At 46.1% G+C, this 72089-nt stretch overlaps 1 protein-coding gene across 3 annotated transcripts; it reads right to left on the bottom strand.

Moving 5' to 3' along the window:
• Nucleotides 1-20050: 20050 nt before the first annotated feature.
• Nucleotides 20051-64201, bottom strand: LETM2 (leucine zipper and EF-hand containing transmembrane protein 2). Of its 3 annotated transcripts, none has more exons than XM_073653949.1 (11): nt 64042-64201; nt 61874-61937; nt 58437-58809; nt 57142-57285; nt 48122-48262; nt 45659-45862; nt 38268-38387; nt 38071-38175; nt 26899-26985; nt 24194-24253; nt 20051-22845 (listed from the first exon to the last, which is right to left on the bottom strand). In XM_073653949.1, the coding sequence occupies exons 2-11, from the start codon at nt 61918-61920 to the stop codon at nt 22819-22821; spliced, it is 1308 nt and encodes a 435-aa protein (XP_073510050.1). In that variant the 5' UTR covers nt 61921-61937; nt 64042-64201; the 3' UTR covers nt 20051-22818. The 3 variants fall into 3 exon arrangements, with proteins under 3 accessions (XP_073510050.1, XP_073510049.1, XP_073510051.1); XM_073653948.1 differs by having other exon boundaries at nt 26899-26988; nt 64042-64200; XM_073653950.1 differs by having other exon boundaries at nt 26899-26988; nt 58437-58787; nt 64042-64200.
• Between the last annotated feature and the right edge of the window lie 7888 nt (nt 64202-72089).

Genomic DNA, 72089 nt, shown 5'->3' with positions numbered 1-72089 from the left:
CTGCTGCTGCAGAACCTCATAATACACCTCAGCTGCTGCAGAACATCATTATACACACCTCGGCTGGTGCAGACCTTCATAATACACCACTGCTGCTACAGAACCACATAATACACCTCAGCTGCTGCAGAACATCATTATACACACCTCGGCTGGTGCAGAACTTCATAATACATCTCAGCTGGTGCAGAACATCACAATACACACCTCAGCTGCTGAGGAACCTCATAATACACCTCAGCTGCTGCACAACATCATAATACACACCTCAGCTGCTGCAGAACATCATAGTACATGCCACAGCTGCTGACAAACCCCATAATACACACCTCAGCTGGTGAAGAAAATCATAATACACCACAGCTGCTGCAGAACCTCATAATACACCTCAGCTGCTGCAGAACATCATAATATACCTCAGCTGCTGCAGAACCTCATAATACACACCTCAGCTGCTATAGAACTTAATAATACACCCCAGCTGCTGCAGAACCTCATAATACACACCTCAGTGGCTGAAGAACTTCAGAATACACACCTCAGCTACTGCAGAACGTCATAATACACCTCGCTACTGCAGAACCTCATACTACACAACTCAGTGGCTGCAGAACCTCATAATACACACCTCAGTGGCTGCAGAATCTCAGAATACACCTCAGCTGCCATAAAACAGCATAATACACCTCAGCTGCTGCGGAACATCATAGTACACCTCAGCTGCTGCAGGAACCTCAGTATTCACCTCAGCTGCTGCAGAACCTCAAAATACACACCTCAGCAGCTGAGGAACCGCATAATACAGCTCAGCTACTGCAAAATCTCATAATACACCTTAGCTGCTGAAGAAACTCATAATACACCTCAGCAGCTGTAGAACCTCATAGTACACCTCAGCTACTTTAGAACCTCATAATACACCTCAGCTACTGCAGAACCTCATAATACACACCTCAGTGGCTGAAGAACTTCAGAATACACACCTCAGCTACTGCAGAACGTCATAATACACCTCGCTACTGCAGAACCTCATACTACACAACTCAGTGGCTGCAGAACCTCATAATACACACCTCAGTGGCTGCAGAATCTCAGAATACACCTCAGCTGCTGCACAACCTCATAATACACACCCCAGCTGCTGCAGAACCTCAGAATACACACCTCAGTGGCTGCAGAACCTCATAATTCACACCTCAGCTGCTGCAGAACCTCATAATACACACCTCAGCTGCTGCAGAACCTCAGAATACACACCTCAGTGGCTGCAGAACCTCATAATACACACCTCAGTGGCTGCAGAACCTCATGATACACACCTCAGCTGCTGCAGAACCTCAGAATACACACCTCAGTTTCTGCAGAACCTCAGAATACACACCTCAGCTGCTGCAGAACCTCATAATACACACCTCAGCTGCTGCAGAACCTCAGAATACACAACACAGTGGCGGCAGAACCTCAGAATACACACCTCAGCTGCTGCAGAACCTCAGAATACACACCTCACTTACTGAAGAACCTCAGAATACACACCTCACTTACTGCAGAACCTCAGAATACACACCTCACTTACTGCAGAACCTCAGAATACACACCTCAGCTGCTGCAGAACCTCAGAATACACACCTCAGTTTCTGCAGAACCTCAGAATACACACCTCAGCTGCTGCAGAACCTCATAATACACACCTCAGCTGCTGCAGAACCTCAGAATACACAACACAGTGGCGGCAGAACCTCATAATACACAACTCAGCTGCTGCAGAACCTCAAAATACACACCTCAGTGGCTGCAGAACCTCATAATACACACCTCAGTGGCTGCAGAACCTCATAATACACACCTCAGTGGCTACAGAACCTCAAAATGCACACCTCAGTGGCTGCAGAACCTCATAATACACACCTCAGCTGCTGCAGAACCTCATAATACACACCTCAGCTGCTGCAGAACCTCAGAATACACAACACAGTGGCGGCAGAACCTCATAATACACAACTCAGCTGCTGCAGAACCTCAAAATACACACCTCAGTGGCTGCAGAACCTCATAATACACACCTCAGTGGCTGCAGAACCTCATAATACACACCTCAGTGGCTGCAGAACCTCAAAATGCAAACTCAGTTGCTGCAGAACCTCATAATACACACCTCAGTGGCTGCAAAACCTCATAATACATACCTCAGCTGCTGCAGAACCTCAGAATACACACCTCAGTTACCGCAGTACCTCAGAATAAACACCTCAGTTACTGCAGAACCCCTGAATACACACCTCAGTGGCTGCAGAACCTCATAATTCACACCTCAGCTGCTGCAGAACCTCATAATACACACCTCAGCTGCTGCAGAACCTCATAATACAAACCTCAGCTGCTGCAGAACCTCAGAATACTCACCTCAGTGGCTGCAGAACCTCATAATACACACCTCAGCTGCTGAGGAACTGCATAATACAGCTCAGCTACTGCAAAATCTCATAATACACACCTCAGCTGCTGCAGAACCTCAGAATACACACCTCAGTGGCTGCAGAACCTCAGAATACACACCTCAGTGGCCGCAGAACCTCAGAATACACATCTCAGCTGCTGCAGAACCTCAGAAAACACACCTCAGCTGCAGCAGAACCTCAGAATACACACCTCAGTTACTGCAGAACCTCAGAATACACACCACAGCTGCAGCAGAACCTCAGAATACACACCTCAGTTTCCGCAGAACCTCAGAATACACACCTCAGCTGCTGCAGAACCTCATAAAACACACCTCAGCTGCTGCAGAACCTCATAATACACACATCAGTTTCTGCAGAACCTCAAAATACACACCTCAGCTGCTGCAGAACCTCATAATACACACCTCAGCTGCTGCAGAACCTCAGAATACACAACACAGTGGCTGCAGAACCTCATAATACACAACTCAGCTGCTGCAGAACCTCAGAGTACACATCTCAGTTACTGCAGAACCTCAAAATACACACCTCAGTGGCTGCAGAACCTCATAATACACACTTCAGTGGCTGCAGAACCTCAGAATACACAACACAGTGGCTGCAGAACCTCATAATACACAACTCAGCTGCTGCAGAACCTCAGAGTACACATCTCAGTTACTGCAGAACCTCAAAATACACACCTCAGTGGCTGCAGAATCTCAGAATACACCTCAGCTGCTGCAGAACCTCATAATACACACCTCAGCTGCTGCAGAACTGCAGAATACACACCTCAGCTGCTGCAGAACCTCATAATTCACACCTCAGCTGCTGCACAACCTCATAATACACACCTCAGCTGCTGCAGAACCTCAGAATACACACGTCAGTGGCTGCAGAACCTCATAATACACACGTCAGTGGCTGCAGAACCTCATAATACACACCTCAGTGGCTGCAGAATCTCATGCTACACACCTCAGTGGCTGCAGAACCTCATGCTACACACCTCAGCTGCTGCAGAACCTCAGAATACACATCTCAGCTGCTGCAGAACCTCAGAATACACACCTCAGCTGCTGCAGAACCTCAGAATACACACCTCAGCTGCTGCAGAACCTCAGAATACACACCTCACTTACTGCAGAACCTCAGAATACACACCTCAGCTGCTGCAGAACCTCAGAATACACACCTCAGTTTCTGCAGAACCTCAGAATACACACCTCAGCTGCTGCAGAACCTCATAATACACACCTCAGCTGCTGCAGAACCTCAGAATACACAACACAGTGGCGGCAGAACCTCATAATACACAACTCAGCTGCTGCAGAACCTCAAAATACACACCTCAGTGGCTGCAGAACCTCAAAATACACACCTCAGTGGCGGCAGAACCTCATAATACACACCTCAGTGGCTGCAGAACCTCAAAATACACACCTCAGTGGCTGCAGAACCTCATAATACACACCTCAGTTGCTGCAGAACCTCATAATACACACCTCAGTGGCTGCAAAACCTCATAATACATACCTCAGCTGCTGCAGAACCTCGGAATACACACCTCAGTTACTGCAGAACCTCAGAATAAACACCTCAGTTACTGCAGAACCCCTGAATACACACCTTAGTGGCTGCAGAACCTCATAATTCACACCTCAGCTGCTGCAGAACCTCATAATACACACCTCAGTTGCTGCAGAACCTCATAATACACACCTCAGCTGCTGCAGAACCTCAGAATACACACCTCAGTGGCTGCTGAACCTCATAATACACACCTCAGCTGCTGAGGAACTGCATAATACCGCTCAGCTACTGCAAAATCTCATAATACACACCTCAGTGGCCGCAGAACCTCAGAATACACACCTCAGTTACTGTAGAACCTCATAATACACACCACAGCTGCAGCAGAACCTCAGAATACACACCTCAGTTTCCGCAGGACCTCATAATACACACCTCAGCTGCTGCAGAACCTCATAAAACACACCTCAGCTGCTGCAGAACCTCATAATACACACCTCAGTTTCTGCAGAACCTCAAAATACACACCTCAGCTGCTGCAGAACCTCATAATACACACCTTAGCTGCTGCAGAACCTCAGAATACACAATACAGTGGCTGCAGAACCTCATAATACACAACTCAGCTGCTGCAGAACCTCAGAGTACACATCTCAGTTACTGCAGAACCTCAAAATACACACCTCAGTGGCTGCAGAACCTCATAATACACACCTCAGTTACTGCAGAACCTCAGAATACACACCTCAGCTGCTGCAGAACCTCAGAATACACACCTCAGCTGCTGCAGAACCTCAGAATACACACCTCAGTGGCTGAAGAACCTCCGAATACACACCTCAGTGGCTGCAGAACCTCATAATACACACCCCTCTGCTGAGGAACTGCATAATACAGCTCTGCTACTGCAAAATCTCGTAATACACACCTCAGCTGCTGCAGAACCTCATAATACACACCTCAGTTTCTGCAGAACCTCAGAATACACACCTCAGCTGCTGCAGAACAACATAATACACACCTCAGCTGCTGCAGAAGCTCAGAATACACAACTCAGTGGCTGCAGAACCTCATAATACACAACTCAGCTGCTGCAGAACCTCAGAATACACACCCCAGTTTCCGCAGAACCTCAGAATACACACCTCTGCTGCTGCAGAACCTCATAATACACACCTCAGCTGCTGCAGAACCTCAGAATACACACCTCAATGGCTGCAGAACCTAATAATACACACCTCAGCTGCTGCAGAACCTCAGAATACACAGCTCAGTTACTGCGGAACCTCATAATACACACCTCAGCTGCTGCAGAACCTCAGAATACACACCTCAGCTGCTGCAGAACCTCAGAATACACACCTGTTTCAGCAGAACCTCATAATACACAACTCAGTTACTGCAGAAACTCATAATACACACCTCAGTTACTGCAGAACCTCATAATACACACCTCAGCTGCTGCGGAACCTCAGAATACACACCTCAGTTTCTGCAGAGCTTCATAATACACACCTCAGTTACTGCAGAACCTCATAATACACACCTCAGCTGCTGCAGAACCTCAGAATACACACCTCAGTTTCTGCAGAACCTCATAATACACACCTCAGTTACTGCAGAACCTCATAATACACACCTCAGTGGCTGCAGAACCTCATAATACACACCTCAGTGGCAGCAGAACCTCAGAATACACCTCAGCTGCTGCAGAACCTCATAATACACATCTCAGCTGCGGCAGAATCTCATAATACACACCTCAGCTGCTATAACACATCATAATACACCTCAGCTGCTGCAGAACCTCATAATACACCTCAGCTGCTGCAGAAACTCAAAATACACACCTCAGCTGCTGAGGAACCGCATAATACAGCTCAGCTACTGGAAAATCTCATAATATACCTCAGCTGCTGCAGAACCTCATAATACACCTCAGCTGCTGCAGAACCTCAAAGCACACGCCTCAGCTGCTGAGGAACCGCATAATACAGCTCAGCTACTGGAAAATCTCAATACACCTCAGCTACTGCAGAACCTCATAATACAAAACACCTCAGTAACTGCAGCACCTCATAATACACCTCAGTAACTGCAGCACTTCATAATACACCTCAGTTGCTGAAGAACCTCATAATACACCTCAGCTGCTGTAGAACCTCAGAATACACACGTCAGCTGCTGCAGAACCTCAGAATACACACCTCAGCTGCTGCAGAAACTCATAACACACACCTGAGCTGCTGCAGAACCTCAGGATACACACCTCAGTGGCTGCAGAACCTCAGAATACACACCTCAGTGGCTGCAGAACCTCATAATACACACCTCAACTGCTGCAGAACCTCAGAATACAAAACGCCTCAATAATTGCAGAACCTCATAATAGAACCTCAGCTGCTGAAGAACCTCATAATACACCTCAGCTGCTGTAGAACCTCATAGTACACCTCAGCTGCAGCAGAAACTCATAATACACACCTCAGTGGCTGCAGAACCTCAAAATAATACACACCTCAGTGGCTGCAGAACCTCAAAATACATACCTCAGTGGCTGCAGAACCTCAAAATACACACCTCAGGTGCTGCAGAACCTCATAATACACACCTCAGCGGCTGCAGAACCTGATAATACACACCTCAGCGGCTGCAGAACCTCATAATACACACTTCAGTGGCTGCAGAACCTCAAAATACACATCTCAGCTGCTGCAGAACCTCATAATACACCTCAGCGGCTGCAGAACCTCATAATACACCTCAGCGGCTGAAGAACCTCATAATACTCCTCAGCTGTGGCAGAATCTCATAATACTCACCTCAGCTGTTGCAGAACCTCAGAATAAACCTCGGCTGCTGCAGAACATCATAATACACACCTCAGCTGCTGCAGAACCTTAGAATACACACCTCAGCTGCTGCAGAACATCATAGTACACACCTCAGCTAATGCAGAACCTCATAATACACACCTCAGTTACTAGAGAACCTCATAATATATACCTCAGCTGCTGCAGAGCCTCAGAATACACACCTCAGTTACTGCAGAACCTCAGAATACACACCTCAGCTGCTGCAGAACGTCCGAATACACACCCCAGTTTCCGCAGAACCTCATAATACACACCTCAGTTACTGCACAACCTCATAATACACACCTCAGCTGCAGCAGAACCTCATAGTACACACCTCAGTGGCTGCAGAACCTCAGAATACACACCTCAGTGGCTGCAGAACCTCAGAATACACACCTCAGTGGCTGCAGAACCTCAGAATACACACCTCAGATACTGCAGAACCTCATAATACACACCTCAGTTGCTGCAGAACCTCAGAATACACACCTCAGTGGCTGCAGAACCTCAGAATACACACCTCAGTGGCAGCAGAACCTCAGAATACACACCTCAGTTACTGCAGAACCTCAGAATACACACCTCAGTTACTGCAGAACCTCAGAGTACACACCTCAGTTGCTGCAGAACCTCAGAGTACACACCTCAGTGGCTGCAGAACCTCAGAATACACACCTCAGTGGCTGCAGAACCTCAGAATACACACCTCAGTGGCTGCAGAACCTCAGAATACACACCTCAGTGGCTGCAGAACCTCAGAATACACACCTCAGCTGCTGCAGAACCTCCGAATACACACCTCAGCTGCTGCAGAACCTCAGAATACACACCTCACTGGCTGCGGAACTTCATAATACACCCTAGCTGCTGCAGGACAGCATAAATCACTTTAGCTGCTGCAGAACCTCATAACACACCTCAGCTGCTATAAAACATAATACACCTCAGCTGCTGCAGAACCTCATAATACAGCTCAGCTGCTGCAGAAAATCAAAATACACACCTCAGCTGCTGAGGAACCGCATAATACAACTCAGCTACTGGAAAATCTCATAATACACCTCAGCTGCTGCAGAACCTCATAATACACCTCAGCTGCTGCAGAACCTCAAAATACACACCTCAGCTGCTGAGGAACCGCATAATACAGCTCAGCTACTGCAAAATCTCATAATACGCCTCAGCTGCTGAAGAACCTCATGATACACCTCAGCTGCTGTAGAACCTCATAGTACACCTCAGCTGCTGCAGAAACTCATAATACACACTTCAGTGGCTGCAGAACCTCATAATACATACCTCAGCGGCTGAAGAACCTCATAATACACACCTCAGCTGCTGCAGAACCTCATAATACATACCTCAGCGGCTGAAGAACCTCATAATACATACCTCAGCGGCTGAAGAACCTCATAATACACACCTCAGCGGCTGAAGAACCTCATAATACACACCTCAGTTACTGCAGAACCTCATAATACACACCTCAGCTGCTGCAGAACCTCATAATACACACCTCAGTTACTGCAAAACCTCATAATACACACCTCAGTTACTGCAGAACCTCAAAATACATACCTCAGCTGCTACAGAACCTCATAATACACACCTCAGCTGCTGCAGAACCTCAAAATACATACCTCAGCTGCTGCATAACCTCATAATGCACACCTCAGCTGCTGCAGAACCTCAGAATACACACCTCAGTGGCTGAAGAACCTCAGAATACACACCTCAGTGGCTGAAGAACCTCCGAATACACACCTCAGTTACTGCAGAACCTCATAATACACACATCAGTGGCTGCAGAACCTCATAATACATACCTCAGCTGCTGCAGAACCTCATAATGCATACCTCAGGTGCCGCATAACCTCATAATACACACCTCTGCTGCTGCATAACCTCATAATACACCTCAGCTGCTGCAGAACATCATTATACACACCTCGGCTGCAGCAGGACCGCATAATTCAGCTCAGCTGCTGCAGAACCTCATAGTACACACCTCAGCTGCTACAGAACCTCATAATACACACCCCAGCTGCTACAGAACCTCATAATACACACATCTGCTGCTGCAGAACCTCAGAACACACACCTTAGTGGCTGCAGAACTTCATAATACACCCCAGCTGCTGCAGGACCTCATAATACACCTCAGCTGCTGCATAACCTCATAATACACACTTCAGCTGCTGCAGAACATCATTATACACAGCTCGGCCTCAGCAGGACCGCATAATACACCTCAGCAGCAGAAGAACCTCATAATACACCTCAGCTGCTGCAGTATCTCATAATACACCTCAGCTGCTATAAAACATCACAATACACCTCAGATGCTGCAGAGCCTAATACACCTCAGCTGCTGCAGAGCCTAATACACCTCAGCTGCTGCAGAACCTCAAAATACACACCTCAGTTGCTGCAGAACCTCATAATACACCTCAGCTGCTGTAGAACCTCATAGTACACCTCAGCTGCTGCAGAAACTCATAATACACCTCAGTGGCTGCAGAACCTCATAATACACCTCAGCTGCTGCAGAAACTCATAATACACCTCAGTGGCTGCAGAACCTCATAATACACCTCAGCTGCTGTAGAAACTCATAATACACACTTCAGTGGCAGAAGAACCTCCGAATACACACTTCAGCTGCTACAGAACCTCAGAATACACACCTCAGCTGCTGCAGCACCTCAGAATACACACCTCAGCTGCTGCAGAACCTCAGAATACACACCTCAGCTGCTGCAGAACCTCAGAATACACACCTCAGTGGCTGAAGAACCTCATAATACACACTTCAGCTGCTACAGAACCTCAGAATACACACCTCAGTTACTGCAGAACCTCATAATACACACTTCAGCTGCTGCAGAACCTCAGAATACACACCTCAGCGGCTGCAGAACCTCATAGTACACACCTCAGTTACTGCAGAACCTCATAATACACACCACAGCTGCTGCAGAACCTCATAATACACACCTCAGCTGCGGCAGAACCTCATAATACAGACCTCAGCTGCGGCAGAACCTCAAAATACATACCTCAGCTGCTGTATAACCTCATAATGCACACCTCAGCTGCTGCAGAACCTCAGAATACACACCTCAGTGGCTGAAGAACCTCAGAATACAAACCTCAGTGGCTGTAGAACCTCAGAATACACACCTCAGTGGCTGAAGAACCTCATAATACACACCTCAGTGGCTGTAGAACCTCAGAATACACACCTCAGTGGCTGAAGAACCTGAGAATACACACCTCAGTGGCTGTAGAACCTCAGAATACACACCTCAGTTACTGCAGAACCTCATAATACACACCTCAGTGGCTGCAGAACCTCAAAGTACACACCTCAGCTGCTGAGGAACCGCATAATACAGCTCAGCTACTGAAAAATCTCATAATACACCTCAGCTGCTGCAGAATATCATAATACACCTCAGCCGCTGCAGAACCTCATAATACACCTCAGCTGCTGAAGAACCTCATAATACACCTCAGCTGCTGCAGTATCTCATAATACACCTCAGCTGCTGTAGAACCTCATAGTACACACCTCAGTTACTGCAGAACCTCATAATACACACCTCAGTTACTGCAGAACCTCAGAATACATACCTCAGCTGCTGCAGAACCTCAGAATACACACCTCTGTTACTGCAAAACCTCATAATACATACCTCAGCTGCTGCAGAACCTCAGAATACACATCTCAGTTACTGCAGAACCTCAGAATACACACCTCAGTGTCTGAAGAACATCAGACTACACACCTCAGCTGCTGCAGAACCTCAAAATACACACCTCAGTGGCTGCAGAACTTCATAATACACACCTCAGCTGCTGCAGAACCTTGGAATACACACCTCAGCTGATGTAGGGCTTAATAATACAAATCTCAGCTTCTGCAGAACATCATGATGCACGCCTCTGTATTTTTTATTTCATACAACCATTTTAACATATGTTACTTGAGATGTGGGGAATGAAGTCTCGGCCAATGAGAACATGTACAATGGATACACAAGGTCTACACACCTCTGTTAAAATGCCAGATTTTTGTCATGTAAAAACGTGATCTTCTCCTGGCGAAGTCATTGTTTAGTTGATTTGGAGGTCGCTTAGTGTCGTTGTCGTGCTCAAAGGTGAAATTCATCTTCAGCTTTTTTAGCAGAGGCCTGAAGGTTTTCTTGCAAAATTGACTGATATTTGGAACTGTTCATAATTTCCTCCACCGTGATTAAAGCCCCAGTTCCAGCTGCCAAAAACAGCCCCAAGGCATAATGCTGCCTCCACCATGTTTCACGGTGGGTATGGTTCTCTTTTGATGATGCACAGTGTTGGTTTGTACCAAACATACTTTTTGGAATTATGGCCAACAAGTTCAACCTTGGTCTCATAACATGTTTTTCCATATTCTTTTGGCAGAATTGACAAAACATAGCCTGGCTTGGAGGTTGTTTTTTGTAAGGGTTTCAATCTTGCCACCCTACTCCACAGGCCAGACATATGAAGAATACAGGAGATTGTTGTCACATGCAGTGCACAACATATACTTGCCAGAAATTACTTGCTGTAAGACTCTTGCCAGCCACCCAGATTAGTTTTTTATTGTCTTTTCATCAATTTTTGAGGGCTGTCCAGTTTAGGTAATGTCACTGTTGGTCATCAAGAAATGGATTAAATTTGGAACATCTTCATAGTGCTCCATCGTAGATCTACTGCCTTGGAAAAAACATTTTATATCCTTCTCCTGGCTGAGAACTTTCAACAATGAGATCCCTTTGCTGTGTTGTAACCTGTTTATGGCTTTTTCTGTAAAATTCAACTAAGAAAATGTCAGGAAAATCCTGCTAGAAAAAAACTAAACTTTATATGGAGCTAATCAGGATCCATCTAGGCTTGCACAAGATTGATCTTCCTACGAGATCGAGTCGGTGGCAGTTAAATCAATAATATGAGAATCATTGTGAATGATGGCCGCTGTGTACTGACTACTATGTAACATGAGTTTAAATGTGATTGGCTAATTCTGAACACAACCACCTCCCCAATTAGAAGAGGGTGCTCACACTTGTGCAGACACATTATTTTAGTTTTGTTATGTTTAGTTTTCCTGAGTTAATGCTGTGTGATGACAGCTCACCGAGGGTGGGCACTTTAGGAAGATTCCTGCTTAAGTGTCTAGAAAGCAGGAGGAGTCACTCAGTAAGAGACAGTACGGGGAATCGTGCGGGCAGCCTGACTATAGTGGCTGCTAGGGTAGACGGGAGCTCTAGAACCTCAGACAGTGGAATCACTACTGTGCAAGTCTCCTCACGCAAGAGCAAGAGTCCTGTTAGCTGGTCGGAGAAACTCATCAGAGCTAGTGAGGACTCGAGGCACTTCTAGTCTGCAGGAAGCAGAAGAAGATAAATAGGACTCCAGGCTAGGACGTGGGGGAGATATTTGATCCAGGTCACTGTTAATGTTACAGAAGAGTCTCGTGGACTAGAGATAGAGTCACAAGAGATGCTTCACTTAAAGAGGGAACCAGGGCTGAAGATGTTGTCAGTGCCTGTGAGAGAGATGATAGGCTGTCGTGCCTTATCCATTATATCTGCCTGTAAATACTGTATATATCCCTCTTCCCCAAGTAAAGTTCAAGTTCTGGTTAAGAACCTCGTGTCCTCTGAATTTATTGCTGCCCTGGTCCCAGAAGAGAAATGCCTGGAGACAGCCGCGATCGGATGGCTTGAAGTAAGTGAAGAGCAACACATACACAGCCACACTTCAGAGGGAGGACACGTATTGTCTGTAGGGTGCCATAGCGAGTGGGGACTACAGCTCGCCCACGACTACCTCGCTGGGGCACCTTACACTTGTATACTATTTGGATTGTGAAATTTGATGACAGATTTGCTTTAAGGAAACATGGCTGCTTTCTTCATAAACAGTGTCAACAGCGCCACTTCTGCCTATGGGTTGTGTTAGGTATCGCAGATCAACACATTGAATGTGTTTTGGCTGCAATACCATACACAGCCTATGGCCAGGTGTGGCACTGTTTCATGTTTTTTTAATCTGACAACACTTTTTTTGGGGGGGAGAACAGCAGAAGCTGGCGAGCAGAGTGGATGTTACGTAACGTGGTCTCGTGCTTTGACTAAGGATGACGCGCTAAGAGACGCAGAGGTCCAGGCTTTGTGTTGAGTCATCTAGCGAGCTTTTTGGTAGATTCATCGTGACTATGGTCATATTTGGAAGTTCCGGACGTATGCAGCTGGGGGCATGGAAATCTCTTTAGGAATTGCCAAGAAAATCTGCTTTGCATTGAAGAAGGGGAATGCGATTTAACAGGACAAAGACATTGTTGTTTTGCTATAGCAGGCAGGTAACGTGTCTGCTCATAAATTACCCCCTTCTCATGTTCCAGCTCTTAGAAATAAACATTCCTGCCTCAGTCCTACATGACCTGAAAGTCTGAAATACAAGAGCGCCATCTGGTGACAGACTAACAGTACTGCACATGGCTAAGATGTTCCCATTTTGACATCACAATGTGCACTAATATATCCAATGACTAATGTAAAATATGCACATTCATCTCCTCTATCAGACACAACTACGGTCACAAGTGATTCAGCCTCCTCTGACTCCAGGATGAGTTTGATGCAGAAGATGAATGAAACATTTAAGGAAGATTTTCACCTTCTGCAAATCAGAAGTTAAATAAATAATTATAAATTGTGTTTCCTTTACATAGGGCTTATTCATACATAAGTTCTGCAGGCAATTCTTGAACTACCTGAGGAATTACTGGCGATGTTACATCCAAAATAAGTAAATGACAAACTTTTCTAAAGTAACAACTGGGAAAGTTTGAGAAATTAAGTATTACGTATTACACACCACACACCCGACCCCCTAAACTAATACACACCACACCAGACACCCTAAATTAATACACACCAGCCCCCTAGAATAATACACATCACACACCCAACCCGCTAAACTAAAATACACCAGACCACCTATACTAATACAGACCAGACCCCCTAAATCAATACACACCAGATTCCCTGTACTAATACACACCACACACCAAACCCCTGCTGTGTGAGGGGCATTCTCTGGCTATGGGCGCTGTGTGAGGGGCATTCTCTGGCTATAGTAGTTGTGTGAGGGGCATTCTCTGGCTATGGGCGCCGTGTGAGGGGCATTCTCTGGCTATGGGCGCCGTGTGAGGGGCATTCTCTGGCTATGGGCGCCGTGTGAGGGGCATTCTCTGGCTATGGGCGCCGTGTGAGGGGCATTCTCTGGCTATGGGCGCCGTGTGAGGGGCATTCTCTGGCTAGAGGCGCCGTGTGAGGGGCATGCTCTGGCTAGAGGCGCCGTGTGAGGGGCATGCTCTGGCTAGAGGCACCGTGTGAGGGGCATTCTCTGGCTATAGGAGCCGTGTGAGGGGCATTCTCTGGCTATAGGAGCCATGTGAGGGGCATTCTCTGGCTATAGGAGCCGTGTGAGGGGCATTCTCTGGCTATAGGAGCCGTGTGAGGGGCATTCTCTGGCTATAGGAGCCGTGTGAGGGGCATTCTCTGGCTATAGGAGCCGTGTGAGGGGCATTCTCTGGCTATAGGAGCCGTGTGAGGGGCATTCTCTGGCTATAGGAGCCGTGTGAGGGGCATTCTCTGGCTATAGGAGCCGTGTGAGGGGCATTCTCTGGCTATAGGAGCCGTGTGAGGGGCATTCTCTGGCTATAGGAGCCGTGTGAGGGGCATTCTCTGGCTATAGGCACCGTGTGAGGGGCATTCTCTGACTATAGGAGCCGTGTGAGGGGCATTCTCTGGCTATAGGCGCCGTGTGAGGGGCATTCTCTGGCTATAGGCACCGTGTGAGGGGCATTCTCTGACTATAGGAGCCGTGTGAGGGGCAATCTCTGACTATAGGAGCCGTGTGAGGGGCAATCTCTGACTATAGGAGCCGTTTGAGGGGCAATCTCTGACTATAGGAGCCGTGTGAGGGGCAATCTCTGACTATAGGAGCCGTGTGAGGGGCAATCTCTGACTATAGGAGCCGTGTGAGGGGCATTCTCTGGCTATAGGAGCCGTGTGAGGGACATTCTCTGACTATAGGAGCCGTGTGAGGGACATTCTCTGACTATAGGAGCCGTGTGAGGGGCATTCTCTGGCTATAGGAGCCGTGTGAGGGGCATTCTCTGGCTATAGATGCCGTGTCAGGAGCATTCTCTGGTTATAGGAGCCGTGTGAGGGACATTCTCTGACTATAGGAGCCGTGTGAGGGGCATTCTCTGGCTATAGGAGCCGTGTGAGGGACATTCTCTGACTATAGGAGCCGTGTGAGGGGCATTCTCTGGCTATAGGAGCCGTGTGAGGGGCATTCTCTGGCTATAGATGCCGTGTCAGGAGCATTCTCTGACTATAGGAGCCGTGTGAGGGGCATTCTCTGGCTATAGGAGCCGTGTGAGGGGCAATCTCTGACTATAGGAGCCGTGTGAGGGGCATTCTCTGGCTATAGGAGCCGTGTGAGGGGCATTCTCTGGCTATAGGAGCCGTGTGAGGGGCATTCTCTGGCTATAGGAGCCGTGTGAGGGGCAATCTCTGACTATAGGAGCCGTGTGAGGGGCATTCTCTGGCTATAGGAGCCGTGTGAGGGGCATTCTCTGGCTATAGGAGCCGTGTGAGGGGCATTCTCTGGCTATAGATGCCGTGTCAGGAGCATTCTCTGGTTATAGATGCCGTGTGAGGGGCATTCTCTGGCTATACGCACTGTGTGAGGGGTATTCTCTGGCTATAAGCTGTGTGGGGGGCATTCTCAATATTCTTAAGAATATGGCTTAAGAAAAACAAAATCAAGACTTGGGAGTGGCCTAGCCAAGTGCTGACCTTAATCCGAATGAGATGCTGTGGCATGACCTTAAACAGGCGGTGCATGCTCACAAACCCTCGAATGTGGCTCAATTACAACAATTATGCAATTTTTATGCAAACCCTGTAGGTTTGGATTTCTTTTTCCCTTAATAATAAAAACCTTCATTTAAAAACTGCATTTTGTTTTTACTTGTGTTATCTTTGTCTAATATTTAAATTTGTTTTGTGATCTGAAACATTGAAGTGTGACAAACATGAAAAATAATAAGAAATCAGGAAGGGGGGCAAACACTTTTTCACACCACTGTATGTTGTGTTATACATTTAAGTTCAGAAATATGTGGACAGTGACTGAATATTCGTGATTTGGGCTCTCCAGCTTTGCACTGCTGAGGGACAAACACCCCGAAACTTGTGTCTGCAAATGTTGTTTGGCTTCTTATTCTAAGACATTGGGCAAGGCTCAAAGTGTCGATATTGACTTTTAGGATCGCTACATCCAATAGGTCGCAATAGAAATCCTATCCTCTGAAGAGGCCATTTGCATTTTTAAATTAAAAGAGGTGCATAGCATGGCATGGCCTAGAAGTCCCCTTATGCCACAAGGTGAAATGCGAATCCCTTAGACTCAAAACATAAAAGCACATACAACATATACACATTCACAGCAGTCTATACACTCATATGTAAGAACTGATACACTTCTCGTTATATATTTTAATATGTTGATGCCAGAGAAAGGGAGCTATATTGTGGCTGTACAGATGAGGCCTTACTATGGAAGGTCACAGCAGGGGCACAAGTACAGTGCCATTGGGATCCAAAACAAGTTGAGTAACCTAGTAACAATGGAAAATAAAAGAAATTTAGGAAGAAAAATGCCATGACTATGGAGAGTCAGGGGACAGAAAGTCTTGTCTGCAGAGAACATTAAAGCAAAAGTAATGCAGCAGTCGGAAACAGTCAGCAGGGAGTCAGGAGATAACAACAGGGTGCACTGTAATCCAATGTACGGAGGAAGAGACCTTATCTAATACAGCTGGGGGAAATTATAGTTTAGGAAGGCAAACATGACAGACTGCATATCAATAGCAAAACTATGCAGGGTAAAGGCTAGAGACGAAGGCATCCGAGTGAGGAGGTGGAGAATGAGGATGGGAAAGCTTAAGGCTGTGTGCCCACGATGCGTTTTTTAAGCGTTTCCGCAGCGGCAAAAACGCTGCAGAAACGCTTAAAAAACGCTTGGTAGAAGGTCTGCCATGTTCCCCAATGATAATCCGCATGTGCTGTGCACATGCTGCGGAAATTTCCGCTGCGGATTATCATTGTGGAAAAAAACGCAGCACTACCAATTATTTTGCGGAAGCGCTGCGTTTTCGCCGCCAATGACTTGCATTGGAAACCATGGAATCCGCATCACTGCATCTGTACATGCGAAATCCAAGCGGTTCTATGCGCGGATGGTACCCGGGTGTGGAGGACAGGAGACTCTCATCCAGACCCGGGTACCATAGAATCTGTAAAAAAAATTAATTAATTAAAAAAATATATTGTATTTACCTTCTGATGGCCCCTGGTGTGCTTGTCTTGGCTTGCCGGCAGATCGCGGTGGAGTGAAGGACCTGCGCTGACGTCATAGTCATGTGACAGCAGGTCCTTCAGTGTAGTGTACCGCGAGCTGCCGGCAAGGGAGAGCGGAGCGAAGCAAGACTCCGGGGGCCATCAGAAGGGGAGTATAGATTTATTTTTTTATTTTTTACCATTCTTTTACGGTCACACTATATAAATCCATGCCGGTTGCATGGATTTATATAGTGTGACCAAGTTGTCAAGCACTTTCCAAGAGATGCTAAAATCGTTTGGAAAGCGCTTGATAACCCGCATGCGGAAATGCATGTGAAGAACGCTTCACATCCACATGTCCCTGGCAGGAAAAACGCATGTACAATCCGCATGTACAATCCGCATGTACAATCCGCATGTACAATCCGCATGTACAATCCGCATGCGTTTTTTCTGCCAGGGAGATGCAGAAACGCTCAGGAAAAATGCGGAGCATTTCTGCATCGTGGGCACATAGCCTAAAGAGGACTTTTCACCAAATTTTTCAAGTTGAGCTAGACAAACTATGTAATCGTGGCTGCAGAGTAGAATAAAACATTTTTTATTTTTTTTTGCTTCTCCGCTGCGGAGATATTAGCAATCAAATTATTGGCACCCAATGACTTAACTTTAGTTAAAGGGGTATTCGCATCTCCAATATCCTATCACAATATATAATAATATTAGTAAATACCTCCAATTAGAAATGTAGTATAGTTTTTCTGATTTCCTGTCGCTTACCCCATGTGCATGGCATTGCAGTACATTAGGTATCCATGGTTACGACCACTAACAACTAACTGTCATTACATGAGTGGTCATAACCATGGATACCTAAGTTACTGCAATGCCCTGCACATGGGGTAAGCAACATAGCGAATCAGAAGAACTATACTACATTTCTAATTGGAGATATTTGCTAATATTATTATTACAGCTACTACGTATTGGTATATGATCTTGGAAATTATTACAAGTTCAACGTGAAACATTTGGCGAAAGGTCTTCTTTAAGTTATGCTGAGAAAAAAATATTAGGCAAATTAAAAAAGTATATATAAAGCATTCAAAATATTAAATAGCAAAACAAAAAATTAAAATAAAAGTCACATGATTTTATTATTATCTTCTCCACGACTTCCTCCCTCCAGTGCATGTGAAACAATGGCTGTAAGAAAAGGAGTGTAGGCTAAAATGCTTTACTTCCTGCTGCAAAAAAAAAATCAAGACACTGTTCTACTGCAATGGGGATCAGTTAAGCTAAGGAGGAAATGGGATCTGTGACAATATCTATTGTGAATGGTCGATCCTGTGTTATCTACTTTATGCTTTGCAGCGCTGGGGTCCTGGGTTCAAATCCCAGCAAGGACAACATCTGCAAGGAGTTTGTATGTTCCCTCCGTGTTTGCGTGGGTTTCCTCCGAGTTCTCTGATTTCCTCCCACACTCCAAAGACATACTGATAGGGAATGTAGATTGTGAGCCCCAATGGGGACAGTGATGATGAGAATGTCTGTAAAGTGCTGTGGAATTAATGGCGCTATATAACTAAAGCATCATAAATATAATATGGTAAATAAAAAAAAAAAGTACATTTAACATAATTTAAAAAAAAATAGATAATAATTATCTGATGACACAGGAATCAGTCAGCAGGTTTTTGCTATGTAATCTGACAGCAAGACGATGTAGGGGCTGAGAGCCTGATTCCAGCGATGTGTCACTTATTGGGCTCCTTAGCTCCCTTTTGATACAATCACAGTTTTCTCTGATGCAGATTATAGCATGGCTCGGAACACAGATGTGTGTATAACTCCGCCCACACCACTGATTGGATGCTTTCTGACAGTGCACACAGGAAGCATCCAATCAGTGGTGGGGGCGGATTTATACTAATTAGCCAGACTTCTGCGAATGTGACACCTAGTCCGCAGTAATAATCTCCTGCTGATAAAACATTGATTGTATTGAAACTACAGCAAGCAGCTGAGAAAGTGACACATCTCTGGAATCAGGGTCTCTGCCCCTACATTATGCTCCTCTCAAATTAAACAGCAAAAACCTGATGACAGATTCCCTTTAGGTATTATACAGAAGCCTTTCCATGTGATGTTTTGTTTAGCACCCTTTTAAAATAAAGAGTAAAATCCTTCCTGTCCAATCCTACTGTCACTTTGGTGCCCTACTGATCGTCAAAGAAAAATAAATTCTATGATCATTTTTAGTGTTACAGATCTAATTTTGGTGTTATTTTTACCACTTGCCTTTAACTTGAATGCGTCAATCATTAAAAGGGGTTATCCATCATCTCTCACTTTCCCATCAGGAGGTAAGAGGCATGGCCACCATGAAGTCAACAGCCACCTACCGGCAGGTCTCGTTCCCACCCGGCAAGAGACCTAGCCGGTTCTACATAACACAGCACACAAGCTACAGAATGCCGTTCAGCTCTCTTACAGCCCGTTCTGTAGCCCTGATCTTGTTTGCTTTCTGCAGCTTCTATGCAACACAGTACATAGCAAGCTGCACAATGCTGTTCAGCTGAGAGAGCTATCTCATAGCCCGGTCTGTGGCCAAAATCTCATTTATGTTCTGAAGCTTCTACATAACCCCTGATGTGGAAGTGAGAGGTACTGGATATCCCCTTTACGGAAGAAATAGGAGATTGAAACAAAGAGCCACTTTAATAGGGTGCAGCAGCACGGATCATACAGATCGGTAAAACCCTAAAAACAGTAAATGTCATTTTATTTTCAGCATATGGCACCCATTGACGGGCACCGAACATAAAAACACAACTTATTATAGTGTCCAAAACATTAAAACAGTGTGCACCCTGTAAACACGTAAAATAATGCACTAAAGATTTATGTATTTTATACCCGACTGCAGCAATATATTCAATGTACGTACATGAACATATAGCAAGTCAAAGCCAAAACCGTACAGTATCCAGATCCATATGTACGCATTTACATAACGGTGTTTTCCGATTACCTGAAGTACTCAACCTGTATAAAACAGTCCATATCCTTTCTGACATAATGCCCTGCATGGCAGGGGGTGGCGGGAGCAGATGGGAAGATTCAGGGTGTTATACAAGAACCAAAATCCAACACATGGCTGCAATACGCCTGTCTGAATGAGGCTTTACAGTCATAAATGGAGTTTAATTACCAATTAAATAGAATATTACTAATTAATGGGTAGGGAGACTCTTAAGGATGTTTTTTTTTTTTACTGAAATGCATTATTATTAAAACTGTTCCTTTGTTTGTTTTCTGCAGCTTCTTCATAAAGTACACAACAAGCTGCAGAATGCTGTTCAGCTGAGATAGCTCTCTTACGGCCTGGTCTGCAGCCCCAATCTCTTGCTTGTCTTCTGCAGCTTCTATGCAACACAGTACATAGCTGTCTCAGCTGAACAGCATTCTGCAGATTGCTATCTCAGGGCCCAGTCTGTAGCGAGAATCTCGTTTGCATTCTGAAGCTTCTACATAACAGTACATAAGCTGCAGAATGCTGTTCAGCTGAGACAACTATCACACAACCCGTTCAGTAGCCCCGATCTTGTTTACTGTGCTATATAGAAGCTGCAGAAGGCAAACAAGAAGCTGAAGAATGCTGTTCAGCTGGCACAGCTATCTCACAGCCCAGTCTGTAGCCCCAATCCCTAGTTTGCCTTCTGCAGCTTCTACGTAACAGTACACAACAAGCTTTAGAATGCTGTTCAGCTGAGACAGATATCACACAGCCTGTTCAGTAGCCCCCGATCCCTTGTTTGCCTTCTGCAGCTACTACGTAACACAGTACACAGCAAGCTGCAGAATGCTGTTAAGCTAAGACAGCCATTTCACAGCCCAATCTGTAGCCCCAATCTCTGCTGTCATAAATGATCATAAAACAGACATCTCATTTAAGTTTATTTTAATAGTAAAGATGTCGGATCAGATGAGCATCCGGAAGAGCAGACAATATGCTATAGACAGGTGTCAAAAGAGCTTATTAATGGAGTTAACAGTGAGCAGCATTCTGCAGCTTGCTTTGTATTGTTATACACATAGGCTGCAGAAGGTAAATGTTTCAATATTTAAAAAACATTGTAGCAATAATGCATATTCTTTAAATATGACATTTTGTGAATAGCACCTATTTAATGTAGTTTTCCCAGGTTCATTAAAGTCCCCGATGCCTCTCCAATATAATACAGTCCAAATATGCTTTTCTTTAAGCTTCTCTCTGGTCTTCTACCCTTTTCCTCAATGGATCCTGCAGCTTCTGTGATCTTAATTCAAGATACATTGTTCATCATGACATCATATGATTGGTTATATGACATCATCAAGATTATGACATCATTTTCCTGAACCCGCCCCACAGTCAGTACAGGAAACCCCCAGATGCGGTGCCCATCAAATATTTTCTTTTTATGTGGCACATTTTCAATAAATTATTGAAGCACATTACAAAAAAGCCATCATCTCACTTCCCTTGTCCAATTTAGAAACTCACTGGGGCAGATTTTTAATTTCTAATTTTAGGCTGTGCCTTTATTTGCTAATCTGCGGCCACTTGTACGAGTGAGGCTTAAAAAAAAAAAAAAAAAAGTGTCTTATTCCCATAATTAATGTGGTGCAAAGTTTTTTTGGCATTTCTCATAAAAATAGTCATTTGATCAGTAAAGTCCCTCAGTTGTTCCTCCTGGAAATAAATGAATACATTGACAGCTGGGTATTACCATCCCATTTGTCACACACTATGATTGGTTAGCTTTAGAGTAGGGAAAGGCTACACTACACTCCACTGACCAGGAGGAACAGCTGGAGTAACGGCAAAGGAAAAGGTGCTAGAGAGGTGCGGAGAGATCCCAGATCCCTTATAGAGAGACTCCAAGCTAAGATATTAAAGTTTCCTCCATTTTCAGTCCAAAGTGTTCCATATTCTGGAGAGTTTTCCGTGGCGAGAGGTGAAATCTAGCACCAAAGAAGATGCCACCAGCTGCCGATCCAAAGCTGATTGACCAGACTTGCTGGGACTTCCCTCTGTGGTAGAGGCAGAGAGAGCTGCACCAATTTCAGAGTTGCCCCATAGCTGCTACAGGTAGTCGCTGATTTATTGCACATGTGAAATCTGTAGTCTCCAATACAGATGGGGGAATATATATGTATTTTTTTCCAAGTTTACAAATCCATTAATTATATAAAAATAAATGCACAGGGTGGAGATTAGATGCATCCACTGAGGCTTTTTTTCTTTTTTACACGTGGTAATAGTTTTTTTTTTTTTGTGGCATGTCCCCCAACGATTGAGAACGTGTTAGAATTCCATAAATATTCAGCAGGAACCGGGACCGTCCCCCCAGAGTCGAAGTAGAAGATTGGTCACGTGACATTGCAGGTCCCAGAGGTGGGGTCTTTTAAAAAAACTAAGTCCATGCTTGGACTTATGATTGATAAAGTGACACAATAGGACATGTGGATGACCCCCGTTTCCTGTTACACTCCATTGGCGCTGGCTTTTGCCTGTAGAAACAAGCAAGTAATAGCGTGAAAAATCAAGATCGTACGCCAGACCCCAATACACAGCAGTGGAGGCCTCTATGTAAGCGGTCCTTCACACAAATTCAAGGGGTTTTCCACTAAAATGATAAGGTTGACCAGCACTCCCACAAATCAAACCAGGATAGGCCATCAATGTTAAAGTCCCGGACAACCCCTTTAAAGATGTATGGATTTGGAGCTAAATGACATTTTTTTGCAATCGGGTTTCATTAAAATTTTTGCACGATTTGTCTTTTGTTTCCCTGTACATTCAACGTTGATGTGGTCTGTGGTCCTAAATCAGCTGAGATGAGGTCAGAAAAACAGGTACAGGCTATCCTGTAAGACAATCAGAATGAGCTTGCTGACAGATTCTCAGATAACTCATTCTGCAGAGAGCAATAGACAGAAGCTACAGAATGCAAACAGAGCAAAATGTTTAATGAAACCCAATTGCAAAAATTATTTTTTTTAGCTTCAAATACATGCATTTAAGAAAAAATATTCCCGTAAGGTGGACAGCACCTATAAACTATAAAAAGGGTTCTATATTATGAAAAATCCCTACTTGTCAAAAGAATCCCTTGATTATGAAGTGTCTCCCGGCTGAGATCCTCAGTGATCAGCTATAATCTGTACTGATGGTGTGTGTTCAGTTTCCCTGCAGCATCCCCGCAGGAGAAGTTAAGTATTACACAATGTGTAATACAGGACAGGTCCTCCAGAGGAAAAGGAGCTCTTTGTAACAGCTCTCCATTCTGGTCAAGAGAAAACTAAAGTAAGTCCCACCCTCCTTATATTAAAGGGATTGCCCAGCCTTAGGATAAAAGTCTGCAATCAATCTATGTGACTGCAGGCTTGTGAACCCTCACATAGCGCTGTGAGGATTCTCCAATTCCAGACCTAGTAGTGGCGGGCGCTTAACTGTAAGTGTGTGATTTGCTTACATGCACATGCCAACTAGACGTGCACTTGCATTGAGCAAGGCTGGACACGTCTTGTTGGAATGTGACCAGAAGTATGCAAATCACATACTTGAGGTCACATTGCGGGAGAATCCTGACACCGTGCTGTGCGCTTAATGTGAGGATTTACAAGTCTGCAGTCACTCTAAGGCTGGACAATGCCTTTAATTGAAAATTTTCTTTTGGGGAATATGAAAAGCCCCCCCCCCATCCCCAAATCACAGAACCTTTTCAGAGTATTTCCAAAATACCACTCTAAGTAAAAGCAACACAGGGGATGTCTGAGAAGGAGGCCACCCTTTAAAATATTCACACGGAAAAATGGAGCCTTCACATCAGACTGATGGTTTATTGGTAGGACTTACACTTTCTTTTGCCTGGAGTGTAGACTCTTGTATGAGAGTTTTTGGTGGAATATTCTCCTCCTGCAATAAAGCAGATGTGGACACATCAATACCGGAGTCAGGGACTGGGATTGTCATGTACAATTAGTGCGGGAACATTTGGGAAATCCAGCCCCATGGGCAATGATTGCATGGGTTCAGGTAATTGTGCATTGCCATCTGCAGTGATAGGTTTTAGCATTTCCCAGTAGTTTGAATCTCCAGTGTTCGGTAAGTTTTCCTTTTCGATAGATAGGGGATAACTTAATATCTTTTGACTAACATTTTAAAAGGGTTTTATTAAGATCAATGACAAATGACATGTTCTTACCTCAGATCATTAAAGGTGCTGCAGTGCCATACATTGCATAGTGGCTGTAAGAGGTACTGCAAGCTTGCTCCCATTCATTTTTATGGGCCAGGAGTGAGCTTGTGTGACCATTCACTGCCATTACACAACGTACTCAGCTGTGGTGGTGCGGCAAGTCACACCCCCACCGACCGCATATTGATGACCTAGTTTTAAGCCAAAAATATATAGGTCTCTGAAAAAAGCCCTTTAACCCTTGAAAGGATCAAATATTAACTCCTGAAATGCTCTAGACCACTAACTAAAGGAGGCATCCAAACTAAAATATTAACCCCCAAACTATGCTTAGCCACCAGACTTAATGACGCTAACTTCTCCACCAGACTTCTCCAAATCAAAAGAGAAATCGTAACAATTTTTTTTCTGATTAATTTTTCAGTGAAATAAAGAATATATTATATATATATATATATATATATATATATATATATATATATATATATATTACATACATAGTACAGGCCAAAAGTTTGGACACACCTTCTCATTTAAATATTTTTCTGTATTTTCATGACCATGAAAATTGTACATTCACACTGAAGGCCTCAAAACTATGAATTAACACATGTGGAATTATATACTTAACAAAAAAGTGTGAAACAACTGAAAATATGTCTTATATTCTAGGTTCTTCATAGTAGCCACCTTTTGCTTTGATGACTGCTTTGCACACTCTTGGCATTCTCTTGATGAGCTTCAAGAGGTAGTCACCGGAAATGGTTTTCACTTCACAGGTGTGCCCTGTCAGGTTTAATAAGTGGGATTTCTTGCCTTATAAATGGGGTTGGGGCCATCAGTTGTGTTGTGCAGAAGTCTGGTGGATACACAGCGGATAGTCCTACAAAATAGACTGTTAGAATTTGTATTACGGCAAGAAAAAAGCAGCTAAGTAAAGAAAAACGAGTGGCCATCATTACTTTAAGAAATGAAGGTCAGTCAGTCCGAAAAATTGGGCAAACTTTGAAAGTGTCCCCAAGTGCAGTTGCAAAAACCATCAAGCGCTACAAAGAAACTGGCTCACATGAGGACCGCCCCAGGAAAGGAAGACCAAGAGTCACCTCTGCTTCTGAGGATAAGTTTATCCGAGTCACTAACCTCAGAAATCACAGGTTAACAGCAGCTCAGATTAGAGACCAGGTCAATGCCACACAGAGTTCTAGCAGCAGACACATCTCTACAACAACTGTTAAGAGGAGACTTTGTGCAGCAGGCCTTCATGGTAAAATAGCTGCTAGGAAACCACTGCTAAGGACAGGCAACAAGCAGAAGAGACTTGTTTGGGCTAAAGAACACAAGGAATGGACATTAGACCAGTGGAAATCTGTGCTTTGGTCTGATGAGTCCAAATTTGAGATCTTTGGTTCCAACCACCGTGTCTTTGTGCGACGCAGAAAAGGTGAACGGATGGACTCTACATGCCTGGTTCCCACTGTGAAGCATGGAGGAGGAGGTGTGATGGTGTGGGGGTGCTTTGCTGGTGACACTGCTGGGGATTTATTCAAAATTGAAGGCATACTGAACCAGCATGGCTACCACAGCATCTTGCAGCGGCATGCTATTCCATCCGGTTTGCGTTTAGCTGAACCATCATTTATTTTTCAACAGGACAATGACCCCAAACACACCTCCATGCTGTGTAAGGGCTATTTGTCCAAGAAGGAGAGTGATGGGGTGCTACGCCAGATGACCTGGCCTCCACAGTCACCAGACCTGAACCTAATCGAGATGGTTTGGGGTGAGCTGGACCGCAGAGTGAAGGCAAAAGGGCCAACAAGTGCTAAGCATCTCTGGGAACTCCTTCAAGATTGTTGGCAGCCCATTTCCGGTGACTACCTCTTGAAGCTCATCTAGAGAATGCCAAGAGTGTGCAAAGCAGTCATCAAAGCAAAAGGTGGCTACTTTGAAGAACCTAGAATATAAGACATATTTTCAGTTGTTTCACACTTTTTTGTTAAGTATATAATTCCACATGTGTTAATTCATAGTTTTGATGCCTTCAGTGTGAATGTACAATTTTCATAGTCATGAAAATACAGAAAAATCTTTAAATGAGAAGGTGTGTCCAAACTTTTGGTCTGTACTGTATATAGATTTTTTTTTTTTTTTTTTTTTTAAGGTCAGGTTCCATCCATCCAGGAGCAATATGGCACAACAACTGAGGTACTGAAGGACTGGTAATAAATCACTGGACGGCCCCGAATTGTCGACATAAAGTAAACTGCAACTAGAACACATTGGAGAAGCTTCATGGTTGTCTAATCAGGGATGTAAAGGAACGTTGTTGTTTTAATCAAATCCCTTAAACTTTTTTTTTTACCTTCACATCTTGTAAGACAGGGGCCGGGTCTGTTAACGTCTCCTTAGAGTCTGTAAGTTGTGCTGACGGAGGGCTGCTCTTTGGTACCTGCTGAATACATACAACATATTTTATATATATGGAAGATGCATTATTGGTAAATCCTCCGTACACTAACATTAGCTGAAATAGCTCTGCTACAATCAAGAGGGACCCCCGTTACCTATCCTCAGCTGCTGAGACCCTTCACCAGTGCAAAGTCCGAGTGCTCCTACTGCTAAAATTCCCACCGATCTTGAGAACGCAGGCCCATAGTCCCTTGTATGAATTGAGCAGAACTGAGCAGAACTGAGCATGTGCGACCCCTGCTCCACTTCCTGTCTTTAGGTGTGGTGGTCGCACATGCTCAGTACTTCTCCATTCAAACAGGAGACTATAGGCCTCCTTTTCTCAAGATTGGGGATCCTGCTGCTAGTACCCTTACCAATCGATCATACATTTATCATCTATTTTGTGGAAAGGAGACACAAGTTGTTTATAGGACAATCCCTTTCAGTGCTATTACTTAGGAAAAAAATGACTATTGGAAATGATATAGACTAGTCTGTGGAGCGTAAGAAATACAAGTTGTTCCAAACAGTTCATTGCCTGTTAGGAAGTTAATTTTCCTTGTGCTCCTCTGCTTAAAGGGATATTGGCAGCTCTCCTGTATCCAGTAAACCTATTTAAAGTCAAGGCGGCGGTTTATTAGGTGTAGGGGAGCTGCCAGTGCCCCTTTAAGTTACATTATTCTTATGAGTGTCATACTCCGTCCCCTTGTATCCTAAGGACTTTGCGTAAATTATTTCCTCATTTGCTCCCCATCCAGATACGATATAAGTGACGTACCTGTGGCAGATCCTTCAGTTAGGATGTCGGGAGGAGAAACGGAAGGCCCCCATACACATTAGACTATTGGCGGGGTCAAAAAGATCCAAGTTACTTACCGGTAACGTGATTTTACAGAGCCCATGACAGCACCACCTGAGAGAGAGTATCCGCCCACCAAGGACAGGAACCTACTGAATAAAAAGGCGGTACCTCTCTTCTGCATCAGTTTTTGTTTCAGAGCATGAGAGGGCCTCCGAAAAATAGGTTAGTAGATAACTACCACCCAAACATTTCGTAATAAAAACACCCTAAGAAGTGCACACCATAAGTGATAAAGGTGAGGGAATTAAAAGGGTGCCGTCATGGGCTCTGTAAAATCCCGTTACCGGTAAGTAACTAGGATCTTTTACCCTTCTCCCATGACAGCACCACCTGAGAGATTTATAGAGATCAGACACAAGAGGGAGGGATCACCGCTTGCAGCACCTTCCTCCCCAAAAGGACAGATCAATAGAAGAGGAAAGGTCAAGCCGGTAATGCTTGTAAAATGTAGAGGGGGGGTGACCAAGTTGCCGCCTTACATATGATGTCGATGGGCACATCCGCCTTCTCCGCCCAGGAAGCAGCTACCGCTCTGGTGGAGTGGGCCTTCAGGTTCTCTGGAACTGGCAGATTGCTAGAAGAGTAGGCTAAGCCAAAGGTGTCCCTGACCCACCTAGCTATGGTCCCCCTTGTAACCTTAAGCCCTTTCGTAGCCCCCTGAAATGAGATGAATAAGGCGTCACTTTTCCTCCAGGCCTTCGTCACCTCCAAATACTGGACTAATACCCTCTTAACATCTAAAGTGTGAAGCCTTTGTTCCTCAGAATCTCTAGGGTCAGGATAGAAGGAAGGGAGAGTAATTACTTGTGTCCTATGGAATTTGGAGGCTACTTTTGGAAGATAAGACCAGACCCGGCCTAAGATTACTCTATCCATACACACCTGAGTGAACGGATGGTTTACTGACAGCGCATGTAGATCACTAACCCTACGATCTGACGTTAGAGCTACCAGCATGGCTGTTTTTAAGGTGAGAATTTTCTCCGAAATTTTCTCTAAGGGCTCAAAGGGAGGCTTGGTTAGCGCCTCTAGAACCAGATTAAGGTCCCAAGGAGGCATCCTTGGAGTAGGAATGGGTCTAGATCTACTGCAAGATTTAATGAATCTGATGATCCACCTATTTGCTGCCAAGTCGCAATTATATAGTGCCCCCAGAGCTGATACTTGTACCTTAAGGGTACTGGTGGCTAACCCCGTGCTTAAGGCTTTCTGAAGGAATTCCAGGATGGCCCCAATAGGAACCCTCCCGTTGGCGGACTGACCCAAGGTAGACAGAAATTTAGCCCAGGTTCTGCCATAAATCCTAGTAGTCACCGGCTTCCTACTCGCCAGTAGAGTAGCAACTAGACCAGGAGAAAACCCCTCCTGTGTTAGTAGTGACCTTTCAAAATCCGGGCCGTCAAATGCAGGCCTGATCTTTGGGGATGGAAGACTGGGCCCTGCAGGAGAAGATCTGGGGTGTCCGGAAGGACCCATGGTTCCACTTGGGACATCCTCTTCATCCAAGTGAACCATGGTATCTTGGGCCAAAACGGGGCGATCAATATGACCCTCGCCTGTTCTTCTTGGATCTTCCTTAGGATAGTAGGGATCAGCATTAGAGGGGGACAGGCATAGGCCAGGCTAAAGTCCCAAGGAATTTGCAGCGCATCCACCGCAAACGGCTTCTCTTTTGGATTCAGGGAGCAAAAGATTTTGGTTTTCCAATTGCGTTTGTTTGCAAACAGATCTATCTGAAGTTGTCCCCATCGGCCGACAATCTGCTGGAATACCGCTGGATTCAATTCCCATTCTCCTTGTTTCAAGATGTGTCGACTTAGAAGATCGGCTCTTACGTTCTCCTCTCCTCTTATAAAAAAAGCGCCAAGAGCGTGAATAGATGACTCTCCGCAAAATGAAGGATCTGATCCACTACTAACATCAGAGGAAGGGATCTTGTACCCCCCTGACGATTGATATAGGCGACTGTCGTTCGGTTGTCCGACATTATCCGGATGTGTTGACCCTGAAGAAGAGAACTGAACTCTACTACCGCGTTTCTGACTGCCAACAGCTCCCTCATGTTGGAGGAGAGACCCGTCTTGCTGTCTGACCAGAGGCCCTGTATTGAGTGATCTCTCAGGTGAGCTCCCCAGCCTTCTGGGGAACCCCCGGAGATAGATTTACCGGATTCATCCACCAATCCAGCGAGTTGATTACTAAACTTGAAAGGGATATTCTTCCATCCAGGCGACCTCTGAGCCATTTGTCTGCTCTCAGGATTTCCTGCCGTAGAAATCTGGAATGGAACTGGGCCCACTGAACTGCTGGGATACAAGATGTCATCGTACCCAATAGACACATTGCCTTTCTCAAGGTCATGGATGGATTGCTGATTACGCGTGATACGAGGGCACTGATCTTCAATTTCTTGTCCTGTGGCAGAAGACAAGTCTGGTTTTCTGAGTCCAAAATGAGACCCAGGAATGACTGAACCTTTTTTGGTTCTAGTCTTGATTTTTCTAAATTTAAAATCCAACCCAGGCCATTTAGACTGGCCATGACTTCCGCAAGAGCCAGTGCACAGAGTTGCTTTGATCTGCCCACCACTAAAAAATCATCCAGGTAAGGGATGACTAGGATATCCTTCTCCCTCAGATGCGCTGTGACTTCCAGGATAATCTTTGTGAAAACCCTTGGAGCCATGGAGATGCCAAAGGGAAGAGCTGCAAACTGAAAATGCTTTATGTGCTTGCCGAACTGTACAGCTACCCTCAGAAACTGTTGGTGTGCAGGAAAGATTGGGACGTGGCAGTAAGGGCTCCTTCAAATCGAGGACGCACGTATAACACTCTGGAAACATCTTTATGGACGATTTTATTGACTCCATCTTGAATGGCCTGTAAATTAAATGGTCGTTCAGCTTCTTCAAGTTGACAATGATTCTGAAGGAGCCATCCGGCTTCTTTATTAGGAAGAGAGTTGAGTAAAACCCTCTCCCTTGCTCGGGTACTGGTGTTTCTACTAGAACCCCCTTCACAACCAGAGCGAGTACTTCCCGCTGCAGGGCCATCTGTTCCCTTAGGCCTCTGGGAGCTGAATTCCTGACGGTGCCTCTGTGAATGGTTTCGAACTCCAACTTCAGCCCCCTCCCGTTATCCCTAAAATCCAAGCACTGGATGAGATATTTTCCCAGGCGGGAAGGAAGTGGGACAACCTTCCTCCTACCTGGGGAGGTCCTTCACTTAGGGGCTTTCTTATTCTCGGAGGATGGACCCCCGAACATGAAGCCTCTGTTATTCAGCTTCCTGTCTCTCCAACTACTTTGGTCCCTGGAAAACTTGCTCCGGTTATATTTCCTCTTCCGAAAGGAGCTCTTATATTGGGGAACAGATACAGTAGGAAACCCATGTTTCTTGTCCGCGGCCTTATCCAAGATGTCACCTAAGGCCTTCCCGAAAAGAAAGTCCCCTTCACATGGGATTGAGCAGAGTTTAGATTTTTACTGCACATCCCCTGGCCAGCTCTTGAGCCGTAATGCCCTACGGGCTGCATTAGAAAGATTTGCTGACCTGGCAGCCAGCCTGAATCTGCCGATGCATCTGCAAGGAATGCAGCCGCCCCCTGCAAAAGAGGAAGATCCGACAGAATTTTATCTCTAGAGACATTCCCTTTGATCTGGTCCTCTAACTGCTGTAGCCAGATCATCATAGACCTGGCGGTGCAGGTGGCCGCCACTGCCAGTTTCAGAGCCCCTGCTGAGGACTCCCAGGCCTGTTTTAGAAGAGGCTCTAAGCCTTTTTATCGAGCGGATCTTTGAGGGCCCCCAAATCCTCAAAGGGCAGTGTGGATCTTTTCGAGGACTTCAAGATGGCCACATCAATTTTAGGGGTTTTGTCCCACTTAGCTGCATCCTCCTCTTCAAAAGGGTATTTCCGCTTAGAAGAAGAAGGCAGCTGGTCTTTCCTCTCTGTTTTTTTCCACTCCCTATCTATAAGAGTCTTGATCCTCTTGTTAACTGGGAATGTGCGTCTCCTCTTCTGATCTAAGCCCCCGAACATGATGTCCTGAACTGTCCTGGGAGCTTTGGCATCGGCAATTCCCACAGTCACTCTAATAGCCTTGACCAATCTCTCAGTATTGTCCACCGAAAAACAAGGCCTACCCCCTCCATCATCATCAGAAGACTCTGATGAAGATGATGACGAGAGGTCAGAGGGGGAAGGATATTCCCTCGCGAAACGGAACTCTACAGATTCCTCTGAGTCCGAGGAAACCTGTTTCTACTTCTTCCTCTTACGAGAGTTCTTTAAGGAATCCCTGACCTCCGTCAGGATTAAGGTTTTTAAATCCATAGAAAAGCTAGAGGACTCCTCTGCTATAGTTTTCTGGATACACTCAGAGCAAAGGTTCTTAGCGTAGGAGCTGGGAAGGCTAACTTTACATAATGCACACTCTTTATTCTTATTCTTGGAACTACTCTTTTTAGGTTCCCAACAACCAGAAAGAAATGAAAAGAGAAAAAGGAGAAAAACCAGAGAAGAGCACATTACTAAGGTGAACTTCCACGAAGATCACTCACCACACTGCCGTTCAGTCTAGGGTACCGGAGGCGGTGGTTGCCGTTCACATGAATGCTCCCATCTGGCGGAGGTGGATTCACGAGATTTCTTCTGACCGGTTCTGCCGGCACTCGTACAACCCCCACTGCTGTGGCTCTGATGATGGACCGTTGCTCCGGTTGTCTCACATTTTGCTTAAGCTGTTTAGGCGCCTGTGGCTGCTGCTGTTCCTCCTGCGGCGGTGACAGCTGCTGCCCAGGTGACTGCGGCTCCTCACTCATGATGACGGGGATGCAGACACCGCCATCTTGACTGCTTCCCATCTTTTTAAAGCATAAGGGTGCTCCACCTCCTTTGGGCCCCTCCCCTTCTGGCAGCAGTGTGCTCTCTGTTTCTCTCTTTTAATTTCATTTTTTTCCTTTACTTCCTTTTTTTTTTTTCTATCTTTTACTAAAATATACATAAGATTTTTTTTTTTTTCATCCTTGCCAGCTGGCGACTACGCCGCAGGATCCCCCCTGCGAGTGCGCAGACCCAGCGGCTCCCGGCGCGCTTGCAAACGGGTACGTGCCCTGGTAGTCGCACCTCGCGCAAGCGCAGACCCGGGCTTCCGGCGCACTCGTGCCAGGGCGTGACACGACCCCACGCGTGCGCAGCCCAGACTTCCGGCGCGCTACGTCACTGGGCGCGACGCGACCCTGCACGTGCGCAGCCCGGAAGACCTGCCTGCCGGTGAGCCCAGCCACGGACCACCGTGCGTGCGCAGTCCCGGCCGCAGGCCGCAGGACCCGCCGCACGCGGGAGAGGACCCTGGAAGGTGCCCCCCCCCCGCACGCGCAGACCCAGGCACCAGCAAGATGGGGCTGGGAACAGAGGACCAACCTGATGCGTCTTCATGGCCTCTAGGCCGCATCTATCCCGGGATCCACGCGAACAGGTATGCGAGGTACCACCTAGAGAGGCTCCCATCAAGGACAGGAACCAAAACTGATGCGGAAGAGAGGTACCGCCTTTTTTATTCAGTAGGTTCCTGTCCTTGGTGGGCTAGATACCCTCTCTCAGGTGGTGCTGTCATGGGAGAAGGGGAAAAATTGTATTATTGGGGTCTTAAAGGGAACATATCACCAGAAAAGGACAAACTGACTGCATTTTTCGAGTAGATGATGGCTGTGTTATTCAGCCATCATCTGCCTCTAACAGCCAAGGGTGAAGCAGCGCTCCGCTCACAGCTTTTGACCTGTTAAACGCCGCTGTCAAGTTCTGACAGCGGCATCTAACACGTATCGGTGGGGAGTGCGTCATTCTATGCGCCCATCGGTGCACCCATGACGTGATCGCAGAGCACCGATGAGTTTCCATCACATCTGGGGGTCTGCTGAAGACCCCTGTGCCTGTCACTACAGTACTCCAGCATTTGCTGCCGTTCATAGGAGATCGTGATTGACACTATACATAGCAGTGCTGATGCTCTGCTGTATACAGCACAAGCGATCGGACGATTTCATCAGGTTCAAGTCCCTAAAGGGGACTAAGAAATAGAATGAAAAGTTTAAAATGTTTAAAACTATGAAAAAAAAAAAAAAATTCAAATCACTGCCCATTTGCCCCATTAAAAATATAAAAATAAACATATTTGGTATCGCTGCGTTCATAAAAATCAGATCTTTCAAACTATAAAATAAATTAAATCTGACCGTTAAGCGGCATAACGAGAGAAAAAAGTCAAAAGGCCAGAATTACAGGGTTTTTTTGGCCGCTGCAACATTGCTATAAAATGCAATAAGAGGTGATCAAAGCATTGTAGCTACCCCAAAATGGTATCGGTAAAAACATCAGCTCAGGGTGCAAAAAATAACCCTCACCCAGCCCCAGATAATGAAAAATTAAAACGCTACGGGTCTCGGGAAATAGCGACACAAGATTTATTTATTTTTTTTAATACATTTTTGATTTTTTTTTCACCAGTTAAATCTCGTGCTGACCTGGAGAATCATATTGCCAGGTCAGTTTTACCATGCAATGAATATGGTAAATAACCCATCCCCCCCAAAAAAAAAATAATTCGTGAATTGCACTATTTTTTGTAATTTCAATGCACTTGGATTTTTGTCCCCACTTTCCAGGGAATCACATGATAAAAGAAATGGTTTCAATAAAAAGTACAACTCGTGCCGCAAAAAACAAACCTTCATCCGGCTATGTGGAAGGAAGAATAAAAAAAATGATGGCTCATGGAAGGGGAAAACTTGCATATTTCACACCGGACTTTTCCTATCTTTTCTATTGAAGCATCCAATGAGCATGTGCAAAGGTTATTGTGAAGGAAGGGGGAGTTGTGACATTGCCTATAGTGGTTGATGGATCCCGTGTTATCAGCGGTATATAGCGTTATGTCATTATAATCCTGCCTCTGCTGATAAGGAGCCTGCTGAAAACTGAAAAAAAATATATATTTTTTTATTTACCATGTTCATTAGGCGGTAAAACTGACCTCGCTATATGATTCTCCAGTTCAGTACAATTATGTAGATACCAAACATGGTTTTGTTTTTTATTTCATTGGTGGAAAAAAAAAAAAAAAAATTCTTGCATCATGATGTTCTCAATTTACAGGATCTGGGGCCGGGTGAGGGCTTATTTATTGAGCCCCGAGCCGACATTATTACTGATACTATTTTGGGGTAGATACAATGTTTTGACCGCCTGTTATTGCAATGTTGCGGCAGCGAAAAAAAAACTTAATTCTGGCTTTGATTTTTTTTCTCATTACGCCGTAACCAATCAGATTAATTGATTTTATATTTTGATAGATCGGACTTTTATTTATGAACGCAGAGATACCAAATGTGCATTTTTCTTTTTTTTTTTTTTTTATTTATTTTTAATGAAGCAAAAAGGGGGGTGATTTGAACTTGTGTTGGCTTTTTTTTTTTTTTTTTTTTTTTTATACAGTACAGACCAAAAGTTTGGACACACCTTCTCATTTAAAGATTTTTCTGTATTTTCATGACTTTGAAAATTGTACATTCACACTGAAGGCATCAAAACTATGAATTAACACATGTGGAATTATATACTTAACAAAAAAGTGTGAAACAACTGAAAATATGTCTTATATTCTAGGTTCTTCAAAGTAGCCACCTTTTGCTTTGATGACTGCTTTGCACACTCTTGGCATTCTCTTGATGAGCTTCAAGAGGTAGTCACCGGAAATGGTCTTCCAACAATCTTGAAGGAGTTCCCAGAGATGCTTAGCACTTGTTGGCCCTTTTGCCTTCACTCTGCGGTCCAGCTCACCCCAAACCATCTCAATTGGGTTCAGGTCTGGTGACTGTGGAGGCCAGGTCATCTGGCGTAGCACCCCATCACTCTCCTCCTTGGTCAAATAGCCCTTACACAGCCTGGAGGTGTGTTTGGGGTCATTGTCCTGTTGAAAAATAAATGATGGTCCAACTAAACGCAAACCGGATGCAATAGCATGCCGCTGCAAGATGCTGTGGTAGCCATGCTGGTTCAGTATGCCTTCAATTTTGAATAAATCCCCAACAGTGTCACCAGCAAAGCACCCCCACACCATCAAACCTCCTCCTCCATGCTTCACGGTGGGAACCAGGTATGTCCATTCCTTGTGTTCTTTAGCCCAAACAAGTCTCTTCTGCTTGTTGCCTGTCCTTAGCAGTGGTTTCCTAGCAGCCATTTCACCATGAAGGCCTGCTGCACAAAGTCTCCTCTTAAGGCTGAGTTCACACGATGCGTATTTAATGCGTTTCCGCGGCGTTTTTGCAGTTGCGTAAACGCCGCGGAAACGCATGAAAAACGCATGGTAGAAGGGCAGCAATGTTCCCCAATTGAAATCCGCATGTGCTGTGCCCATGATGCGGATTTTTCCGCAGCATAAACGCTGCGCTCAAAAATCCGCAGCATGTCAATTAATTTTGCGTAAACGCGGCGTTTTCGCCGCCATTGACTTGCATTAGAACGTGCCAATTCCGCAAGACTGCATCTGTACTTGCGTTATTGGCGCGTTCTAATGTGCGGATGGTACCCGGGTGTGGAGGAGAGGAGAGTCTCCTCCACACCCAGGTACCATTTAAAAAGCTGTAAAACAAGAATAAAATAAAAAATATATATATACTTACCATCTGTCGGCCCGCGCAGCGCTCCTGCTTGGTTCCCGGCACTTGCAGTGAGTTGAAGGACCTGCGCTGACGTCAGAGTCATGTGACGGATCACGTGACGCTGACATCGGCAGGTCTTTCAATTCAAAGTTGCCGGCAGCCGGGAGAACGGAGTGAGCAGGACAGCGCGGGCCATCGGAGGTAAGTATATACACTCTCTCGGGTCACACTATATAAATCCATGCCGGTTGCATGGATTTATATAGTGTGACCTAGTTGTCAAGCACTTTCCAAGTGAAGCTAAAATCGCCTGGAAAGCGCTTGTCAATCTGCATGCGGAAACGCATGTGAATCCGCATGTGGATAAGCATGTATTCTGCAGGAAAAATGCATGCACAATCTGCATGCGTTTTTTCTGCCAGGGAGATGCAGAAATTTTCTGCTTCATTTCTGCATCGTGTGCACATACCCTAACAGTTGTTGTAGAGATGTGTCTGCTGCTAGAACTCTGTGTGGCATTGACCTGGTCTCTAATCTGAGCTGCTGTTAACCTGCGATTTCTGAGGCTGGTGACTCAGATAAACTTATCCTCAGAAGCAGAGGTGACTCTTGGTCTTCCTTTCCTGGGGCGGTCCTCATGTGAGCCAGTTTCTTTGTAGCGCTTGATGGTTTTTGCAACTGCACTTGGGGACACTTTCAAAGTTTGCCCAATTTTTCGGACTGACTGACCTTCATTTCTTAAAGTAATGATGGCCACTCGTTTTTCTTTACTTAGCTGCTTTTTTCTTGCCATAATACAAATTCTAACAGTCTATTCAGTAGGACTATCAGCTGTGTATCCACCAGACTTCTTCACAACACAACTGATGTTCCCAACCCCATTTATAAGGCAAGAAATCCCACTTATTAAAACTGACAGGGCACACGTGTGAAGTGAAAACCATTTCCGGTGATTACCTCTTGAAGCTCATCAAGAGAATGCCAAGAGTGTGCAAAGCAGTCATCAAAGCAAAAGGTGGCTACTTTGAAGAACCTAGAATATAAGACATATTTTCAGTTGTTTCACACTTTTTTGTTAAGTTTATAATTCCACATGTGTTAATTCATAGTTTTGATGCCTTCAGTGTGAATGTACAATTTTCATAGTCATGAAAATACAGAAAAATCTTTAAATGAGAAGGTGTGTCCAAACTTTTGGTCTGTACTGTATATTTTTAAAAACTTTTTTCTTTTTTTTTTCTACTTTACTGGTGAGTCCCCTTAGGGGACTTGAAGCTGCGATCATACGATTGCTTGTGCTACACATCATGGGCGTGCCGATGGGAACTTGGAATGACGTGACCCCCTACCGATGCGTAGGGGGTCACGTCAGAGATTGACAGCAGCACTTAACAGGTTAACAGCCGCGGGTGGAGCAGAGCTGTTAAAGGCACATGATGGTTGATTAAATAAGCCATCATCTGTCGGGAAAGATGCGTGCTCAGCGTGGGAGCCGCATCACAGTGAGGGACACGACATATGAGGGCCGAATGACCCCTTTAACACCCTCTCGCATATCTTACCTCCACAGGCATGATGGGCTTGGGTTTGACATCGGTCAGATACAAGGCTCGGGAGAGTAATAAGAGAGATGGCGGCACGTTCTCTTTTAAATGAAGATCCAGCCACTGGAAAAGGGAATATTGATGGCAATATTACACATCACATAGGAGCACTCCGCTGCGGACAAGGTCCGAAATACAAAAAAAGAACATTTTACCTGCTTTATTTGATCCCTCAGCTGCTCCTCGGTGAGACCCAGAGACCTCATCCCTCGCGTCCTGCTGGCGGCCTGCAGCTCGGCCACGGTCAGGTTGTCCGCTCCTTCTTTCGAGATCATCTTAAGAGAAAACAAAAACAGTAAAACCAATTCATGTTCTCTTAAATAATCTCTACGAGTCCTAACATGCCTCCTCTCACACTGCTGAAGACCATAGGGCAGAGCCACGCTGGGTTTTATCATTGGCTGGGAGGTAGGCTGCTGTAGAAGAAAGCTTCTCAAGCTGTTCTGGCATTAATGGTAGACCTAGTGAATTAAAGGGAGTCTGTCACCCCTAAAATGCATTTTAAAGGAGCTGTACAGTGAAATAAGAGACTTAGCCCCCATATTAACACTGTACCTGTTACTGGTAATGTGAACGCAAACTAGGGGGCTTAAGTGCACCCTTGGTGTGGCCGAGTGCTTAGTGCATCGTGCATTAAAAATGCATTTTGAAGGTGACAGACTCTTAGGAGTATTCCCATCAAGGATATGTATGGCATATCTAAAGGATAGGACTTGCATTTATCTCAAGAAGGGGAATTTCTGGCCGCTATGAATGAAGAGGTGGCCACACATGAGCATCTCTCAATCTACTTCTTTTTCTGACAATAGCCATGGCGGCTCGTAATGCTACATCAAGACATACATTTGAACTTAGACAATATGTTTGGAAAAAATTTTAAAGGGCGAGACTACAGGGGCGTCTGGCTGTACATCAATATGAAAGTAATGGACATATTCTTGAATTCAATAAAACCCCTTAAAATCAACTTTACCGTTTCATTATTGCATTTGCGCCTTTTTCTTGTCTCGTTTTTGGTGTCTTTCGCCTGTTTTTCATGTGACCCCATTTCTGCTTTTTAACCCCTTAAGCCCCGCGGGTGGTTTGCACGTTAATGACCGGGCCAATTTTTACAATTCTGACCACTGTCACTTTATGAGGTAATTACTCTCGAACGCTTCAACGGATCCCCCTGATTCTGAGATTGTTTTTTCGTGACATATTGTACTTCATGATTGTGGAAAAATTTCTTCGATATCACTTGCGTTTATTTGTGAAAAAAACGGAAATTTGGCGAAAATTTTGAAAATTTTGCAATTTTCAAAATTTGAATTTTTAAGCCCTGAAATCAGAGCGATATGTCACACAAAAGAGTTAATAAATAACATTTCCCACATGTCTACTTTACATCAGCACAATTTTGGAACCAAAATTTTTTTTTGTTAGGGAGCTATAAGGGTTAAAAGTTGACCAGCGATTTCTCATTTTTCCAACAAAATTTACAAAACCATTTTTTTAGGGACCACATCACATTTGAAGTCACTTTGAGAGGTCTTTATGACAGAAAATACCCAAAAGTGACACCATTCTAAAAACTGCACCCCTCAAGGTGCTCAAAACCACATTCAAGAACTTTATTAACCCTTCAGGTGCTTCACAGGAATTTTTTGAATGTGGAAGAAAAAAATGAACATTTAACTTTTTTCACAAAAATGTTAATTTAGACCCAATTTTTTTTATTTTCACAGGGGTAACAAGAAAAAATGGACCCCAAAATTTGTTGTGCAATTTCCCCTGGGCACGCAGATACCCAATATTTGGGGAAAAAATACTGTTTGGGCGCACGGCAGGGCTCGGAAGGGAAGGAGCGCTATTTGACTTTTTGATTGTAAAATTTGCTTGAATAATTAGCGGACGCCATGTTGTGTTTGGAGAGCCCATGTGTGCCCAAACTTTGGAGCTCCCCCACAAGTGACCCCATTTTGGAAACTAGACCCCCCAAGGCACCTTTCTAGATGCATAGTGAGCACTTGGAACCCCCAGGTGCTTCACAAATTGATTCGTAACAATGAAAAAGTGAAAAAAAAAAACACTTTTTCATTTTTATGAATCAATTTGTGAAGCACCTGAGTGTTCCAAGTGCTCACAATGCATCTAGATAGGTGCCTTGGGGGGTCTAGTTTCCAAAATGGGGTCACTTGTGGGGGAGCTCCAATGTTTGGGTACACAGCGGCTCTCCAAACGCAACATGGTGTCGCTAACAATTTGAGCCGATTTTCCGTTAAATTTGTTAGAGGACACCATGTTGCATTTAGAGAGTCCCTGTGTGCCCAAACATTGGAGCTCCCCCACAAGTGACCCCATTTTGGAAACTAGACCCCCCAAGGCACCTATCTAGATGCATAGTGAGCACTTGGAACCCCCAGGTGCTTCACAAATTGATTCGTAACAATGAAAAAGTGAAAAAAAAAACACTTTTTCATTTTTATGAATCAATTTGTGAAGCACCTGGGGGTTCCAACTGCTCACTATGCATCTAGATAGGTGCCTTGGGGGGTCTAGTTTCCAAAATGGGGTCACTTGTGGGAGAGCTCCAATGTTTGGGCACACAGGGACTCTCTAAATGCAACATGGTATCCGCTAACAAATTGAATGGAAAATCGGCTCAAATTGTTAGCGGACACCACATTGCGTTTGGAGAGCTTCTCTGTGCCCAAACTTTGGAGCTCCCCCACAAGTGACCCCATTTTGGAAACTAGACCCCCCAAGGCACCTTTCTAGATGCATAGTGAGCACTTGGAACCCCCAGGTGCTTCACAAATTGATTCGTAATAATGAAAAAGTGAAAAAAAAAACACTTTTTCATTTTTACGAATCAATTTGTGAAGCACCTAGGGGTTCCAAGTGCTCACTATGCATCTAGATAGGTGCCTTGGGGGGTCTAGTTTCCAAAATGGGGTCACTTGTGGGGGAGCTCCAATGTTTGGGCACACAGGGACTCTCTAAATGCAACATGGTATCCGCTAACAAATTGAATGGAAAATCGGCTCAAATTGTTAGCGGACGCCACATTGCGTTTGGAGAGCCCCTCTGTGCCCAAACTTTGGAGCTCCCCCACAAGTGACCCCATTTTGGAAACTAGACCCCCCAAGGCACCTTTCTAGATGCATAGTGAGCACTTGGAACCCCCAGGTGCTTCACAAATTGATTCGCAATAATGAAAAAGTGAAAAAAAAAACACTTTTTCATTTTTACGAATTAATTTGTGAAGCACCTGGGGTTCCAAGTGCTCACTATGCATCTAGATAGGTGCCTTGGGGGGTCTAGTTTCCAAAATGGGGTCACTTGTGGGGGAGCTCCAATGTTTGGGCACACAGGGACTCTCTAAATGCAACATGGTATCCGCTAACAAATTGAATGGAAAATCGGCTCAAATTGTTAGCGGACGCCACATTGCGTTTGGAGAGCCCCTCTGTGCCCAAACTTTGGAGCTCCCCCACAAGTGACCCCATTTTGGAAACTAGACCCCCCAAGGCACCTTTCTAGATGCATAGTGAGCACTTGGAACCCCCAGGTGCTTCACAAATTGATTCGTAATAATGAAAAAAAAAACACTTTTTCATTTTTACGAATTAATTTGTGAAGCACCTAGGGGTTCCAAGTGCTCACTATGCATCTAGATAGGTGCCTTGGGGGGTCTAGTTTCCAAAATGGGGTCACTTGTGGAGGAGCTCCAATGTTTGGGCACACAGGGACTCTCCAAATGCAACATGATATCCGCTAACAATTTGAGCCGACAATTTGTTAGCGGATATCATGTTGCATTTGGAGAGTCCCTGTGTGCCCAAACATTGGAGCTCCCCCACAAGTGACCCCATTTTGGAAACTAGACCCCCCAAGGCACCTATCTAGATTCATAGTGAGCACTTGGAACCCCAGGTGCTTCACAAATTGATTCATAAAAATGAAAAAGTGTTTTTTTTTTCACTTTTTCATTTTTACGAATCAATTTGTGAAGCACGTGGGGGTTCCAAGTGCTCACTATGCATCTAGAAAGGTGCCTTGGGGGGTCTAGTTTCCAAAATGGGGTCACTTGTGGGGGAGCTCCAAAGTTTGGGCACAGAGGGGCTCTCCAAACGCAATGTGGTGTCCGCTAACAATTTGAGCCGATTTTCCATTTAATTTGTTAGCGGATACCATGTTGCATTTAGAGAGTCCCTGTGTGCCCAAACATTGGAGCTCCCCCACAAGTGACCCCATTTTGGAAACTAGACCCCCCAAGGCACCTATCTAGATTCATAGTGAGCACTTGGAACCCCAGGTGCTTCACAAATTGATTCATAAAAATGAAAAAGTGTTTTTTTTTTCACTTTTTCATTTTTACGAATCAATTTGTGAAGCACCTGGGGGTTCCAAGTGCTCACTATGCATCTAGAACGGTGCCTTGGGGGGTCTAGTTTCCAAAATGGGGTCACTTGTGGGGGAGCTCCAAAGTTTGGGCACAGAGGGGCTCTCCAAACGCAATGTGGTGTCCGCTAACAATTTGAGCCGATTTTCCATTCAATTTGTTAGCGGATACCATGTTGCATTTAGAGAGTCCCTGTGTGCCCAAACATTGGAGCTCCCCCACAAGTGACCCCATTTTGGAAACTAGACCCCCCAAGGCACCTATCTAGATTCATAGTGAGCACTTGGAACCCCAGGTGCTTCACAAATTGATTCATAAAAATGAAAAAGTGTTTTATTTTCACTTTTTCATTTTTACGAATCAATTTGTGAAGCACCTGGGGGTTCTAAGTGCTCACTATGCATCTAGATAGGTGCCTTGGGGGGTCTAGTTTCCAAAATGGGGTCACTTGTGGGGGAGCTCCAATGTTTGGACACACAGGGGCTCTCCAAACGCAACATGGCGTCCGCTAACAATTTGAGCCGATTTTCCATTCAATTTGTTAGCGGACACCATGTCGCGTTTGGAGAGCCCGTGATGTGCCTAAACAGTGGAGCTCCCCCACAAGTGTCCCCATTTTGGAAACTATACCCCTCAAAGATTTTATTAAGGTGTATAGTGAACATTTTGAACCCAGAGGTACGGCACATTATTTGTTTACATTAGGTCATCATATTGAATAAGTTTTCATTATTCTTGAGCGCAAGTGCTCGCTACTTGAGTTTGCATCGGGTACTCAGGTATGCACCATGTACAGCGTGTGCTCGAGTGACATGCTCGAGTCCCTGCTCCGCATGTTTCACGGTTATTAGACACCCAAAAAAAAACATGCGGGGATCGCTCGTGCATGGCAGGCAATCCCCGTAAAGTTTTTTGGCCGCGAAGCATATGGGGCAGAGACTCGAGCATGTCACTCAAATACCCACGATACTAAATGCATACCAGAGCACCCGATGCAAACTCAAGTAGCGAGCACTTGCTCTCAACACTAGTCGCCATATCGTCATCTTTTTTTCTTACTTTTGAAAAAAATCCCAACCCCAGCCCTAACCCTAGCACAACCCTAGCCCCAGCACAACCCTAGCCCCAGCACAACCCTAGCCCCAGCACAACCCTAGCCCCAGCACAACCCTAGCCCCAGCACAACCCTAGCCCCAGCACAACCCTAGCCCCAAACCCAGCCCTAACCCTAGCCCAATCCTAACTCAAGAGTTTATTTTTGACGCCGTTCCTTGTGCGGTATAAGTGATTAGACGACTTTATTCTTCGGGTCGGTGTGATTACAGCAATGCCAGAATCATATGGGGTTTTTATGACTGACAGCTGTCACACACTAAAAGACGCATTTTTTGTAAAATCTAGTTTTTGCATCGCCATATTTTGAGAGCTATAATTTTTCCAAATTTTGGCAGACAGTCATGTGACGGCTCGTTTTTTGCGGGATGACTTGACGTTGTTATTGGTGCCATTTTCAGGCACGTGACATTTTTTGATCGCTTTCTATTCCGATTTTTGGGAGGCAGAATAAACAAAAACCAACAATTCAGGAATTGTTTTTTTTTTTTTTTTTTTATTCTGTTCCGCGTGTGGTAAAATTGATGAGGCAGCTTTACTCTTCGGGTCAGTACGTTTACAGCGGTACCACATTTGTATAATTTTTCTATGTTTTGGCGCTTATACACAATAAAAGCTATTTTATAGAAAAAAATATTTTTTAGTATCGCTTTATTCTGAGAGCTATAACTTTTTTATTTTTCGGCTGATGGAGCTATATGGCGGCTTGTTTTTTGCGGGACGAGATGACGTTTTCAGCGGTATCATTTTTATTTATATGCGTCTTTTTGATCGCGTGTTATTCCACTTTTTGTTTGGCGGTATGGTGATAAAGCATTGTTTTTTGCTTGGTTTTTTTTTTTTTTTTTTTTTTACCGTGTTCACTGAAGGGGTTAACTAGTGGGACAGTTTTATAGGTCAGGTTGTTCCGGACGCGGCGATACCAAATATGTGTACTTTTATTGTTTTTTTTTTATTTTTTTTATAATAATATTTATTGATGGGTACATTATATTTTTATTTTTGGTGTATTATTTTTTTTATTTTTTTATAATATTTTTGCAAATTTTTTTTTTTTTTTTTTTCCACTTTCACACAGTTTATACACTTTATTACTTTGTCCCACTCTGGGACTTTCACTTTTTTTTTTCTGATCGCCTGCATGGCACAGGAATGGAGCACCATCCCTATGCCATGAAGGCTGTCAGAAGTGCACAGTGTGAAGATTGCTTGGAGATGCACTGCGCATGTCCAAGCAATCTTCCTGCTCTCTGGTGACCCGGATGTTGTCATGACGACATCAGGTCGTCATGGCAACACCCGGGAAGCCTTTGCAGACTGCGCTGGAAGCCGGAAGAGGAGGTGAGTATCGGCGATCACCTCCCCTTGCCCCCGCAATGCCGCGATCGACTTCGATCGACTTCGATCGCAGCATCGCGGGGGTTAATGTGCTGGGAGCGGTGCGTGACCGCTCCCTGCACATAGTACCGGGTGTCAGCTGTGACAATCAGCTGACACCCGGCGGCGATCGCGCCCGCACAGCCTGTGTGCGCGCGCGATCGCCATGACGTACTAATACGGGTCTGGCTCTTAAGTCCCAGGGCACAGACGCGTATTAGTACGTCAGATGTTATTAAGGGGTTAAAGTCAACTTTGTGTGTTCATTTGTTTGGTGGTTTGTTTGTTTTTTTTAAACATTTTTCAAAACGTGAGACTTTTTACGCTAAAAAAATAGCCACAAAAAAGGTTAAAGATAAACAAAGACTATATTTGAGTTTGTGAACCGCCTGCGCCATTTTGAAGATATTTGAGCATAAAAACTGCAACGAACCCTACGGGACAAAAAGGAAAAGGGACTTAAAAAATAAATAAATAAAATCGTGAATCGGAGCTTAATCTTTGCGGGGAACATGGGATTCTGTATAAGGAGAACCAGAGCTTAACTACAATTAAGATATATGACGAAATTAATCTGTGCTGCATTTTGGATCTATTTCGACTGAAACCAAAATGGTCTTCGAGGATTTAAGGTCGTATAATTATTGACTATCTTATACCACTTCTTACCTCATCGTCGGCCTTTATAGATCGAAGCTTCATCAGGAGCTGGAACCGTAACAGGTTATTAGTGCCGATTGGTGGCAGTTCTAGCAGTCTGCACAGGGCCGCCAGCTGAGACCTCTCCAGGTGCTCCAGGGTCAGCTCATCCTCAAACAGCTTGGAGAAGCGCACAATCTCCTGCGTGGTGGGCTGTTCGCCTGTGACCCGGACCTGGAACAACTCGATAGATCAGCCATGGTCTAAGTCATTTTAAAGGGGTTGTTCCATGTTTCATCATCAGGAGCAAAATGCGCCTCTGCCTCCCAGCCTCCTCCTTGTTGGGGAGCAGTGCGCTCCTGAAGATCTGCAGAATGATTGCGCCACTGCTCCGAACTGTGCGCTCTCCGGTGCTGGCATGTGAGGCAGCTAATCTCATCTCTTTTAAAAACTGCAACTGTTATTATACAATTTTTTATTATAAAATATATATATATATATATATATATATATATATACACAGACCAAAAGTTTGGACACATCTTCTCATTTAAAGATTTTTCTGTATTTTCATGACAATGAAAATTGTACATTCACACTGAAGGCATCAAAACTATGAATTAACACATGTGGAATTATACACTAAGTGTGAAACAACTGAAAATATGTCTTATATTCTAGGTTCTTCAAAGTAGCCACCTTTTGCTTTGATGACTGCTTTGCACACTCTTGGCATTCTCTTGATGAGCTTCAAGAGGTAGTCACTGGAAATGGGCTGCCAACAATCTTGAAGGAGTTCCCAGAGATGCTTAGCACTTGTTGGCCCTTTTGCCTTCACTCTGCGGTCCAGCTCACCCCAAACCATCTCTATTGGGTTCAGGTCTGGTGACTGTGGAGGCCAGGTCATCTGGCGTAGCACCCCATCACTCTCCCTCTTGGTCAAATAGCCCTTACACAGCCTGGAGGAGTGTTTGGGGTCATTGTCCTGTTGAAAAATAAATGATGGTCCAACTAAAAGCAAACCGGATGGAATAGCATGCTGCTGCAAGATGCTGTGGTAGCCATGCTGGTTCAGTATGCCTTCAATTTTGAATAAATCCCCAACAGTGTCACCAGCAAAGCACCCCCACACCATCACACCTCCTCCTCCATGCTTCACGGTGGGAACCAGGCATGTAGAGTCCATCCGTTCACATTTTCTGCGTCGCACAAAGACACGGTGGTTGGAACCAAAGATCTCAAATTTGGACTCATCAGACCAAAGCACAGATTTCCACTGGTCTAATGTCCATTCCTTGTGTTCTTTAGCCCAAACAAGTCTCTTCTGCTTGTTGCCTGTTCTTAGCAGTGGTTTCCTAGCAGCTATTTTACCATGAAGGCCTGCTGCACAAAGTCTCCTCTTAACAGTTGTTGAAGAGATGTGTCTGCTGCTAGAACTCTGTGTGGCATTGACCTGGTCTCTAATCTGAGCTGCTGTTAACCTGCGATTTCTGAGGCTGGTGACTCGGATAAACTTATCCTCAGAAGCAGAGGTGACTCTTGGTCTTCCTTTCCTGGGGCGGTCCTCATGTGAGCCAGTTTCTTTGTAGAGCTTGATGGTTTTTGCAACTGCACTTGGGGACACTTTCAAAGTTTGCCCAATTTTTTTCGCACTGACTGATCTTCATTTCTTAAAGTAATGATGGCCACTCGTTTTTCTTTACTTAGCGGCTTTTTTCTTGCCATAATACAAATTCTAACAGTCTAGAATGGATTGCATGGATTTATATAGTGTGAACAACTTGTCAAGCACTTTTCCAAGTGATGCTAAAATCGCTTGGAAAAGCGCTTGATAACCCGCATGCGGAAATGCATGCAAAGACGCTTAACAAACGCTTCAACCTGGCGGGAAAAAAGCATGTACAATCTGCATGCGTTTTTCCTGCCAGGGAGAAGCGTAAAAAATATGCAGCATTTCTGCATCGTGGGGACATAGCCTAAGACATATTTCCAGCTGTTTCACACTTTTTTGTTAAGTATATAATTCCACATGTGTTAATTCATAGTTTTGATGCCTTCAGTGTGAATGTACAATTTTCATAGTCATACAGACAAATCTTTAAATGAGAAGGTGTGTCCCACTGATTGGCAGCTATTTGCAATGTCTTATATATACAAAAAAAAATTTGTATAACAGTTACACATTAAGAGGACCTGTCATGTCTCCCGACATGTCCTTGTTAATAACCACTTGTATACCCCACTGGTGTACGGCAGTGGGGGGGGGTGTCTTTACACAGTGACACTGCCCAATCAGTGCCAATAATAATGGACTGTGCAGGGACACGAATCTTTGAAAAGCTGTCAATTTATTCAGACACTTCTAGGAAGAACAGAGGGATGGCATAATACTTGTTGTTGTGTCCCAGGTAATAAAAGTGTTTACTGAAGCCGACACATCAGGGGAGCAGACCAATCCTCTTTAAAATGAAATCTGTGCAATGAAAGACAAACCTGCTGGACATAGGAAGAAAACTGCTGCTGTCTGTCGCCTCCGGTCTCCGCCTTGTTCCGCCGGGCCATCTCAGAGATCGTCTCCTGAAGGAACTTGGCCATCTCCAATTTGGCTCCCAGCTTCTTTTTCATCTTTTCCTCCTGAGAAAAGTGCGTAGATTAACAGATATCAGTTCTCGGTGCACACGATAGGGGTAAACACTTTATACAAGCAAATACAGGATAAATTAGGGTATGAAAGTAACATTATTTACATATTTCTTTGCTTTCAAAATTTGCATCCCCCGTGTGAACGGAGCAGAGGCCCCGCATGTACGGGTCTACGGGACTGAATGAGATAGCCAAAGCATGCACAACACAAAGCCATCCAAAAGGGCGGACACCAGGTGCCCTTGCTCATAATTATTGGGGATCCCAGAGGTAGGACCACCAGCGATCAGACACTCATTGGTCTGTTGTAATTCTGGGAACACCTTTTGAAGGCTAAAACTTTATGAAGTCGCCCATGATCTGCAGAAAAGACTGCAAAAGTACACGGCTTGTGGCTGACTTCAAAGGGTCCCTATGAAAGAGGTTGCTAAAGTCTTTGATGGCTGCTCGATTCATTGTAACATGTTAAAGGACAACATCCACACGAAGCAAGGAGGAGAACGGCAATCATAGGAAGAGAGGAGGTGCCAGATCAAGACCAGAGATGCCCATCAGACAGGACCGCAGTGTATGTGAGAATAATAAAAGTTATTTTTCTTTGCCTTGCAGCCCCTCCTGCGGGATCCATGCCCTCAGCCCCTCCTGTGGGGTCCAAAGGACCCCTGACAGATCACCCCTGATATACACACACACACACACACACACACACACACACACACACACACACACACTGCTTAAAAAAATAAAGGGAACACTTAAACAACAGAATATAACTCCAAGTAAATCAAACTTCTGTGAAATCAAACTGTCCACTTAGGAAGCAACACTGATTGACAATCAATTTCACATGCTGTTGTGCAAATGGAATAGACAATAGATGGAAATTATTGGCAATTATCAAGACACCCTCAATAAAAGGAGTGGTTCTGCAGGTGGGGACCACAGACCACATCTCAGTACCAATGCTTTCTGGCTGATGTTTTGGTCACTTTTGAATGTTGGTTGTGCTTTCACACTCGTGGTAGCATGAGACGGACTCTACAACCCACAGAAGTTGCTCAGGTAGTGCAGCTCATCCAGGATGGCACATCAAATGCGAGCTGTGGCAAGAAGGTTTGCTGTGTCTGTCAGCGTAGTGTCGAGAGGCTGGAGGCGCTACCAGGAGACAGGCCAGTACACCAGGAGACGTGGAAGGGGCCGTAGGAGGGCAACAACCCCAGCAGCAGGACCGCTACCTCCGCCTTTGTGCAAGGAGGAACAGGAGGAGCACTGCCAGAGCCTTGCAAAATGACCTCCAGCAGGCCACAAATGTGCATGTGTCTGCACAAACGGTTAGAAACCGACTCCATGAGGGTGGTATGAGGGCCCGACGTCCACAGATGGAGGTTGTGCTCACAGCCCAACACCGTGCAGGACGCTTGGCATTGGCCACAGAACACCAGGATTGGCAAAGTCGCCACTGGTGCCCTGTGCTCTTCACAGATGAAAGCAGGTTCACACTGAGCACATGTGACAGACGTGACAGAGTCTGGAGACGCCGTGGAGAGCGATCTGCTGCCTGCAACATCCTTCAGCATGACTGCTTTGGCAGTGGGTCAGTAATGGTGTGGGGTGGCATTTCTTTGGAGGGCCGCACACCCCTCCATGTGCTCACCAGAGTGTGTCAGCAGTTCCAGCAAGATGAAGGCATTGAAGCTATGCACTGGCCCGCCCGTTCCCCAGACCTGAATCCGATTGAGCACATCTGAGACATCATCTCTCGCTCCTTCCACCAACGTCACGTTGCACCACAGACTGTCCAGGAGTTGGCGGATGCTTTAGTCCAGGTCTGGGAGGAGATCCCACAAGAGACCATCCGCAACCTCATCAGGAGCATGCCCAGGCGTTGTAGGGAGGTCATATAGGCACGTGGAGGCCACACACAATATTGAGCCTCATTTTGACTTGTTTTAAGGACATTACAGGCTGATCCAACTTTGATGTAGTGTGTTTTTTCCACTTTAATTTTGGGGGTGGCTCCGAATCCAGGCCTCCATTGGTTAATAAATTTGATTTCCATTGATGATTTTTGTGTGATTTTGTTGTCAGCACATTCAACTTTGTACAGAACAAAGTATTCAATGAGAATATTTCATTCATTCAGATCTAGGATGTGTTATTTCAGTGTTCCCTTTATTTTTTTGAGCTGTGTATATCGTGTGTGTGTGTGTGTGTGTGTGTGTGTGTGTGTGTGTGTGTGTGTGTGTGTGTGTGTGTGTGTGTGTGTGTGTGTGTGTGTGTGTGTGTGTGTGTGTGTGTGTGTCTTTCTTGGCCAGAGAATATGAATGTGGCACACACACTGATTACCAGCAAACAGGTCACAGGTGAGGATGTTATCTTAAGTAGCCATTCAAACCCATGTGTGGCAAATTCTGTGCATGTTATCAGGCCAAAATCACCCGGGTATGTGAACTTTTGATCAGGGTCATTTGGATGGTTTTGGTTGTCATTAACATTTAAAAAGAGAAAACACAGTAGTTTGACAATAAATGGCTTCACCCAACCAATAACCATGAGTGGAGAAAAAGTTTTTTTTATTATCATTCATATTCTCTAAAACAAGGCCAAGAAAGCAAAAATTCTGCCGAGGTATGTAAACTTTTGAGCACAACTGTATATATTATAGATAGATACACACAAATGTAGAAAAATCCACAAAAATAAACAATGTAGATCTACGCGTTTCAGATGATGAGAAAAGAGGGATTTTTGGTACTTCATTGAGCCTTCATTGGGGGACACAGGACCATGGGTGTATGCTGTTGTCACTAGGAGGTTGACACTAGGCAAAAAAAAGAAAATGTCTCCTCCTCCGCAGTATACACCCGCCTACAGGCACCAAGCTCACCAGTTAGTGGCTAAAGCAGTAGGAGGAACATAAAATAATTAACTATGCAATGCCCAACGGGGCACAACCGTGAAAACTAAATTAGATGCCCAACAGGGCCAACTGAACGTATGCCCAAAATCAGGCTGGGTGCGGTGTCCCCCAATGAAGGCTCCAAGAAAGAGATTTTACGGTGAGTACCAAAAATCCCTCTTTCTTTATCGCTTCATTGGGGTCACAGGACCATGGGACGTCCAAAAGCAGTCCCTAGGGTGGGAGAACAAAAGATAGCCACAGATTAGGTGTGACTGCGGGTAACCGCCGCTTGCAGAACCTTCCGTCCAAGACTGGCATCAGCCGAGGAATAAGTGTGGACCCTGTAAAACCTTGAAAAGGTGTGGAGTGAAGACCAGATTGCGGCTTTACAGATCTGAGAAGCTGAAGCCTGATGGCGAACAGCCCAAGAGGCCCCCACCGCTCGGGTGGAGTGAGCCCTTACCCCCGGAGGGGGAGGTTTGTCTGAGAGGCGATATGCCTCCAAAATGGTCAAGCATATCCAGCGGGCGATGGTTGACTTGGAAGCAGGAAGGACCTTGTGACGCCCTTCCGGGATGACAAACAGGGCGTCCGAACGCCGAAGGGAAGCCGTTCTAGAAAGGTACACACTTAAAGCTCTGACCAGATCCAGTTTGTGCAGGGATTTCTCCCGTGGGTGCACTGGAGCCAGGCAGAAAGAAGGCAAAACAATGTCCTCATTGATGTGGAAAGAGGAGACTATTTTCGGCAAAAAGGAAGGCACCGGCCTGAGCACTACCTTGTCTTGATGGAAGACCAGAAAGGGTGACCGACATGAGAGGGCTGCGAGCTCAGCAACCCTCCTAATAGAAGTAACAGCCACCAGAAAAGCCACCTTCCAGGAGAGAAGAGAGGCTGAGATGTCCTGAATGGGTTCAAATGGGGGCTGTTGGAGGACGCTTAGGACCATATTAAGGTCCCATGGATCCACTGGGGGGGCGATAAGGTGGCGCCAGGTGAGCCACCCCTTGTAGAAACGTCTTGACCTGAGGATGGAAAGCCAAATTACGTTGGAATAGGATGGACAAGGCCGAAACTTGGCCTTTGAGAGTGCTTAGAGAAAGTCCCGCTTCCAGACCAGACTGAAGAAAGGCCAAAATGACCGGTAACGAAAAGGACATGAGAGCTAGCTGATCTTTCTCGCAGTGAGGAAAAAAGACTCTCCAGGTTCTGCGGTATATGCGCGAGGTTGCAGGTTTTCTGGCACTAATTAGGGTCTGGATGACGTTGTCCACAAAACCCGCCTTCCTCAACACTGCGGCCTCAACGGCCATGCCATTAAACTCTGATGAAGTATAGGCCCCTGAAAGAGGAGGTCCGGACGGTCTGGTAGTCTCCAGGGGGAGTCGACGAGCAGGTTTACTAGATCTGCGTACCAGACCGTCTGGGCCAATCCGGGGCTATTAGAATTACCGGTACTCCTTCTGTCCAGATCTTTTTGAAGACTCGAGGGATCAATGGTAGAGGGGGAAAAAGATAGGGCAGCAGGAACTGAGACCATGATATGACTAGCGCGTCTTGAGCGATCGCAAGGGGATCGCGGGACCGGGCTACAAAGGATGGAACCTTGTGGTTTAACAGAGAAGCCATGAGGTCGAGGTCCAGCGTGCCCCATTGTAAGCAAATCTGATGGAACACCTCGGGATGGAGAGACCATTCTCCTGAGGCAAGGCCCTGCAGACTGAGGAAGTCGGCCGCCCAATTGTCGACCCCCGGAATGTGGACTGCTGTGATTGGTGGAACAGTGTTCTCGGCCCAAAACTAGCAGTCTTGCCACCTCTTTCAAGACGGACTTGCTGCGTGTTTCTCCCTGACGGTTTATGTACGCCACAACTGTGGCGTTGCCTGATTGTACGCGGACTGGGAACCCTGTAAGAATATCCTGCCAGTGACGCAACGCCAGGTAAATTGCCCTTATCTCCAAGATATTGATAAGTAAGGAGACTTTGTGGGGACTCCACCGGCCCTGCACTGTGTGGTGAAGGAAGACTGCCAACCAGCCGATGAGGCTGGCATTGGTCGTGACCACCTGGCAGCGAAGCGGTAGGAATGACCTCCCGGGTCTGAAGGAAGAGGGGCAAGTCGATCTAGAAACGACGGGTTCTTGTCCCATGCCGACAGAAGGGCCAGTTGAAGAGGCCGGGTATGGAACTGGGCAAACGGCACTGCTTCCATAGCTGCCACTATTTTTCCCCAAGACACTCATGCATAGAAGAGTGTGTGGACTTGGGTCGGAAAGAAAGTGGATCGCCCGACGGAGAGAGATTATATTTTCCCTCGGGAGAAGGACCGGGGCATGGGTCGTTTCAAGGTAGGGGATAATTACAATCCCCCTGGCTCGTAGAATGGCCATGACCGTTGCCATTACCTTCATGAAAACCCTCGGGGCGGAGGCAAGCCCGAAGGGGAGAGAAGTGAACTGGTAATGTGCATTCTGGAAGGCAAATCAAAGGAACTTCTGATGTGGTGCACAGATTGGGTTGTGAATATAGGCATCCTGAATGTCCACTTAACATAGATATTCCTCGGCTTCCATCGACGCGATTACCGACCTGGGGGACTCCATTCTGAAGTGCCGGATGAATATCTGTCGGTTTAGTTGTTTGAGGTCCAGGATCGGGCGTAGTAAGCCGTACTTTTTTGGAACAACGAAAAGATTGGAGTAAAAACCGGAAAACCTTTCCTGAAGGGGGACTGGAACTATGACTCCTGAGCGCAGGAGGGAGGCAATGGCCTGAAGGAAACCGGGAAGCAGACATGGATGCGGGGGGCGGGACCTGAAAAATCGTGTTCCTGGCATGTCGTTGAATTCGATCTTGTAGTCGGAGGTCACAATCTCCTTGACCCAGGCATCTTCTATTGCCGAGACCCAAGAGTCTCGGAACAGAAGTAGACGGCCGCCCACCCTGGGAGAAGTCCCAGGTGGAAGTGACCCGTCATGCTGAGGAAAATCTGTTGGATTGTGATCAGGAACCAGAGGGCTTGGAGGAGCGACCCTTTGCGCGCTAGTTGGGAGTGGGCCTAAAGGTAGGCTTACGTTTGTCCTGCTGTGCTGGGGTACGGTCCTGTTGAGAGGAGGGGTCCGATTGAGCGAACTGACGAAAGGACCGGAACTGAAGGGAACGTCTCCTAGGAAAGGGGCGTTTAGGTCTCGGCTGGGGAAGGGAGGGGCTCTTGCCCCCAGTGGCATCAGAAATGATCTGGTCTAACTTAGACCCAAACAGCCTGGAGCCTTGAAAAGGGAGATTTGTTAGTGATTTTTTGGAGGCCGGGTTGGCGTTCCAAGCCTTCAGTCAAAGAATTCTACGTATAGCAATGATATTGCTAGAGACGCGGGCTAAACAGGCAGCGGCGTCAAGGGACGCTGTGAGCAGATATTTCCATGCGTGAGCGATCTAATCCGCTACGTCAGCCAGATCGTCTGGGGAAGCCTCCATTAGGATGCCCTGCCTAAGCTGTTTGGCCCATGCAGAGACTGCTTTTGATACCCAAGTTGAGGCGAAGGAAGGACACAGGGAGGTGCCAGCAGCCTCGAAGGCTGACTTAGCCAAGGCCTCAACCTGTCTATCCGTAGTGTCCTTGAGGGAGGAACCGTCTGGAAGGGACAGCACCGTCTTGGCTGAGAGACGAGAGGCAGGAGGATCCACTGATGGGGACTTCGTCCATTTGCTGACAAGGTCATGGTTAAACGGGTATAGCATGTCTGTTTCTTTCCAGTGAAGCGCTTTTCTGGATGCTCCCACTGTTTCAGAAACGACACCGCTTAATTCTCTTAAAGGAAACAGTAGTCCTGAGAAGGGCTCTTGTCCTCTTTATCATGCAGGGTCTGATTGACAGCCGATATAAGACTGTCAACCATGTCCCGGATCTTAGAATATTGGTCCGTGTCGGATCCCGAGTCAGAATCTGATGCCGTGTCAGATCCCAGAGCAACATCTGGGGAAGAGGTGTGAGATGCAGGGAGCATTGTGGAGTCTGGAGAGCTGGAAGATGAACTTGTGTGTCTGTTTCTGAGAACATGCTCTCAGTCTGCCCTTGGGAGGAGGGGGCAGGGGTGCCTGCGAATAGTCCGTGGGAACGTTCGGCGCACTGGTGGCCGTGGATAATAAAGGCAAACGTTCTAGGATCAGCACCAGAGATTGAGATACCTTGGTGAGGTCAGAGACAGACTGGGACATAGCAACTGCCCACTCCGGAGGAGGGAGATTTACTTTGTCCTGGACGGCAGGGGGGTCTTGGGGAGCCAGCATGGTGGGAGGCTTGCAGGTCGAGCAGAAAGCCGTTGTAAGACCCGCAGGCCACGTAGTACTGCAAAGAGCACAGGCTTAGTATGTGACTGTGTGAGCGGGACAGACAGAAAGCTCCCTGGGTTTGGGTATATGTGCCTAACCAGGAATACTGCAGAGGAGGGAGCCTGTGGGTAGGAAAGGTGTGTGTCTGTGCCGGGGCAGGACCTACCCGGTCTGGAATATCCACAGTCAGTATCCCCCGTCGGAAACTCCGGAGCTGAGTCTGAAGGGAGCCGCTGTAGGAAGTGCGGTGCTGAAGCAGCCAGGCAGAGAGGTGCTGCCGGGGCCAGGAACAGAGAACAGCGTAGAGGGGCGGGGCAGGAGCAGAGCGTGCTATCCTGAGTGACTTAGGGGAGTCGAGGCTCTGATAGGTGGAAAGAATGGGGGAGGGCTTAAGAACCCAGCCACTGATAGGTCCCCGGGAGAACTGTGGGCGTGGCGGACGCATCACATTGCTCCTCGGCCCTGATTGGCCGATTGCCGGAGGCGGCGTATGCCCGCCGGTAAGGGGAACGCCCCACCCGAGACGCCCCACCGACGGAGAAAGCGCGGGTAGAATTGCCGCGCAAAAAAGAGAAGAAGGCGGGTGGGGAGGCTGTGGGGAACGCCATGATGCGGGGGGACGCCATGAAGATGCGAGGAGAAGGGGCGTGGCCAGGGAAGTGCTGCTGTGAGTAAGCGTTGTGTGTCCATATCCAGTGTTCTGGGCCTGGGGGCTGCAGCTGTAAGGCAGCAGGAATGGGAGGGATTGTACCTTTGTTTGACGTCCCGATACCTTTTCTTCGTCTCCCCTTCTGAGGATGGTCACAGGAGGTCCTCCGTGGATAGGGGGGATCCTGGCTCTTCCTCCTTCCCGCACTGACCGGTACTGGACAGTGCAGGAGACGGTGTCGACCCCAGAATCTGGGGGAAGGTCACCCACAGGGACCACCGTCTCCCTCCCAGGCCGCTCCGAGGAGGAGACTGGGGTGGGGAATAGGCATTGACTGGCCACCAGGTATCACCCTGAGACACCTCAAGGTGACAGGGGATAGGTCCTGCCAGCGGGTCCGAGAGTGGGCGATGTAGGGGATGCCATACTGCTCTCTCGGTCGCTTGAGAATGGGGATAACAGCGGACGCAGTGTTCCCTGTTAACCCTGAAGAGCTGTATCTGAAAAATAAACAAGGATTAATAAAACACAACAGGGTTGGATCAGTAGGATCCAGGTCTACCGCCTACAGACACTAAGCTTAAACTGGTGAGCTTGGTGCCTGTAGGCGGGTGTATACTGCGGAGGAGGAGCCATTTTCTTTTTTTGCCTAGTGTCAACCTCCTAGCGACAACAGCATACACCCATGGTCCAGTGTCCCCCAATGAAGCGATAAAGAAAGGATGGTTCTCATCTGAAAAGCATAGATCTACACTGGTTTTTTTTGTGAATTTTTCTACATGAGATTTGATGTCTGAATTTTAACCTTTGGATTTTCTAGTAAATACATTTTTCTGCACAACGTAGAGCTGGAATTTTACTTTGTTTGCGCTCTACAAAAGGGCATTGAATACTACGAATATAGAAATATAACTACTACCCGTCTACGTTCACCTTATACACAAGCTGTGTTTGATGTGATCATGTTCAATATTTCAAGACGACTAACCTTTTTGGACTCCGATTCGAAGGTGGAAGGTAACATCTCCGGGAAGAGCTTAAGGAACACAGGAAGCAGAAACTCCATGAACGGGACTATAACAAAGACCATGAATGGGACCAGCCGGAACAGATCTGCGCACGTCCTCATTAGCTGAAACAACCAACATTATCACACATTAAAAAAACAAAAACCTTTCACAAGTACAAGGACCTTAAAGTTGAAACACAATGTGAAATGTGCCATAAATAGTGCAATTTTGTTTTTATGTGGTGACTGTGTTGGCACTTTATGTTGCATTTGTGCGTCTACACATTTTTTTCTCACAATTAAAGCATGCTCCAAGGCACACATGTCAAACTCTGGCCCTCAGGGTGAATATATTTGGCCCGCGACACCAGAACTGCCACCCCTATGTGGGGCCCATTATTCTGTATGGAGGGCTATGCGTGGGGCCCATTATTCTGTATGGAAGGCTATGCGTGGGGCCCGTTATTCTGTATAAGGACTAATGTGGGGCCCGTTATTCAGTATAAGGACTAATGTGGGGCCAGTTATCCTGTATAAGGACTAATGTGGGGCCCATTATTCTGTATACTTTCTGGCCCGGGACTTTGTCCACGTTTTTAATTTTGGCCCTCTGTGTACTTGAGTTTGACATCTCTGCTCTAGGGGCATGTTTTTTTTTTCATTTGCTTCCCTTCATACTAAAAAAGGCAAAACAAAAGCTTTTAAAAAGTGTTGCATGAAATTGAAGTTTTCCCCATATCCATTAACTTTTGGACCTCTATTAGCGCTCCTGCACTCCCTTTATAAGAGCCCAGCTTCCCATGTGCCTAGGAAAGTGCCTTTTGTAATTGTCCTGTGGTGCTCGCTAATCCTTGCCGAGCGATCCGATGAGTGTACATGCTCACCGCCTCCTCTGTGTCCGCAATCACCATCTCTCCTGCCTTGGCTGACATCTCCTAGGTCATCCACACCACCTGTCCAACTCACGGCCTGCACGGTAGGGAACAAGAGCTGCTCTATAAAGGTGGAGGAGGTGGCGCAGAACGCAGCGCGGAGACGCCCATCGGACCGATCGGAAGCGATTAGCATACACCATCGGACAATTTTATAAAAATCTTCAGCAACATTAGGCAGCTCTATGAAGGCAGGGTCCAATGTCGAGGACCTAGATAACCATCATGAACAGCGAACCTCATGGAGAGTTGGCCGCACATGTACGGAAATAAATGGGACTACGGGAAACATTCCATTCATGGCGGTGGCGTAACAAGCGGCGGCGGTGCACACTGACGTACCCGTCTTCTCTCCCTCCTGGTCAGCAACTGGCCATGTAACAGCCGCCACACCATGCGAGCAGCCACTGTGGTGTCTATCCAGAGCAGGCGAAAACCGTGGTAAAAGTGTTTAATCTCATCCACCACTCTTTGGCCTAGAGACATGCGTGCAACCTGCGGTGACTTTTCAGGCTCCGGTGTTGGCGTTGCGGGTGGTGGAGGTAAGTTCTGCAGTTGGAGCACTGAGGTGTGGAAGTGCTGGTTGTAGATGGCCGGGTGCAGGACATTTGTGTGAGTCGGGCATCTTGCCATGGGGGGCAGCCATCCATGTTGGTGATGGCCTACGGTGGAGTAGAGCGGGCAATTGTTCTTCTGAAGGACAAGACGACAACTTCTGTGAATTACAGGTTACATCAGTCAGATGGGTCTTCACAACGCACCAGTACTTATCAGTTTCCTTGTCTGTCCATCTACGCCAATATTTACAGCCGAAACACACATTAAAATACAGTATCGGTCAAAAGTTCGCACACCCCTGTTCATGCAATGGTTTTCCTTGTACTTATTGGAATGAGCATCATGAAGATTCAGACTGAAGGCAGCAAAACCACGACGGAATACATTTGGAAACAAGGAGTAAAGAAACATGTGAAACAAACCAGAATGTGTGTCACACCTTAGATTCCTCAAAGCACTCCCGTTTCACTCTGATGACAGCTTTACATCCCTTCACATTCTCTCCGCAGCCTAATCAGTTCGTCACCTGGAATGGCTTCCAAAGTCTTGAAGGAGTTCCCAGAGATGGCTGCTTTGCCTTCACGTTGTGTTCAACTCATCCCAAAACCATCTCAAATGGGTTGATATGGTCATGTCATCTGACGCAGCCTCCAGCCCTCTCCTCCTTGGTCACATAGTCCTGACACAATCTTAAGGTGTTTTAAATCATTGTTCTATTGCAACACACGATGGTCCTACTAAGTGCAAACCAGATGGGATGTCATGTCAGTGTATAACATTTTGGCAGCCATGCTGGGTAAGGTGCCCTTGAGTTTGGAATAAATCACCAAAAGAACTGAGAGCAAAGCACCCCACCTCCCCCTCCATGTTTCACTGTGGGCACCACTTATATGGAAACCCTCCACTCACCCTTCCACCCTCCAATGGAAACCCTCCATTCACCTTTTCTGCATCTCACAAAGAAACGGCTGTTGTCAGCAAAAATCTCAAATTTTAGCTTATCAGACCACAGTGCAGATTCCCACTGATCTTAAGTTCAGTCTTTGTGTGCTTTGGTGCAAATAAGTCTCTTCTTGCTTGTGGTCCTCAGTAGTGGCTTCCTTGCAGCAATTTGACCATAAAGACCTGCTTCTCAAAGGCTCCTCTGGACAGTTGATGTTGAGAAATTTATCATTTATGAGGGCTGTTGTCTGAAGAGCTTTCAATTTAAGGTTTCTGAGACTGGTAACTCTGATGAACTTATCATCTGCAGCAAAGGTAATTCTTGATCTTCCTTTCCTGGGACAATCCTTATGACAGCCAGTTTCAACATAGAGACTGATGGTTTTCAAGGCGGCACTTAACTTTCAAGGCTCTAGCAATTTTCCAAATGTATTAACGTTTTAATGGTAGACTATTGTTTCTCTTTACTTAGTGGAGTGGCTCTTGCCATGTTCTGGCTGAGAACAGTTGTTCCAAACATTGCCCGGCTGTGTACCAACACTGCCTCTGCAAAACACATCTGATGGTCGCAAACACTTTCTGAAGGCCCAGTGATTCCACAAATAGACTGACATGGTATTCCTGTTCATTGGGAGCCAGTCCAGATACTTTGAGGTTTTAAACACATCCTGGTTTGTTTCACACCTGTTTCTTTATTCTTTGTGTCTATATTTATGTGTTCATGGTTTTTCTGCCTTTATTTTGAAACTACAATGTGAACATTCCAATAAGAATAAGGAAAACCATTGCATGAACAGGTGTGCCCCAGACGTTTGATTGGGGCTGTAGGATTCTGGTTGAACTTGGTCATACAAGCTCAGATATGCAAAACAAAATCTTTCTAGGAATATTCTTTCAACGAAAGATCGATCATGGACGAATATTCATTCTTCAAAATAAGGATCTTTAATTTGACTTTTGGCTGAAGGAATCAAACACATTTGACTTGAGGAAAGTCTGATCGGTCAGCTAAAGCATGGTTCCCCAACTCCAGTCCTCAAGGTCCACCAACAGGTCATGTTTTCAGGATTTCCTTAGTATTGCACAGGTGATAATTCCATCACCTGCATAGACAATAATTCCACCACCTGTGCAATACTAAGGAAATCCTGAAAACATGACCTGCTGGTGGGCCTTGAGGACAGGAGTTGGGGAACCCTGGGCTAGAACATAGGATGAGCCAAGTGCTCCCATGTTCCCTATGAGAAAGCCGCTGTCAGACATCCCTGTCAGAAGCTTACCTCATTGAGAACAAAAGGATAGGCAGTCCGAAATCGGACACGCCGGATCCTTCTGTCCTGCAACATTATCTGTAGGGCGAAGAGTCGGGAAGCCCCACACACATTAGACTGTCAGTCATCCCTACAGACATCAGGAGGTTCAGTCAACGTTGGTCTACTGTGTATGGGGTGGGGGACCTTTGGGTCAGTAACTTCGAGTGCTTAGATGGGCCAAGGGAGGCAGACAGAGGAAGCGCATGCGCCGGGGCCAAGGGAGGCAGACAGAGGGAGAGCGCGCGACGGGGCCAAGGGAAGCAGACAGAGCTGGAGTGTCCAAGAGAGGGAGCGCGCCAGACACAGGTAAAAAGGGCAAAAATTAATACATTCCAGAACCGGGAGTATAGAGCCTAGAGAGGGAGCGAGGCAGAGATGGATAGGGATGAGGGGGACACGTGAGATGGAGCACACAAAAGCCAAGGAAGGGGGCAAAAGAGGAAGCAGGTCAGAGTCGGAGTGAGTGGGACGACGAGGGGAGGGAGTACCGAGAGAGGAAGCACAGCAGAGCCAGGGGGCCAAGAGAGAAGGAGAATCAGGAAAAAAGAACTAGTGTGGGGCGAGTGAGAGGGTGTGCGCAAGGGAAGAGGGCTAAGAAGATGGAGTGTGCCAGAGTGAGAGGAGCCAAGAGGGATCAAATAAAAAAGGGGGTTTGGAGAGCAAGTACGCTGGAGTGAGGGGCAAGTCATAAGTGTAGAGCACACAACATAAAGCAATTAGACACACAAACAGCGAAAAAAGGAACAGACAAAAGTTAAAAAAAAAAAAAAAAAAACAAGAGAAACAATGAGAACATCAAATAGGCTGAAAAAAACAGGAGAAAAACAGCAGAAAGCAGAGGTGGCGGTCTGTGGGCAGATACCCCTGAGGGGTCTGGAAATACAGCAGAAGGCGACAGCTCCTCTACTGCATCTATGAGTCTGATCAGTCGCCTTGTACAGATCTGTGTGAAAGGCGGCATCTTACCGGGATCTGAGAGAAGCCAGGACTACGCTGCAGGTGTACGTGGCCATGTCTTCTTACTTTACACCTGACAGGAGAATAAAAAAGGAAAAAGTCCATCAATAAGGGAGATGACCAATATGTCCACCATTACAGGACGGCCTTCGCAGTTGTGGCTAGTAGTCACCCAACTTTTCTTTGAAATGTGAATGGGGCGTATAAGTTATTTGTGTGCTGCTGGCCTCCGCCATCCTCCAGCGCTGAGTCTCCTTAACTACTCCAAGTGTCTGCAGCTCTGACGACAACGCTGCAGCCAATCAATGAGCTCAGCTGCTCCGCCCAAGCTGACAGCCCGAGCTTCTGAACTCACCAATTGGCTGCAGTGCTGTCAACGTGACATCAGCGCTGCGAACAACAGACACTGGAAGCTGCGGTGGAGACTCAGCGCTGGACCTGGGGAGGATGAGCACAGAAGAGTTTGTTTGCTTTTAAAGAAACAAATAAACCGCAGCCGGGGGACAGGTGTTTTCTTAAAATGGAAAAACCCTTTAAGGCTGTGAGCCCACGATGCGTTTTCCAAGCGTTTATGCTGCGGAATTTCCGCAGTGTAAACACTTGGGAAACGCTTGGTAAACCTTCCCCCATGGTCCCCTATGCAATTCCGCACTTTCAATGCCCATGCTGCGTATTTTTCCACAGCGTTTATGATGCGCTCAAAAATCCGCAGCATGTCCATTAATTTTGCGGAAGCGCAACGGAACTCCCGCCATTGACTTGCATTAGAACACGCCAATTCCACAAGACTGCATCTGTACTTGCGTAATTGGCGCGTTCTAATGTGCGGATGGTACCCGGGTGTGGAGGACAGGAGACTCTCCTCCACACCCAGGTACCATTAAAAGCTGTAAAAAAAGAATAAAATTAAAAATAACGATTATATTCACCTTCCGACGGCCCCCGGACTCCTCGTCTTCGCTTGCCGACAGATCGCGCAGGACTGAAGTCATGTGATGGCAGGTCTTTCAGTACAGCGTACCACGATCTGCCGGCAGCCAGCACAGGAGCGCAGCAAGACAGCTCGGGTTATCGGAGGGTAAGTATAGGTTTATTTTTTATTTTTAACCATTCTCTCGGGTCACACTATATAAATCCATGCCGGTTGCATGGATTTATATAGTGTGACCTAGTTGTCAAGCACTTTCCAAGTGATGCTAAAATCGCTTGGAAAGCGCTTGATAACCCGCATGCGGAAATGCATGTTTAGAACGCTTCACATCCGCATGTCCCTGGCAGGAAAAATGCATGAACAATCCGCATGTACAATCCGCATGTGTTTTTTTCTGCCAGGGAGATGCAGAAACGCTCAAGAAAAAATCCGGAGCATTTCTGCATCGTGGGCACATAGCCTAAATGTCATATTTGATCCAGTGCTCATCGCTCCCCTCCACCTTTAATGAGATTGCAGTTGCCATAGCAGCAGGGGGTGGCCGCCATCTTGGTGCTTCTATATAAGTAATTTTCATATATACTGCAACATTTAGGTATATAGAACAAGTTCAAGTCCCCGAGAGGGAGTAAAAAAAAAAAAAAAGTAAGAAAACCGAGAAAAGAAAAAAAAATATATATATATATATATATATATATATATATATATATATATATAAAAATACAAAAAAACATTTATTATTGCCAAGTCTATAAAAGTCTGATCTATAAAAAATACTAAATTTAAAATGAACATTAAAAGCACAAAAAAAAATTCTGAAAGCCAAAATTCTTGAGCTTAAAAAAACAATTACAAAACATGTATTTATTTATCAAAAAGTCATATTTATCCCAAAACAGAATCAATAAAAATGTCGTCCTGTCCACATCACAAACCATTGTTGGAAAAATTATAAAGTTACGGGTCTCAGAAACTGGAATGGACATAAACCACTTTTTTATTTTTTTTTTTATATAAAGTCGTACATGTTATGTGAATTAATAAAATATAAAAGCAAAGGGGAAAAAATCCTACAAAAACAAAAGGAAAAAAGGAGAGAAAAAAAAGTTATGTTGCTTAGAAAAAAAAAACCGCGTGAGACCTAAAAAAAAAATCGTCTGGTCATGAAGGGGTTATTAATATGTCCATATAGAAGCCCCTAAAGCATGAGACCTCCATGAGCAGCAATGCGCTGTGTGCACCTCACCGGGTCTGCCGTCCATTCCCCGGTATAATGGTGACTCTTCTCCCGGCCACTTCTTCCCTAGGAGTCCTCGGTGTCTCCTGACTTCCCGTCCCCGTCTCCTCCTTCACCTCTCCTCCCGTCACCTCCTACCCTACTGGCATCAACAACCAGGCCACCGGCAGACGCGTCTCAGCCAATCAGCGAGCGCCTAGCGCTTCCACAACCTCTTCAGTCGACCAATGGTTGACAAGCATGGGCGGGGCTTATAGATGAGTGATAGTCTGAACCCATGACGTCAGTTCTCTTGCCCTTACTAGAATCGGCTTCAGCGAGTGGTCGGCGCATGCTCAGAGAGGATCATTGGCCCATGCAGACTGATAAGGGCTTATAGACTGTGTAATTATAGGGCTGCTACTGTCAGTCGCGTGGTATGAACATAATATTTATACATGAATCACAATTATTACTGTTACAGTTCTAAAAATGTATGTAAATAACATTTTTCTGGTAAAAAAATGGTAAAAAAATTTAAATTGTACAATATAGGGAAAAAAATACTGTACAGTTTATAAATATTACCGCCATACAGTCCTGATAAAGTATAATGAGTCAAAACAATATAATAGTCCCCAAAAATGTGATAAAATAATACCATCATACCGTGCTCAGCCCCTTCATGATAGGGCAAATTAGCGTTTTTTGGGGGCTTTTGTTTTTTCCTCCCCTTCTTCCAAGATTTTTTTTATTTTCCTGTTGCTTTATCCACACAAGGTTTTTTTTTTGTAGTTTGGATAACATTTACAGTATTTTACCATGTAACGCACTGAAAAATGTGGAAAAAAAAATCAGATTGTGGTGAAATTTTTATTTTTATGACATTCATTGTGCATCAAAAATCACCCAGCAACATGATTCTCCAGGTCAGTACAAGATATGTATTTTTTTTTTATTAATTAATATTGTTTATTTATTTATTTTTTAGTGGATAAAAAGAAAAAACAGAACTTTGTAAAAAAAAAAAAAATTTGCTTTGTCATCATTGACGGGAAGGGTGGTAGTGAAGACAGGGGATTAAGTAAGAAAAGTCAGAGAAAATGTGTAAGAAGATGTTCCATGTATTAAGAGAAACGTCCATGAAGTTATGCACCCGCTATCTGTTGTATATAATTCCCATCAAGTTATTGTTCAGTAAAAGACAGTTCCTTGATAAGTGGTGGTCTCCATCATTGGACTTTTCAATATCTGGTCCTGGCCAGCCGAAGTCACCGTCATCATGTGGCCTACAAGGGTATGACACCCATGTAGTCAAAGTCCACACACCCAGCCAGGACCCCCATCTTCATGTAGAGTCCCAGGGCGTGAAAGACGAATACCTCGCCCACGGCTACCACCCCTCACCATACATAGGCGGATTATAATGAGGGCAATCTGGGCTACCACCCGGGGCCCGAAGCTCCAGGAGCGCCCATGGCCAGATTGCCCTCGCTATAATGTTTTGTGCACCGCCATTAGTGGCGCAAGTGGTGTCGCTGTAAGTCCGGGGACTTCTTTGCCAACATTTCAGATTTTAAAAACATTTTTCAAGCTGTTGTTATAAAGTATTCTAATTTACTGAGATAATGACTTTTGTGTTTTCATTGACTGTAAGCCATAATCATCAGCATTAACAGAAATAACCACTTGAAATAGATCACTCTGTTTGTAATGACTCTATATAATATGAGTTTCACTTTTTGGATTGAAGAACTGAAATAAATTAACTTTTTGATGATATTCTAATTTTGTGAGATGCACCTGTACATGACTGCATGTGCGACTGCATGTGCATCAACATGTGCGTGCGTGTCTGACTGCATGTCTGACTGCGGCCTCACACTGTATCTATGGAGCTGCGTGCGGCCTCACACTGTATCTAGGGAGTTACGTGGGGCCTCACACTGTGGAGTTATGTGCGGCCTCACACTGTATCTAGGGAGCTGCGTGTGGCCTCACACTGTATCTAGGGAGCTGCGTGCGACCTCACACTATAGGGAGCTACGTGCGGCCTCACACTGTATCTAGGGAGCTGTGTGCGGCCTCACCCTGTATCTAGGGAGCTGCGTGCGGCCTCACACTGTATCTAGGGAGCTACGTGCGGCCTCACGCTGTATCTAGGGAGCTACGTGCGGCATCACACTGTATCTAGGAAGCTGCGTACAGCTTCACATTGTATCTAGGAAGCTACGGGTGACATGCAGAAGTAGTGCTGTTGCTTTAAAAGCATTGAGCAAGTATCAGAAGTAATACAAGCACATGAGACCGGAAGTGTTGTGCTCCAGAAGCATCCAGCAACTAGAGGGGTTAACACAGTCACAGGAGAAGGGGAGTGTTTTAGCAGAGCCCCTCGTGGATTGTGGGGAAGCTGTTTACTGTCTGGCTGGAGCCGAAGAGAAAGGTGGCTTATGATCTGTATCTCACAGAAGGCAAGGGAACAGAATTCAGGTCAGGAGGGAAGCTAAACAGAGATCAGTTAGATTCCCTGAGCTAAAAGTGTGGAGTATTATCGGCCAGGAAGATATGGACTGGAAGGAAGCCTGTCATAGAGATCATCTCCCTCATCACACTCTTCCCCCCTCCATCTCCATGCAGGATAAAGAATGCTGTGTACTATTGAGTCCTTGTGAAGGAAAAGCCTGTGGTTGCGTATGCATTAAAACTGTGCTGTACTGTGCTACCGGATAATAGACTGTGTACTGCTGTGCTGCAAAGGAGACTGTACTGTTATTACTGGAGCCTGTTGCTCAAAGAGACATTTCCATTGTTCTACCGTTTATGAAGACTCTTGTCAGATGTGTCTGGTCAGCAACTGAATCTATCATGTGTCTGAGAGAAGCTGCAGCCTATGTACTCCCTGAGTAACGGTTCCCCCAGGATTCCAACGAATTCATGTAACCAGTCTCGCCCCTATCTGAACTTAGGCGGCATTCGTGGAACAATGGTGGCCCGCACGAGGAATCCTGAGCGGGAATTAGCGTGTAGAGGGAGAAGAGGAAAAGTGTCTGAAAAAACACAGCAGCACAGCACCTCAACTCAACTCTGCTACACCAGTTAAAGGGGAACAGCCCTAAAGAAAAACTCACTATCAGCAATGGATGTGTAAATACAAATGGACAGAATTAGTGAGCTGCTTCTTCAGTTAACCTGTGAAGAATTGAGAACAGTAGCAGAACATATAAAGATGTCAGTAGAACAGATTTCCAAAGCACACAACCGCAGGCTACTGTTAGCTGCCATTAATGCAAAAATGGATGAGATGGGGGAGAAAGAAGCTGAAGACGTCATGGGGACATTCCTCCAGGAACTAACCCAGTTTCTAACCAGGTTGAAGTTGGAGGATGTAGGGGCGGCACCAATTACCAAAAGCGGGAATCTCCGTCCACAGACTGAACTACAGGAATTGAAAGAACAATTCAAATCCCTAACAACAGCCCTGCAGGAATCGACCAAAACCTCTGAACGGGTGATAGACTCAGACAGGACCTTTAACCTGCTCGGGTTAGATAAATCAGGGAGACAGTCCTCTCTAACACAACAAATCACCATAAGGAAAGAATTCAAGATCCTGGGACAGATTGGAGAGTGTGAACAGAAAGCGAAACTGTCTTATAGGAACTTGTTGCACCAGATCGATGCAGGCTTACAGAAAGGCTACCAGCCAGATGAGATCGTTGAGGGGGTGGTGAAAGCGATCAGCCCAGGCCTGAACCTCCATAGTATGCTAGAAATGAAAAGTCAATTGACCTTGCAACAGCTGAAGATGATTTTAAAAAGGCACTACAAAGAAAAGAGTACTTCAGAATTGTTCCACCAACTCATTAACCTCTCACAGAAAAATAATGAATCACCCCAAAATTTCTTGTTCAGAACAATTGAACTGAAGGATAGACTGTAGTTTGCAAGCCGAGATTTAGAAGCGGAAGAGAAGTTTGATGCTGGACTAGTCCAGAAGAAGTTCTTGAGATCATTGGGAATGGGATTAATCAGCAAAGATATCAAGTTATCAAGCTGAAACAGTACCTAGAAGATCCCAGCATTTTGGACGAAGTCCCAATTGAAAAAATGAATGAGGCCACTAGTTTGGAGTCAGAGAGCGAACAGAAGTTTAAGAAAGGCTCTGCTCCTAAAATCATCAAGATGAGTCAGCTGAAGTTGGAGACCCCAGGTGGCCAGTCCGAAGATCATCATAGAGACCCTCCAGTGCCACCTCCAAGAGGGAACCTTAACTCACCAACAAAAGAGAGGCCCGCCAGCGCTGACTGGTAGGAAGTAATAGGAGAACTGCGAGAGAAGTTGATGGAGGTGAAAAAGTTGATTCGTTCCAGGCCAGAACCGGTATCCCTCAGACCCAGGAGTGGGTTCCAAAACAGAAGATACCCTGCTTGAGAAGCGTGCCGTTCATCAAATCAGAGTACGGTGTATGTCCATTGTCTAAGATGTGGTGAGGAAGGACATTATGCCAAGGAGTGCCAATGGTCACAGTCGTTTGGGTTAAAAGACAGGAGGTTGCCAGTGTGGGGCGACTGGTAACCGCGACACGGAGGAGGCCCCAGAAGCAAATCCAAATCTCACCAAACCCCAGAACGGCGCATGAGGTAAAACAGCTGCGTCAGTACTATCCCCAAGTGTGTTCCCGTCTACAACAGCTGCAAGAGAGACATGAGCATCAGTTACTTAGTGCCCAGTGCGGAGGTCAAACGATGTACTCCTGGGAGGAGGATTCCTCAGTCAGGAAAGATAGGCTCATCAGCCTAATCGGTGAAAGGTGCTTTATACAGTGCCAGCTACATGGACTCCTGGTAAAAGCACTGTGGGACACAGGAGCCCAAGCAAGCCTTTTAAATGAGGAATGGAGAAGGTGCTACCTGCCACATACCTGCCTTCGGTCGCAAAAAGAACTCTTAGGACCAGTGGAACTCTACGGCAAAGCTGTCAACCAGACCGAAATCCCTTTCATAGGCTGGGTGGAAGTGACTTTCCAACTGAGGGCCACGAAGAACAGCAACACCATTGAGCTTTTGGTACCTTTTCTTGTGACCAGTGATCAGAACGTGGCAGAGGATCCTATCCTGGGTTATAATGTAATCAGTGAGGTCATCACGAAACACAAGGCAGGGACGCTGGTGGTGGATGCAACTGCCACATCGCTTGCCATACCCAACGCCGTGGTGGAAAATGTGATTCATTGAGTAAAGAAAGCACAGAATACAATGGACCTAAAAGAAGTCAAGGTAGGCTGGCGTCCAACCATCATCCCTGCAAACCAAATGGTGGGGGTGAGGTGTGGAGTCCGGGTAGAACCGGGAAAAAAGTCCAGAAAAGACTGCTCATGCCAAAAGACTGCTCAGAACTTCCGGAAGGCCTAGTTCAAGGTGAGACTGTGCTTACGTTGCCTACTGGTGGGTTTGCTCGAGTGACAGTACCGGTGATGAATACTGCGAAACACAAAATTAGACTGGATCCAAAGACTGTGTTAGGTCACATTGAAACCGTTAAAATGGTATATCCAGTCAGTGTGAGACCCGCCCAGGGGTCTGCTGTGAATTCAGTCTCCCCACCAAGGAACAGGAGTTGCCCAGGGGAGGAAATTGCACTACCCACCTCAGGGTCCTGGGATCCCCCAGTGAACCAGGGGTGGGATTCGGTCGGTTCTCCCCGGTTCGATGGAACCGCTTGTTAGACGAGCAGCCGGTTCCCCAAACCGGGTAGATCCAGAGCCACAATCCGGTTCGAGCCCTACAGCAGCGGGGGAACGAGGAGGATAGGTGAGTATTGGGGGGGAGAGAGGTTGCGGCGGCGGAGGAGCAGGGCACACGCAGCAGCCGCTGCTGCAGCTACCACGTGTGCCTGCTGCTAAAGGGACATGAATATTCCCTTTTCTCCACTCCCATGGGCGTGGAGAAGAGGGAATATTCATTCTCTTTAGTAGCGGGCACGGAGTAGCGCTGAGCCGCGGCTCCAGCTGACAGTGCCCGCTGCTAAAGAGAATGTATATTCACGCTTCTCCACGCCCATAGTCCCAGCGTGGAGAAGAGTGAATGTGCCGGCAGCCACTCACCTCGGCGTCTGAAAGCGCAGGCAGCTCAAATGCCGACATGAGCTGCTGGCAGACAGGACACAGCAGTGCTGGAGCAGAGGTGAGGAAGGAAGGTGAGTATAAGTGTTTATTTTTTTATGTGTAAAGTGATTGGGCCACAAATACCAGGATTAGGGGATGAGGGGGGGCCAAACATACCAGGATTGGGGGATGAGGGGGCCACGCATACCAGGATTGGGGGATGAGGGGGGCCACGCATACCAGGATTGGCGGATGAGGAGTCCATACATACCAGGATTGGGGGATGAGGAGGCCATACATACCAGGATTGGGGGATGAGGGGGCCAAGCATACCAGGATTGGGAGATGATGGGTGCCAAAAATACCAGGATTGGGGGATGAGGGGTGCCATACATACCAGGTTTGGGGATGAGAGGAGCCACACATACCAGGATTGGTGGATGAGGAGGTCATACATATCAGGATTCGGGGATGAAGAGGCCATGCATACCAGGATTGGGAGATGAGGGGTGCCAAACATACCAGGACTGGGAGATGAGGGGTGCCATACATACTAGGATTGGGGGAGGAAGGGTGCCATACATACCAGGATTGGGGGATGAGGGGGCCATGCATACCAGGATTGGGACATGAGAGGTGCCATACATATCAGAATTGGGGGATGAGGGGTGCCATACATACCAGGATTGGGGGATGAGGTGGCCATGCATACCATGATTGGGAGATGAGGAGTGCCATACATACCAGGATTGGGGGATGAGGCGTGCCATACATACCAGGATTGGGGGATGAGGAGGCCATACATACCAGGATTGAGGGATGAGGGGGGCCATGCATACCAGAATTGGAGGATGAGGGGGGCCATACATACAAGAATTGGGGGATGAGGGGGCCATGCATACCCGGATTGGGTGAATGGATGAGGGGGCCATGCATGCCAGAATTGGGGGATGAGGGGGCTACGCATACCAGGATTGGGGATGAGGGGGCAATACATACCATGCTAGGATTAGGGGATGAGGGGGCCATACATACCAGGATTCGAGGATGAGGAGGCCATACATACCAGGATAGGGGAAAGAGGGGACCCACGCATACCAGGATTGGGGGATCAGGAGGCCATGCATACCAGGATTGCAGGATGAGGAGGCCATGCATGCCAGGTTTGGGTGATGAGGAGGCCATGCACACCAGGATTGGAGGATGAGAGGGCCATGCATACCAGGATTGGGGGATGAGGGGGCCCACACATACCAGGATTGGAGGAAGAGGATGTCATATATACCAGGATTGGGGGATGAGGAGGCCATGCATTCCAGGATTGGGGGATGAGGGGGCCATGCATACCAGGATTGAGGGATGAGGGGGGCATGCATACCAGTATTGGGGGATGATGAGGCCATGCACACCAGTATTGGGGGATGAGGAGGCCATGCATACCAGGATTGGGGATGAGGAGGCCATGCACACCAGGATTGGGGTGCCATACGTACCAGGAATTGGGGATGAGGGGTGCCATGCATACCAGGATTGGGGGATGAGGGGTGCCATACGTACCATGATTGGGGGATGAGGGGTGCCATATTCACCAGGATTGGGAGATGAAGGGTGCCATACATGCCAGGATTGGGGGATGAGGGGTGCCATACATACCAGGATTGGGGGATGAGGGTGCCATACATACCAGGATTGGGGGATGAGGGGGCCATGCATACCAGGATTGGGGGATGAGGAGGGCATGCACACCAGTATTGAGGGATGAGGAGGCTATGCATACCAGGATTGGGGATGAGGAGGCCATGCACACCAGGATTGGGGTGCCATACGTACCAGGATTGGGGGATGAGGGGTGCCATACATACCAGGATTGGGGGATGAGGGGTGCCATATGTACCAGGATTGGGGGAAGAGGGGTGCAATATTCACCAGGATTGGGAGATGAGGGGTGCCATACATGCCAGGATTGGGGGATGAG

Source organism: Phyllobates terribilis, unplaced genomic scaffold (genome assembly GCF_046119375.1).
Source record: "Phyllobates terribilis strain yellow unplaced genomic scaffold, ASM4611937v1 Scaffold_11__3_contigs__length_659146591, whole genome shotgun sequence".
NCBI lineage: Eukaryota > Metazoa > Chordata > Amphibia > Anura > Dendrobatidae > Phyllobates > Phyllobates terribilis.
Note: the sequence above shows the minus strand (reverse complement) of the source record. Positions and strands in the feature narration are given on the sequence as shown.

Coding starts and splice junctions, on each gene's coding strand:
- LETM2 (XM_073653948.1), bottom strand. CDS start 61,920: ATGGCCACGTACACCTGCAGCGTAGTCCTGGCTTCTCTCAGATCCCG. Junction 45,863..48,121: donor TTTCTTCCTATGTCCAGCAG/GTTTGTCTTTCA, acceptor GAGTTGTTCCAG/GTCCGGGTCACAGGCGAACA. Junction 22,846..24,193: donor CACTCCAGGCAAAAGAAAGT/GTAAGTCCTACC, acceptor TTGTTTCTACAG/GCAAAAGCCAGCGCCAATGG.